This window comes from Castanea sativa, chromosome 5, assembly GCF_040712315.1.
Source record: "Castanea sativa cultivar Marrone di Chiusa Pesio chromosome 5, ASM4071231v1".
Lineage (NCBI taxonomy): Eukaryota > Viridiplantae > Streptophyta > Magnoliopsida > Fagales > Fagaceae > Castanea > Castanea sativa.
The window spans coordinates 22,638,772-22,710,860 of NC_134017.1; the positions used below are offsets into that span (position 1 = coordinate 22,638,772).

Sequence of the window (72,089 nt, forward strand, 5' to 3'; positions counted from 1 at the left end):
TACAAGCTCCTCAGAAAATCCTCCATTAAAAACCACGCAACATTATTCGAGTCGGGTCGGGTTGTCAACCGGATCAAACACAACTAGGCTCCACAAAGCCCAACAAAACAAACCCACCCAGCATTGCATTTTAAGCACTACGACTAAGTTAACCAAATATGGGTATCATTTAAAGATGTGTTGGATAGCAGTAGAGGCAATAGCAAAGCTCTCAAGGGTGGCGTGGTTGGATTTGTTGCAGCAATGGTTGGGAAGTCTGACGGATACGTACAGTAGTGGTTGCTGGCTCGGGGGTTGTGTTTGGAGATTTGGGGTTTGTGGTTTATGCAGGAAAGGTGTTTGAGTTTGGGTTTGAATGGGGATTTTGGGTTTGGTTAGATTGATTTTGGATCACAAGGTTTTTTTAATGAGTTAGTGACTTGATTAAATAATATATGTGGATAATTTTATAAATCACCTTGTATTAGATTGAAAAAGATAGCCAAACTTTATCCAAAATAAGAGCATATTTTACATTAAAAATTGAAATTGAGAAAAATAAAGTACCGTCTTATAACTATTAAAAATATTGACTAATTATTATCTTAAGAGCATTATTGGACTAACAAAAATATTTGGGGGTCAACTCCTATTTTTGTTGGCTAAATTTTCAAAATGTTAAAATAATTGTATAAAATAAAGGATATTTTAAAAATTTGGGGGCCATGTGTATAGCTCTGCCCTTGAATATATGATTGATTTAAAATGGGGTAAACTACATATTTAGTCCCTAGCCTTTACACCATATTTCAATTTGGTTCTTAACCTTTCAATTGTGTCAATTTGGTCCTTAACCTTTTAATGTCGTGTCAATTTAGTCATTGCCATTATATATTAGATGAAAATTGTTTACATAACAAATAGCCAAAATAAAATTTTAGTTTATTATCACATCAATAGAAGCTAATTTTTTATTTTGGCCATTAGACATGTCATTAATTTTCATCCAAAAGATAACTGTAAGGATTAAATTGACACGGTAAAGAAAAGTTAGGGACGAAATTGACACAATTAAAAGGTTAGGGATCAAATTGAAATATGGTGTATAGAATAGGGACCAAATACGTAGTTTACCCTTTATTTAATATTTTATTGATGTAGTACAAATCATATTTACTCATCAATAATTGTTAAGTTTACATGAACAAAATCATTCTCGTACGTGTAAACAACCTGTCTTTTAAAGCTTAGAGAAGCATTATTTAATAGAGTATTATAAAACTTAATTTGAGCCTCACTGCTTTAGTCAAGTTGACATTAACTTATTTTCGAGCCCTTCTCCATATATTTGGGCATCCACTTTGTCCTTCCCATCAAAATCTCAGCCCCATCTTCTAAACGGAGTATGTGATCAAACTCAACTCCTTCATCCTCTGCAAAGTAATCGGTGCCATCTTTGTTTAATGCAGTTAAGGACTGCACTATGCCACTATGCTATCCCTTCCACATTCCTTCCGGTACGTTTGTTTGCTATCCCCAAGAATCTCACTGCAAATTCCCCATGTTAACACTCAAATAAAACCCCAGAAAAACTTTCCCAGCAAAAATCAAGAGCAGAGGAGCAAAAACCAGAAAATCCAGCCAACTCAAGGGTAAATCCAAAATCCCCCTCCATTTTTCTTTTCTTTTTTGGTTCCTGTTTCTTAAATTACATCACAAATCACACGCTTTGGTTAAAGAATTTCGATAGGCATGAGGCTGCTGTTTGGCACTCTGGCTAAGTGGGTTGGATCAGTCCGACCCGTAAAAAATTTGAACCATTACCCAATCGGCCCCCATAGTTCTTAGGCCCAACCCACTAAGCTCTTATCTTAATTCGAAATGTTCCTTTTGATTTTTGGGTGAGTTGTGTACAACAGAATACAACGAATAGATCATACTTTCAACTTTGTACTTTCTAGTTACCAGAAAATAATTTCTTCCTAAAATATTATATATGTTTAATTTTCTTCCTCTATTCGTCTAAAATCTAAACAAAAAAGCTCAATCCTTCCATCCAAGACCAAACAGTTTCTCATCTGTGTGTTTGTTGATCATTCATCTTCCTCTGTGTGTAACCCAGGAAATTAAAGGAAGAAAAGCAATGTTTACAACTAACGAAGTACTGCCTGAAGACTTAATTATACAAATTTTGCTATGGTTGCCTGTGGTGTCTTTATTACGATTCAAGTGTGTTTGTAAATCATGGTATGCTCTCATTAATGGCCAAAACTTCATCAATAAGCACCTTCTCCATAACCAGACCACATCTAACAAGAACAGGAACGCAGGTTTCCTCCTTATCCAATGCTAAAAATCTTCCAATGATCATGTTTTCTCCAAGCTTCAATATGAAAGAAAGGTCAGGAAAGAAAGGTTGTGACTCTCCAAGATTGAATGAGGTGTTCTCTGACAGAAAGCATCTTTAATTTGAGCCTAAATGAACAAAAGAAATGTGGTAGGAGATTCGCAAATGATAGAGCAGTAATGCATTGAACACTCAAACAACGGGTCATATCTAATCATATTAATTATTATTTCCTCTAACCAAAAATTAAATTATTATTTCCAAAATGAGAGGTAGAGTGGAGATTAGGATCATACTGAAGATAATGTGCTTTAATATATACCATAATAAATTACTAATTGTCTTAAAATCTTAAACTCTTAAGAAACAATGAATTTAATCATTTAGCCATAATTCAAACAAATAAGATTATTAAGCATAAATTATGTACCAACTACAAAACAAGATTGTGCAGCAGATCACGTACACTTAAGAGAGCACCCAAAAAAAAGAAAAAAAGAAAAAAAAGAAAAGCAAATAGGATCGGCTAAAGGATCTACCTCAAGAATCCAGCTAATGTACTTTACATGGTTTATATGTTGATTGATATCCAAATCATTCCATAAAGGCTGTAAATGTCATGAACAATTTAATTAGGAGAGTCGTTTGCACGGTTACGAAGAAATTGGTTCAACAAATGCAAAGAAAGGAAGTTTTAGCCTTCAGAAACTTTACCTTAAAACCTGTTCGAATGTAATCTGCTGTATCAAAATCCAAGTGCAGGAGTTTTTTCTTGTCCTGATTAATGAGAGGGTCACAATTCATAACGTAAGGCTTTATCTCTGCACCTACTTCCTTTGCAAAAGATACTTCCCTTGTCTTCTTATTAATAATCAGATACAAGCTGCATATAGCCAACATATATACTTCCAATGAATGGCATAAAATAAGTAAAATCATTTAAGCTTCAAATAAATTAAGATATAACATGTACATCTGACAATCATAAATTTGATTAAGTAAATGGCATGATATGGGAAGAAAATTCGATTAGGTTTCAACTTGTTTGCTCGAATAAGAGTTTCGCCAGTCTTGTAATCGCGGATAGGCCAACCAAATTTTAAATGCTTTGCTGATGCAGAACTAATCCAAATCTCCCCTTGAACAACACCAGCCCTTCAAAGAAAATAAAATGTTAGGACATATGTGATTTGATGTTATGAATATATGTCAATATTCTATGTATTGGCTAATCCTTTGACAAAACGCACTTTACTTGTATTTGGGTAGATCTATGATGTGTTTAATACTTCAAGAAACAAATTTTCAAGTTTAAGTATTAAAACCCTGCAAGTTTGCCAATAATCAAGTAAGAAAGTGCTGGATTTTAAATCTCGACAGCTAATATCTATCGAGGTTTAAAAGCTGTTAAAGTCGGTGGCTTGACAGCTAGCTCGATAAATGGCTATCTATCGAGGTTTATGAAACTCAGTTTTTCAGAACTGTTTTTTATCCAATCCGTGAGTATGCGTTGGGGCTTTTTTTTCTCACAACCCTAAACATATATAAGAATTATTTTAAAAGCTGTATCAAGTTGCACAGTCAAGAGCACAATTACACAAGAGCATAATTCCACAAATGTGACTGGAAAGCTAGTTTGCCCTAGTTCATCTTGAAGAAGCTGTTGTGTTTGTACACCGTAGGGTTTTGTGACCAAGCAACTTCATGATCTTCATCAGTTGATGAACAGAAGAACTTTGCAGCCAACATCCTTCTCAAGTTGGTGATTAAGTTACGTACTGGGATCCGTGCATCTTTTGGTTAGTCATGTATTAGGAGCCGTGCAATACAAGGAGATATTGTCATTACAGAACAAATCCAATTGGGTATTGGGGTAAGGGTTTAACTGTAAATTGGTATAAAGTACTGGGATTCTTTTACTTGTAACAACTTATTTTGATAATAATGGATTCTCGGGAGTGGTGACTTTAAAACCACCCGGTGGGGTTTTTGTCATGTAAGTTCCTCATTCGTAAATAAATCACTGTGTCATTTAATTTCCGCTGTGTATTTAGTAATTTGGTGATTTGTTTGTATTACCACACTCATTGCATGTAATTGAACTTAATTAATTAACTTGACTAATTAATTGGTTAATTCATAATAAGAGGTTAATACGTTTTTGGCCTATCATAAAATATCATCATCCCTTGTGTGAGGACAATCATATGTTTATGTTTACTGATCATGTAAAATGTACACCATTGTACACATTTGCATGATATTGTATACTATTCACGCAAATGTGTACAATGTTGTGTATATATATTTATGTAGTCTATATTGTAAAGTGTATATAAATAGTGAATGTAAAAAGATAATTTTCAGGTCAACAAATGTCGCCAATCAAATAAAGTTAGCTAGTAACTTTTAATAGTTTACTATAATATAATTTTTTTCATTTATTTTTTTTAATCTAAGTAGGAATTTTAAAAATTATGGTAGTATTTCTTATGATTTTTTTGGGTATATATAACTATTAATTCTACCATTTAAAGAAAATATGATATAAGAACATTACAATGACCAATTCAAATTTAGAATAAAACTAGCCAGTAATTCAGTACCAAGCATTTCAGGTGTATATACAGTTTCGTGTATATATCTATAATCTTAAAAAAAAAAAAAAAAAAAAAAAAGCTCATAAAACAAATAAACTTCACCAAACTCACAAATCTATGACAACCCAAAAAAAAAAAAAACCCCATAAACTCATCTTATTTTCTCTTTCTAATCTTTTTCTTTCTTTTCCTCGTTTCTTTTTTATTTATTAACTGTGAACCCAAGCCCAACTATTATTGTTTCTTATTTATTTATTTAATCTTCTTTTCTAATTCTTATCACCAGCCGATTCCCAAAATTTTCAAATCCTAACCGACGGAACGCCTTTTCTTTGCTCTATGATCCTAAACTCTTGCCAACGGGGGGTTGGTTGAGTTGGTCAGGCTCTCGCTTCCCTGCTTGAAAGGCTTGGGTTCGAGTCCTGCCAACGGCCTTTCGTTGGTGGACATCCTTAGTGAGGGGTGTTCTCAGCAATGAGGTGACCCTCACACGCGGAACAAATAATAAAAAAACCGCGGTGCCCTGTCCGGGGGTTTAATACAACCATAAGCGCCCCCATTTTTGTTTACCAAAAAAAAAAAAAAAATGATCCTAAACTCTTCTTTATGATTGATATTTGATGTTTGCTCAGCATAAAAAATACGGCCCTCTGCAAAGATTGCCGATGACACTACAGATGAAGATGAAGGTTCAGCTCTCTGTGATTGGGCATGCAAATGAAGTTTGCTAAAGACACTGCCATTGTTGTTAATTTCCTTCTCCCTTCTTTATTTATTTATTATTATTATTTTTTTTTGCGATTATTTTGTTTTGAATTTGAATCTTAAGATCCTATAAAAAAAAAAAAAAAAGGGGATAATTACACTTTGCTCACCTGTGGGTTGCCTCTAATTCGATATGCCTATCCGTGGTTTAAAGTTTGACACTTTGCCCACCTGTGGTTTCCACCGTTACTCTGTCGTAACCCACCTCTCCCTCAGCCGTTACTCTAACACGTTTTCTTTCAAAATCAAAACACAAAACAGATCAAAAAGTTAAGGTTTTTTATTGCTTAAGAACTTCTATGAGAACATATGCCCAAAAAAATTACAATGAACCCAATTCAGAATTGCAACTTTCATAACATTAAAGCATACAATTTTGAACTTTATCAGCTTAACTACTCTAAAACCAATTGAAGCAGTAAATAAATCAAATTAGCCTCAGATTCAAATCTAGACAACTAAAAAAAAATAAAAGCATTAAAAAACGAAAAAAAAAACCGTTCCTCTTTTTTTTTTAACCCAAATTCCACGTACATAAATTATAATCCGTTTGCTTTCCGAGAAAACGTCTAACAATCAAGAAAATATTTTCTCGGAAGCCAAACAGGAGGATAGAAACAACAAACCGTAGGGGAAAAGGCTGATCTAAGGAAGGATATGAGTCATTATTATTATTATTAAGATTTGATAGATTCTCTTTTTATGAACATATGATGGAGATTGGGGAGATCAAGAAAAAAAACCCATTGATCCTGAAACTTCACAACAATCCAAAAAAAAAAAAAATCATCAACAATCTATAACTAAAAAAAATCTAAACTTTGAAAAGAAGAGGGAGGGAGGGAGGGAGAGAGAGAGTTACCTTATTGGAGAGAGATCAGAGCGAGAAAGGCTGCGAGAAAGCCGATCTGACCTAGTTTGGCAGTGGGGAGAAGGAAGAGCGGTAGTGGGGAGGCGGATGAGGCGTTGCTGCTTGGTGAACGCCGATCACCGCCGGCTTTGTCCTTCCAACAACACTTGATCTCCACCGGCCTTCTCCCCCTCTCTCTCTCTCTGCTGCGTTCTTTCCCCCTCTCTCTCTTTTATTATAAACTAGCTTTTATCATATAATCTTTGGTCTCCGAGGAATGAATGGTTATGATATAAGAAAGGAAAATAATATTTATAATGGTTGACTTGAGTTTGATTTTTCTAGGCATATGTTCTCATAGAACTTCTTAAGCAATCAAAAATCTTAACTTTTTGATCTGTTTTGTATTTTGATTTTGAAAGAAAACGTGTTAGAGTAACGGCTGAGGGAGAGGTGGGTTACGGCAGAGTAACGGTGGGAACCACAAGTGGGCAAAGTGTCAAACTTTAAACCACGGGTAGGCACATCGAATTAGAGGCAAATCACAAGTGGGCAAAGTGTAATTATCCCAAAAAAAAAAGAAGAAGATTTGTGTGAAACTGTGAATGGTCTGTATCGACCAGAATTCTGATACTAGTCGGTCTTTGCCAAATTTGGTTGGAATAACCAAAACAAACCGTAATGGTCTTGAATTTGTCCTAAGGTAAAATAGGGGGGCCATTCATTCGCTTTGCTTACCGGTATGAACTTTTCCGGCCGTTCTGGCCAAAACGGAATGAAATTAACAACTTCGACTTTGATTTTTCAACTTATGTTAATTTTAACCTTACCTAAAAATATTCAGCTCAATTGACAATTGTAAATGTGATTAACCAATTAAGACTTGAATAAATGCACAATTATAATAGCAAATTCCTATCAAAAGTATAAGCACCCAAATACCATGAAGTATTTACTGAGAAAAACTCAAAACTAGGCAAAATAAACTCCCTACGGCCTATAGCACCAAACCAATTCTACAAACAGGAATAGTTGCAATACACCTCATTTACAAACCCTCCAAGTTCGTAAATGACAATATATTCAAGCTCCCTGATCCTGCTTGTAACTAGTTTTTTCATGGACTTTTCGCTCTGCTAATCATCAATTCCGCGAATTGAGCCACCCGCCCACCAATCACAAGGCCAAGTCTCCTTGGCCACTTCAATGCCTCTTGAAGATTTTGAGATTTCTCCATTGTTTCTCAGCACCAAACAATAGCGAGGAACACTTAGGGTCTGTTTGGTACTCCATCCCAAATTCACATTTTTACCTTTTAAACAACATTACACACACTTTTTCACCCAAACGTATTTCAAAAAACTACAAACAACATTTCTCAAACTATTTTACGAAACACCCCCTTAAGATCTGTTTGGATACTGCTTATTTTGCTAAAACTGAAAATTTATCGCTAAAAATACTGTAGATAAAAGTAAAAGTTTGCTAAAATAGTATAGTGAGATCTATGAATAGTACAAAAAATGTAGTAGGGCCCATGAGTAGTAGCAAAAATAAGTTTAATAGTGAAATATTTTTCATTTTTCATTTTTCATTGGTATCCAAATGAGGCTTAATGGTTGCCAACGCCAAAAAATATATAACAAAGAACACTCAAGGTTTCTGCAAGTGTATTGCTTTTAATCTCCTCTCATATTAAAAAATTAGAGAGGGAGAAGGTATAGAGAACAAATTGGTTTTTGCTTTAGGATAAAGGGTCGCTCTCTGGCTCTTCAACATGAAAATTGAGTGTTTAAATATGATGGGTTAGAGGGGTGTATAAAAGGGCTTAATGGATGGGTATAGTGAAGGATGCAAGTACAAATTCCTCTTAGGATTGTGAATCTCGCTCAACAGAAGAGTGACGAGTGTCAGAAATGCTGGTCCACCCCTTTTTCAAAGTTGTTCAAGTGAGAATCTCACTCAACTTAGATGCTCATCACTTCAGCAACTTTTTTGCACTCGGTAATCGGTTAGAATAATTTCGCTTGAAAATGTAATAAATTTTGTAATATAATAGCTATTACATAGAAATAACTATTCAGCTATTTGGTTGTGTACTGCAACTATATTCCTCCCCGTTACTAGGTACTCTCTCTCTCTGTCTCTTTTGAGAATGAATATTTATTTTTTTCCGTTGATTTTCTATTGGAGTTGTTTCATTATTTCCCTATTGTATTTTTCCTTTGCTTTGATATAATAGATAATCTCAAGGTTTCCGTTTGATTTTTGTAGTTATGCCGACTGAAGTTAATGGATGAGTTTGTATTTCTTTTAATTCTCCTTTTAAAACCAAATAATAATAATAATAATAATAATAATAATAATAATAATAATAATAATAATACAAGAAGAAATGCTAAGTACTATTCCCAACAACGCACCCTCTATCTTTGGTGCGACATGGGCATGGATGCCATGTTCTTTTTTTTTTTTAGTTTAATATTTTTAAAATGAAAAACTATTACTACATTATAAGAATAATATATAAACAGTTCTCACAAAAAGTGTAAATATATAATTTTTTTAAATAGGTGTTATAGAAAATTTGACTTAAATATGATGTCATTCCACACCTTATCATAAGGTACCGCCAAACAAATGAATATGAATAATTATAACATTCTTGCTTCATGCATTTTTCTTTATTAAAAAAAAATATTCTTGTGTTTTTTGTAATGCTTATTCCTATTACCCTCTAATAATCATTACTATGTATCAAACTTGTCCTTAGTTCCTTTACTTAGTGTTGGAGCATTTTAATATTAAATAATTAAAATGAATAAATGTTATAACATAAATGTAAAGATATGGGAGTGAATATGGAAGATAAGGAGTTAGTGAAAATGTTTAATCCCACATTGTAAATGAGATAGACTATTTTGTTCTTTTTAATTGTGGTGATTAATGGACTAACATGAATTGTCTCAAATATTGGGCCAGATATGTGCGCAAGGGGAGGTGAAGGGTGATGGACTATCTGTTTGGGCCTTTTCATTCTTTAGAAACTTCTTATCTCACAATTAATTGTGTAACTCCAGCCCACCAGAATAATATCCAACTATTAATCTTGTAACACCCACTACATCAGAATAATGGACCTAATTAATCAGATTAATTTGGGTAGTAATTTCGTGAGGCCCATTGAGCTTATAAATAGACCCATTCAGACACAATCCAAGTTACTGCAATATACACCAAAAAAAATAGAGAGATTCTTGGCAAGGAAGGGTGTTCTTTCTGGTGGAGCTTTGGACTTGAACACTTTGTGCAGAGGTTGTTTTAGCCCTACGACACTTGTTGGGCTGTTGTATTCTGGGGGAGACAAGTTAGAGACGGTCTGCACCGGTTACAAAGTTTAGCCAACCAAGGGCTTGAATCTCCTTAAAGAGAGCGAGTGCCGCGCCTCAGTCCAAATAGTGTTGTGTAATTTCTTTCTTTAAATTAATAAAATTCAGAAGTACTATTCAGTTTCTCTTTGTATTATTTCCATTATCATTGTGTTTTCACCAACACTTAGTAACTACTAGCTTGTAATCACATGCATATGTATAGATACATTTAAAGATATATAATAACATGCATAATATAATTCCTATATATATAATTTAAATACTATTGATAGTCATTCTTATATTTTATTAATTCTTTAAAAAGTCTTGTAAGAATATTATCTATATATATAACCAAAGCCTTTAACTTTTGATTGACTTCTCCACAATTTTGCACATCAACATTGTTTATTTATATTTTTAATTTGATTTAATTTGATTTGATTCTTTCGATTTTATAGCAAAAAATTGTAAAAAATTGTAAAAAATTTCATTTTAAAAGAAATTTATATTTAGCTGTTTGGTTCCATACAATCACTATACTTAAAGGAGACCTAAATGATAGACATCTCTCGTTAGAAGTGGGAACAGTGGAAAGTGAGAGCACGTGTATGTATACAAATTCCCATTTCAAGTTCTCTAATGAAGAAAGCTGTGAAGTACCTATATGTGTGTTATGAATATTGTGTTGTGCTGAGTCGTGTTTACTCTTTTTGTTGTGAAGTAATAATAATATTATATATAACTAACATACTCATACCAACATATTCATCCTTTGAAAGAAAAATTATATAATCAAATTTGATTAGGAATCCATAACCCTAAGCAAATTTGATTAGGAATCCATAACTCCATATTATATTACAAATAGTTTTTTTGGGATTATTTGTTACAATTTCAACTCAGCTTTTCATTCCTTATTACAGTCTCTTGCATTGATTTTAGTTCTTGGTGCCCTTTCAAAAAAGAAGGTATGTAAAGTTTTCCTCAATTAGAAAAAGTTTGATGAAACATAAAAGGTAGAAGAACAAAAGAATGCACAATTTAAAAAAATAAATAGTGATTGTATTAGGCAAAGGTTTTTGGAGATTGTTGTTTTTATTTTTGAAATTTTTTATGTTCATGTGTATGCACGTATTGGGTTTAATTGAATTGAAATTTTCTTTGAAATTTTGGTTTTGATTGAATGATGAGAATATGTTCCAATATTTGGAGTCTTCTATATATGTGTTGTTGTAGTTTAAACTTGGTACATATTTGAATTGTTAAATTGTTAATTCACAATTTCGTTGTTTATCTATTATACATGAATAATAATATTGTTATTTGCAACCATCATGATATGGTATCAATGATGTGATCATTAATATTCCAAATGCTTTCCTTTAGAGTTTAAATAAAGTCTATTTTATGATTAAAAAATTTTACAATTAAAAGGCTTTTGAAATTACATTTAAAAAATATATATATTGGATACATTGGATCATAAATGACTTCAATTAAACTTCATCCTTTATGAAATCATTGAAAAGAAAACTCATATAGATAGGTATTAGGATATTATTTGGAACTCTTATAAAGGATTAACGTATTACACATGGTACAGATCTAACTGTAACATCCTATGCTATAAAATAAAAATTGGGCATATAGTTATCTTCTCTTTGAAAAAAATGGCTAAATTCTTATTAATTGTGATAGTTTACTTTTAGGTAAAATGGAAACTCTATTAACTAAGTTATCTTCTAAATGATGGAGGATATGAAAATGCAATTTGTAGATTTACTATCAAGATAACATAGATTAGATTGGAGGTAGATAGTAGATTTAATTGCAGTTGAGTATTATGTGAAGTCATCACCATAAAATAGCCCATGTTGGGATGCGTGATGTGGAACCAATGCTATGAAAGAAAAACAATTTTTCTAAACTAAAATATTCAACGAAAAATTACTTATTTTTATTCATTTTCAAGTTATACATTTTTTTAAGTCATAAACCTTTAAGCAAAATAAATATTTTTAATTTTTATTTAACTATCTTGTGCATCGCACAGGTTAGCGACTAGTTAGGTATAAAATGTAAACTATCCATATTTATTTATTTATTTTTATTACTTCTTAATTTTTGTTATTGTGAAGCACTTTTTTTTTTTTTTTACTATGATTCATTTATTCTAGATTTTTTTTTTGTTTTTGTATTCAATAACTCACTTGAATAAATATTTATGATGTGGTCTCACATTTGATTCTAAAATTAGAAAATAAAACTCCCTCTAAAAATAAATAATCTAGGATACATGGTACAAAATTAGACTCTAATTTGAAATTGTAATTGTACTTTCTCTAAGCCTTATATATAGAGTTAAACAATCTAAGTATATAGGGGTCTAAATAAACAAACACAATTCAACGGTTAAAATTTTAAAATATTTAATAATGTTCATTTTATTAAGGTTGTAACCTCAGTTTTGTAACTAAATTTTGTTCATTTTTTAATACTCGATCTACCATAACCAATGGGCTTTGCTTCTGAGCGTAAAAAATTCATAGTGAAAAGTTTTTAACCGAATCTGCCTTTTGTAGTTAGATTTTAGGGTTCAGATTTATAGGCAGAGTCTTTATGCTTCTGTTATAATCTTTCTAATTTCTATGGTTATACTTTTTTCACGTCGCCGTCCATTGATATAAGCAATTCTAGAACCATGCAAATATATATATATATATATATATATATTGGGTGTAATTTATTTTAGGTCTTTACTAGTACTAATTTGAATCTTGAGGGTGCTATTGGCTAAACAATAATTATAATAATGGATATAATCGATAAAATAATGTAAAGAGTACCATGAACTCAGACGCTCCACCTCAATTTGCAACCGATAAGTCACCCATATTAGGTCCCTTCTATGCATCTCTGGTGTTGAACCAAAACCATCGGCAAGCAGCCCCACACTCTTAAAGTGGTTGAGTGCTGATTCCTACAAGAACATGAGTCTGGAAAGTTAAACGTTTCAACTGGTACAATATTGAGTTGCGATGACATATCAAACTAAGATTCAACATTCAGAACCTGCAAGTGATTCACTAAGGTAACTATGGAAACCTTGCCATCAGGGTCTAACTCAAATGATCTAATTAAAAATTGTCGCTGGAAAACAAGTCTTCCATGCAGCAACCTTCCACCAAATGTGTCCATAATAAAATCAAGTTGCCTTGGCTTCGAATGAAGTTGTTTCAGTCTTTCCTCTGCAGCTGTATCAATCATATTAACATTATAAAGAAGGATAAAGCGATTTGCAATAGCGAACGCTAAGATTTTCTCCCTATTCGATTCTAATTGTAGCTGAATTAAAATAAAAAATAAAAAATAAACAAAAACCTTAAAAATATTAATTTGATATTGTTTGTAATTTTTTTTTTTAAATTAATAACTCGTTACATTCTTTTCTTTTTTGGGTTAATTATAGATTACATAACCACCAGTGATTAGACCTGATTTTATGACTAAGAATCTTTTGTCCTATCTTTTCTTGCTCCACCATTGGAGCACCTACACGGGTAGGTGCAAAGTAGAAAAAGTGCACATTTTAACATATTTTTTGCTGAAATTTTGCTCACATCTGTCCTCCTATACTATGTAGATATTCATTATTGCTCTAGTAATTGTATAAATTTACACGGTTACTGTAATCTTGTATTTTAGTATTTTAATGAATTTTTCTCTCTCTCAGTTGTACCCTCTTACTTTCACTCTCACTCTCTTTTCCTCTCTCAAAGTTCCATGGCTGATGTCTCACTGCCACTCGCCACTTGCCGCTTTCACCTTTGTGGTGGTTTTCCTTCATTCCTCACCAAAAGGCCCTCTCCGATCTCATTCTTACTTCTGTTCAATCTCTCTTTCTTCTCTTTGCTCCAGGCTTAGCCATACCTAAACCTCAGCAACCCATGCCGCTCGCCACTACCACCACCATAGAGGTTTTCCTTCTATTTTTTCTTTGTTTGATTTGTGGGTTTAGGGATTTAGATTTGGCTTGGCTAGCTATTAAAGATCCGGTGTTGCTTGCATGTGCTTGGTTTGGATTGGATTTTGATTTCAAATGTATTTGGGTTCATCTCAAGGAAAATCTGAATGGGGTTTCTGGTGGATTTGGTTTGAGATTTCCTTGGATTTGTGTTTTTGGATTTGTTGTTTGTGCTACTGTGGGTGTGAGTTTTGATATGGACTTTGCTTCAACATGAGTTGGATATGGTGTTTTATGTATTTTGGTGGCTGTTGTGGTGGTGGTGGTTATGGCTGAAATTGGATGGAAGCTGTGATGAGAGAGAGAGAGAGAGAGAGAGAGAGAGCATCGAACTGTTGAAGGAACTTAAGGAAGTAATAAAAAATTACAAATAAATGAATACTATATTGAAATAAAGTTGTAAAATAGATAAACCGATGTGAGTGTTTTTAGAAAGTGAGTGTGTAAAATAGAAAAAGTAGGTTGTTATGCTAAGACAAGAATTTATGCACATGTTAATATGAATGCTCTTATAGTATGTCATTTGTATTATTTTTATTTTTTTTTCTTTTTAAATTGTAGGTATTTTATATGGAGAATACATTCAAAAATGTCATGGTGTAAACCCTCATTTACACCCTCCAATAGAAACATGCCATATTGGCATTGCATTAGATAATCTAATTGACCTACCAACCACAATCATTCAATCTTAAAACCTAATTTCATAAAATAAAATTAAAAAACCAATCTTTTGGTTCCCACGCAGGAATCTAGCCACCAAACGCCGCCATTGGAGAAGTTACTGGAACATTGCCAGTGTTAACAAATTGCCAAAAGCTACCATTTAGCGTGGTGTTAGCGAATCCCATTCTCCTCGATCATCTTCCACCAATACAGTCCCTTCTTTGTTTGTCATATTGGTTCATTGTAATAATGAAACTTTATATATTAAATTGCTTTTGTTTGTTGCCAATATGTTTTTAAGACTTGGAATTTCCCAATTTGAATCTTTTTGATCTTTCGATTTGACCACTTACACACAAGGCAAGAAAAAAATGAATTATTGACAATGGCTTGCCATGAACCATTTTTGGCAAGGAAGTCAATATCGTACCAATATTGGTTGTATTGGGGAAATATAACATACCGATCATCAAACCAGTACTAGTACTCCTTTAAAATATGTTGTATAAAATACTAAGTTGTTTCAGCCTATATTGACTGTACCAGACATATTTCATGTGTTTTGACAGGTATTAGTGTTTGGTCGTGCTGGTACAATAAAAATATTAAAAAATTGAAATAATTTGTTAAAAAAATGTTATTTACCACTTACTTGGGCAAATTTTTATGCTTATAAAATATGTGAATTTTAAATTTTATGTTGATAAACATTGAAATTAATAAATTCATACTTATATAAATAAATACAAACACACACACCATAAGAGTAATCCTAAAACGATGCACGTATCAACTAGTACTAAAATAGTTCGTTCTCCTAGCCAAATCAAAACGGCTTCCAAAATGAAATTGTCTCTCTTGATTTTTCACTCCAAGTAAAACAGTTTTTCTATTAGGATAAATTCCAATAAACTACCCTGAGGTTTGGGCTAATACCACCAAGGTCCAGAACTTTTCAAAAATGACCAAATTGGTCCCTAGACACAATTTGATTCCTAGACGGCGTTTAGGCCCGTTATTCATTCTCAGGCTTTCTTCTCCCTCTCCTCACTTAGAATCTTCCTTTTTTCCCAAATGTTTATGTTCATGCTAATATCTCTGAGTTGTGAGTTCTATTCAAAATGATTACACAAACATATACACTTAGCAATATAAAACCTGATAACCCAAAAATCCCTGATCACAAAGCATATATACATATCCATAATCATTCATACGCCAACCAAAACACCATATTAGAACAATTTTGAGACAAAACCCAAATCAAAAAATACCCACAGATCCACAAATAACGATACCCAAACCCCACCTTTCAAACCCAAATAAAAAATAAAAAATCACCAAATCCTTTGTAACCCAAAGAAAACCCAATTCCTAAACTAACCAAGGACCGAACCAACAAAGGAGGAGGAGAAAGATCGATGGCCAGTGGTGGTGTTTCCAGTGTGATTCACCGCCTGTGGTGGTTGCAGAGGTCATGGGTCTCTGCCAAGCGTTCCCTTGACGTTTGGCACAAAAACCTAAACTCAAACCCAAGCCCAAACAGAAACACAAATGCCAACTCTCTCTTCCATGGCTGAGGAACACAAAAGTCTTCAACGAGGAGTGGCAACGGTGGTGGGGAGGAGCTTGAAAATCCTAGCCCATAGTTTTCATGGCACTGATTCGAAGAGTGAGCACAATATGGTAGTTTTGCCGTTGTGGGTGAGAGAGAGAAGAGAAAAGAAAGAGCATCTGAGACGGAAAAAAAAAGAGAGCGTTTGAGAGAGAGAGAAGATAAGGGTTTAGGAGAAAATAGGGGAGAAAAGATAGGTTAAGCTGAGAATGAGTAATGGGCCTAAACGCCGTTAGGGACCAAATTGTGTTCAGGGACCAACTTGGTTACTTTTAAAAAGTTCTAGACCTTGTTGGTATTAGCCCAAACTTCAGGGTAGTTTATTGGAATTTACCCTTTTTATTATTATGGGAGGCCATAACAATTTATTTTGTATCTTTTCATAGTCACAGAGTAGATTTTCAAACATACCCTCCATCCATATTACAAAATGGAAAATTCTTTCCACATGAATAGCCTCAATGATCATTGTTTCAGACCCCTATTTTTCTTTCCCATTAGCGATAAAACTTGATTGTTGTTTAAAGAAAAAGAATGAGGAAAATTGATGTGTTGGGTGCATTGCATCACATGGGTCTGGCCCACTCTTTAGCTTTAGCTAATTAAATGAGCTTGTTGGACAAGTTGATGTGAAGTCAGCAAATATAATGAGCTTGCTGGAGAAACTTGCCAAAAAAGAAGAATTGAAGTCATATTATATAATGAGCTTGTTGGCAGGCTAAATTCAATGACTGGTCACAATCATAAGGTGGATCTCAGTTTAAGGAGATTAGAAAATGTTTCAATTGAGGGAAAAATGGTCACATAAAAAGGAACTGTTGGCACTGGAATAAAGAACAGACTAAAGGTAAAGATGAAAGACTGATAATGTTAAGAATACTGTAGCAGTTATTATTAATTAATGAGGATGTTATGATGCTCTCTCTTGATAAGCAGAAGTGTGAGCATGTTGCTACTAAATATGTTGAGTGGGTTGTTAATTTGGTAGCCTCCCACCATGTTATCCCTACAAAAAGGTTGTTCACCATATACAAAGCAGGCGACTTTGGTGCTGTGAAGATGGCTAATTCCAATTATTTAAAAATTGTGGGAATTGGTGATGTGTGCATCAAGACCAATGCTGGTTGCATAGTGATGTTAAAGAATGTGTAGCATGCACCAGATTTAAGGATGAATGTGTTTTCTACATTGGTTATGGATCGAGCGGGTTATTGTAACCATCTTCGTAATGAAGGATGGAAACTTACTAAAGGATTATTGATTGTTGCAGGAGGGCGTGCATGTTGTGGTATGTACAGGATTCATGTGAAAGCCTATAAGAAAATGTTCAATGTGGTCAAAGTTTTTTAGAAGACTCCATAGTTAAGAGTTGGGATTAATGATGTTGCAGCCAATAGAGTAAACTTCTCTTTACCAGATAGTAGTTCAAATGAGAAAGTGATATTTATTGAAAAATATCATGATGCTAGGTCCACATCGGATAATGATGAGGTGAAAGATCTTGGAGGTCTTGAGCAAGCCAGGAGGAGAAATGAGGTGTATTGGAGAACATCAAATAGTTAGCTTGGAAAATATTTAGGCTTTTGACGAGGGGGAGCCAAGAAATTGGATTAAAGATATCCAATGTAAAATAAATTCTTTGAGAAAGAAATGTGTTGACGTTAATGAGATCCTCAATATTAGTGAAGATAATGAAAAATTTTGAGCATGGTGTTAGCTTGACCGACATAAACACTAACTAAAGAGTTGAGTTGAAAATCTCCTCCCTAACTGGGATGGAGGGTGAAATTGTTGGGTTCATTGAACTACGTGGGTCCAATCCACTCTTTAGCTTAGCTCATTAATGACCTTGTTGGACAAGTTGCTGAGAAGATAGCAAGTATAATGAGTTTGCTGGAGAAGCTTGCCAAGAAAAAAGAAGAAGAATTGAAGTCATATTTTTCTCTAATATCATGTACAAAGCCAAGCCACATTTATGAAGTTGTGACTATTGTCTTGTGATTGTTTACAAGCTAGAGAAGAAAGAAAAAGATGACAAAATATAAAGTGAGGCCATTCAACCAATGAGTTAGTGAAAGTCCCAGAGAGAGTGAGGATTGAGTGCAATCTTGAAGAACTGCGTGATTGAGAGCAAGCAAAAGAGAAGAGAAAAACATAGAGAGTAAGAGAAAGTTGTGAGAGTTACACAATTAGGAAGAGAGTAGTGAGTGAAAAGAAAAAGAAAGTTTTCTCTTTGCTCAAGTTGTATCTCTAAGTATTGTAATCCCTATTGAATATAGTGAAATTATTTGGAGTTTTTCCCTTCAAGGAGAAAGGGTTTTCATGTAAATCATTGTGTTCTTGTGATGTTGTGCTTCTGCTTTACTGATGTTGTGAAAGCCTATAGAAATCATACACAATGCTCTCTTGATGAAACAGAAACTCAACTATTAGCTTCTGTTAGTGAACACCGAAACCACGAGGGGTTTCCCTGAATCCAAAAGGAGATAAATTGGAATCCACCAGAGAAAGAATTTGACAAAATTCTATGTTTATTGATAATAGTCTAATTTGCCTCTTACGGCTACAAAACATATAAATATTGAGGAAAACGTCTAAAACCCTAATTCGCAGTAATTATGCGATTAGGTGACAAAATACCGAAATTTACCAAAAATGAAAAAATTGAGTTAAATGCAAAATCATAAACTACTGACTTTAAGAGTCGTCCCAAAACAAGCGAGGCTTTATTCTAATTTTTGAGCAAAAAGTTATTAAGGAAACAAAAATTACTATAAATGGCAAAATAGCAGTTTTCGGGGCCTAAATGAAAGAATTCGCCATTTTTAGTGGGTATCTCATGGCAAATCGACAACTATTGCTCAGAAGGCTATTTTGCTTCAACTTGCCAAATTTCATGTGATTCTGACTCTAAGGCTTATGATTTCTACTAATGCCTTTTTGCCTTGCGAGATGTTTTAGGCACACATAAAAGTCTAGGAAGGCCACGGCGGTTTGTTCTACATCAGTCTACCCTACTTGAAAAGAACTTGACCCCAAGTTCCTACTATCTGGTGCATTAGAAGGATAGTACTCATACAAGTTAGCAACATTGAAGGTGGAAGAAATATTCATGTCTGGTGGAAGAGCAACCACATAAGCATTGTTGTTGATCTTTTTTGTAATTTTAAAAGGCCCATCTTTCTTGTCCTTTAACTTGTTGTAGGTACCAATGTGAAACCTCTCATTTCTAAGGTAAACCAGCACTAGATTCCCAATACTAAAAATCTTCTCACGTCTCTTCTTATCAGCTGCTTCCTTATACTTGGCATTAGTAGCTTCCAGTTTCTGCCTCACTTTCTCTTGCATTGCCTGAATACGGTCAACCATATTCTCTACAACTTGACTCACTCTTGGAAGCTCAAGTAAGGGTATCAAGTCCAAAGCATGTTTTGGGGGCACTTAGTAGACAATGGCAAATGGAGACTTACTAGTGCTTCTGCTGACTGAGCTATTGTAAGTAAACTCTGCCTGGGACAATACAAGATCCCACTACTTGAGCTTCTATCTTGAGATACACCGGATCAGATTTCCCAAAGTGCGGTTAACCACTTCTGTCTAGTCATTAGTCTAAGGATGACTGGTGCTATAATGCAAGGAAGTGTCAAAATGCTTTCACAAGGTCCACTAGAGGTGAGTGATGAACTTGGTATCCCGGTCAGAGGTGATGGACTTTGGCACTCCTTGCAAATACACAACTTCTTTAAAGAACAGATTGGCCACTTGAGCATCTAAAGTCTTACTGTATACTATGAAATAGGACATCTTCGAGTACCTATCAACTATAACAAAAACAGAATCCATACCTCATTGGGTTCAAGTAAGACCCAATGTAAAATCCAGAGACAGATCCTCCTATGGTCCTTATGGAACTGGTAATGGCATGTATAAACCAGTATTCTGAGATTGACCCTTGGCAGTTTGGCACATTGGACACTTCTAAACATGACTGCCAATGTCCCTCTTGAGTTGTGACCAACAATACCTCTCCTCCATAAGTGCTATCGTTTTGTCTCCACTCTTATGTCCACCCAATCCTCCACCATACAGCTCTCTAATAATTTGCCCTCTCAATGAACTTTTAGGGATGCATAAATGATTACCTTGAAAGAGGAAACCTTCCTGGATGTACATACTATCGATAGCAGTATGAGTTTGTTGACACTTACCCTAAATATCTCCAAAATCCTCATCATTCTCATACAGCTCCTTGAGGCAATTAAACCCTACAACTTAAATACGTAGTGTGGTCAACAAAGATGCTCGTCTGCTGAGCGCATCTGCCATCTTATTAGTGACACCAAACTTGTGCTTCAATGTGAAATGGAAGGTTTGTATATAAGCCACCCATCTAGCATGCATCTGGTTAATACTGGCTTGATTGTTGATGTGCTTCAATGCCTGATGATCTGTATGTAATATAAACTCCCTTTGAATCAAGTAATGCTCCCAATGCTTAAGAGTTCGTACCACATCAAAGAGCTCTAGCTCATAGGCCAACAATTTACTTCGAGCTTCACAAACTTTCTCACTGAAGAATGCTACTGGCCTGTTGTCTTGGGAAAGAATAGCGCCAATCCTAACCACAGATGCATCACACTCTACCTGAAACACCTTCTCAAATTTGGGCAATACTAAAACTAGAGTGGTGCTTAACTTTTCCTTTTTTAAGGTAAAACTCAGTTTTGCTCCTTTCCCCATGAGAACCTCCCCTTCTGCAAACGCTCAGTAATAGGGGCTACAATGCTATTGAAATCTCGAACAAACCTTTGATAGAAGGTTGCCAGACCATGGAAGCTTCGCATGTCACTCACTATCTTTGGGGTTGACTAGTCTTCGACTGAACAGATCTTATCCTCATGAACATGAACTCCATCCACACTAACCACATACCCCAAGAACAACAACTTATCAGTCAAGAAACTGCACTCTTCAAGTTGATATACAACTCATTCACTTGCAACACTGTCAGTACTTCTCGCACATGAAAATAGTGGGTTGTTTCCATCTTACTGTAAATTAGAATATCGTCACAATAAACTACCACAAACTTCCCAATAATTGGTTTTAAAACCAGATTCATAAGCCTCATAAAAGTGCTGGGAGCATTGAACAGTCTGAAAGGTATCGCCATCCACTCATACAACCCCTCCTTTGTCTTGAAAGCTATCTTCCATTCATCTCTAGGTTGTATCCAAATTTGGTGATACCCACTCTTAAGATCTAGCTTTTTGTAACACTTGGACCCACTTAGCATATCAAACATGTTGTCTAGTCGAGGAATAGGAAATCAATACCTGACTATGATCTTGTTGATGGCTCGACTATCCACACATATATGCTAGCTCCCATCCTTCTTCAGTGTTAATAATGCCAATACCACACATGGACTCATACTCTTCCTAATTTTCCCTTTACTCAGAAGCTCATCCATCTGCCCCTATAGAATCTAGTCCTCTTGAGGATTCATCTTGTAGTGTGGCAGATTTGGTACATTAGCTATAAGAGCTAAATCAATGCAATGCTAGATGTCGTGCATTGGTGGTAAACCTGTAGGCAGCTCCTTTAGAAAAAGCTCCTCAAACTCCTTGATCAATGGTTGAATTGCCTCAAGTATCTCAGCAACCTTTTTTGGCTCTCCATCCGTCACCACTACAGCATATAGCTGTTTCAACTCCTTACATTCCTTAAAAAACTCATCCTCATTGTTGACTATTAGAAGTGATGACTTCCCCTCCACTTTAGTAGCTTTGGGTACATTGTATTTCTTAATAGGACCAAGGACAATTTTTTTGCCATTCTTAAAAAACACATACACATTATCCTTACACATATGAGTAGCATCTACATCATACTGCCAAGGTATACCTAGTATTAAATGACATGCATCCATTCAACATCACAAACTACTTCATTTACATAACATTTACCCATAGAAAAAGTAACACAAAATTGTTAAGTAACAAGAGTTTCCGTACCTTTCTTGATCCAACCTATTTATTAAGGAAAAGGATGTTTCTCTATCCTCAGCCCCAGTTTGGAAACCAAACTCTTCAATGTGATATTCTCTACACTGCCACTGTCAATGATCAAATCACAAACCCTTTTACTAATGGTGCAACGTGCTTGGAAGATCTCATTCTGCTAATCATTGTAATCCACCTTGGTGTGAGCAACAACCTCTAAATCACTAAAGACCTCCCTAAATCTCATTAGGACTGTAGGCATATGGATCGACATCATTATACACCTCTTCACCCTCCTGTTCATCTTCTGCCTCGCCCTTTTCTGCCACCACCAGATTCACTGCCGCTCGCTTAGGGCAAGTACTAGATTGATGTCCTGATTCTCCATACCTATAGCACTTACTCCTAGTTGGCCTAGCTTAAGGGTTGGTGTTTGCTATCGACTGAGCTTTGGAACTTGCTATTGCCACTATGGACTGGTTGACACCACTATTCTCCCTAACTAGGGGTTGTGATCGCGGTGTAAACGGGGATTGTTTGCCTTTGTTGGTAGCGGAACTAGATAACTCCAAATTGGGGTTGGAAAACTTTGAACCTGCCTTAAGATGCTGATATTCTATTTTCTTGGATAAGGTTACAACCTCATTTAAAGTATAAAGGGTTTGTAAGGATACCTGATCTCAAATGGCAACTCCCAACCCATGTACAAATCTGGAGATCCATTAATCTTTAGTCTCCTCCAAATCATTGCGATTTGCCAACTTGTCGAATTCCTCCATGTACTCATTAATTGTCCGAGTGCCCTGTCTGCAATCCTGGTACTGTCTAAGCAACTCTTGCTGGTAATCTGGCGGTAAGAACTGACCTGCTATTAATCTCTTCATCCTCCTCCATGATCATATCAGAAACTTTTTCTCACGAGTATGGTTTAATTGAACACGATCCCATCAGGCAGATGCTTCTCCTCTCAATTTGTATGCCAACAAACACACCTATTTGTCATTTGGAGTACCCATATAATCAAAAAACTTCTCCACCCCACTGACCCAATCCAAATACTTTTCAATGACGACATTACCATTCAAGGATGGTAATTCTACTCTCATCTGATAGTCCCTATGCTCTTGATAATCTCGACCATTATCCCTCACAGGACCATGATGATTCCCAAGGACTCCTGCATACTCTTCATCCTTACTATTCTCTTCATTGTAGTCTTGCTGTCTGTTCTGATTTGGACCGTAATAGGGAGGGCGATGCGCTTGATTATCATGTCGCTCTTCATCCTCACGATTAGGATTTTAGTTAAGCAAGATGGCAAGTGCTTCTTGAATCCGGTCCAGATTTTGTTAGGCTGAATAACGAAAATATTGATCTTCATCATGAAAATCAAGTAACTCAGCCCTAGTGAGGACTAGGTTGTTGACGTCATCACCGCCATCATTGTTGTGGTGGTCACTGTCTCGCCGGTTAGCCATCAGACTAAGGTATGTCAAGGCTCTGACAATAATTGATGTCGCAAAAGCCTATAGAAAGTACACACGATGCTGTCTTGATGGAACAAAAACTAAACTACTAACTTCTGGTAGTAAACCCCGAATTCACAAGGGCGTTCCCTGAATCCACAGGGAAATAAACTAGAATCCACAAGGAAATAAACTAGAATTCACAAGATAAAGAGTTTGACAAAAGTCTGTGTTATTGATAATAGTCTAATTTGTCTCTGACGGCTATAAAATATATAAATACTAAGGAAAATGTCTAAAATCCTAATTCGCACTAATTACGTGATTAGGTGACAATATACCAAAATTTACCAAAAATGGAAAGATTGAGTAAAACGCAAAATAATAAACTACTAAACTTAAGGGTTGTCCCAAAACAAGCGGGACTTTATTCTAATTTTTGAGTGAAAAGTTATTAAGGAAAAAAAAGTAAACAACAAAATCACAGTTTTTTAGGCCTAAATGAAGGAATTCACCATTTTCAAGGGGTACCTCGTGGCAAAGAGATGACTATTGCTCAGAAGGTCGTTTCACTTCAGCTTGCCAAATTTCATGCGATTCTGACTCTAAGGCCCATGATTTCTACTGGTGCCTTTTTGCCTTGCACGATGATTTCAAGTGTGTGTGAAAGCTGTTGGGAAATTTAGACCCCGGTTAATAGAATTTACAAGTTTTAAATACAAGTTGTTAATTAGATTTATTATGAATAAAACTTGTTAAAACAAACAAACATCAATATCAGGTTACAAATAATGCAGCGGAAAAGTAAATAAGACAAGATATGATGACCCAAGAAAACCAATTAAACCAACCAGTTTCACAGTAAAAAACATGGGGGGAAACCTTCCCGAAAATCAATTCACTATAGTAAAGAGAAGTTTCAGATCTAGTACAAAACCTTTGTCCCTAGATTCTACAATCCCCGTAGATGAACTCACAGCAGAAACCTTTTACCGCTTTAGAACCTCTGAACTCTTCAATATATGAATGCCACCCATTGATGCACGGATCTCAGTACGTGACTAACTCCTTTGCATGAATCCTAGTACGTGACTCACTCACCAACTTGAGGAAGAAGAATGTTGGCTGCAAAGTTCTTCACTTCATCAATAATAAAGATCAAGAAGCACTTGATTACAAAACCCTAAGGCGCAAAGATGTAGTAGCTTCTTTTAGAGAGAATAAGGCTTTGGTCACCTTTTGCATATGTTCTCCTTGTATTCTCTTATGAGACGGCCTCTAAAATAATCCTTATATATGTAGGGTTGTGAGAAAAGAAACACTACACAAATACATAAGCATGGGCCTAAAATCAGATCTGAAAATTCTGATTTCCATAACCTCGATAGATACCTTGATAGATAGTATATGTCAAGCCTCATTAAACCTCGATAGATAGCTATCTGTCGAGCAGCTGTCGAGCTATCTGTCCGCAGGTGTCGAGTTATTTGTCCAGCTTTAGTGAACAACTTGTTTTCACTTGTTTCTTGGTCCAATCTTCATGGCTTTAATCCTAGACTTGAACAACATGTTCTTTGAAGTATAAAACACATCCTAAATCTACCCAAATACAAGTAAAATGCATTTTGTTAAAGGATTAGCCAATTACATAAAATATGTCCTTAACAATTTCCCCCTTTGGCAATCCGTGACAAAACCACAACAAACAAATGAACATATGAGAGAAGTCATAAATCACTCAACTCATACTCACTTGTTAAATACAATAAAATCTATCCTAACACAAACTCTTGAAAAATTTTGCAAGAAGAGAGTTAATAGCATGGAAGATGTTGACAACCTGTATTTCTGAAACACTTTAAACAAAACTCATCAAGGCATCTTAGTGTGAGACAAAAATAAAAGATTGCATACAAATAAAGAAACTTGTGTATAAAGGGAGAAAAGAAACAACACATGTAGAGATAGGTGAAGAAAACATACATCATTACATATATATCAAAGATAAGCACAATGTATGTAAACAAGGTCACAAGACCGATGTACAAGAAGAAAAAGCTAAAAATAGCTCCTACAACAACAAGGAGGTAATCACTCCCCCTAACAAGATGAAACACATCTCCCCCTTATAAGGGCATGTATTTCTCCCCCTAACTTGTAGAATATTAAAAAGAAACCACAGCTTCTCCAATTTATCCCCATTTTTGTCATGATTTACAAAGGGTTCAAGAAGCTAAAAAGCTTCACCTGAGAAACATAAAGATGATCAAGGATGATCAAGGGGGCACAAAGAATCCATAAAAATGCATGAATGTAATGAAACAAGATGCTATGGATGACAAGATCAAAGAAATATGCAAAATATGTGAAAAACAATGCATGCAAGAGAATCTCGATTGATCGAGAGGTGTTGAGAAGCTATCGAGCCAACCTCGATGGATTGAGAAGGTGTCGAGGACCTATCTAACGAACAGAAAATTTCTTGATTGATCGAGAAGTTGTTGAGAAGCTATCGAGATTGCGATAAGAAAAAGCTGAAGAGCTCAATAGATAGCCTAGCTGTCGAGAGGTGTCGAGGAGGTGTCGAGATTGCTTAAAAACAGTTTTTCAAAAAGGAGAAAAACACAAACATGAATGCAATCAAACATGCAACTCAACCAAAGATCCAAACAACATTTTGAACTCTCAAAATTATCTCTCAATAAGAAAAATGTCATGCATTTTGATCCAAAACACACACACATACTAAACAAGTCTAACAAATTTTATATTTCAAAAACAAGTCATGACAGTTTAGTGAGTATACATTAACGCATGTAAACCTTATGATGACCAAATCACATTGTACATGCACATGTATCAAAAATAGCAAAGAATTTTGCGTGTTGTGTGTGAGAACATCGCAAGATTACATACGTGTCTCTATGTTTTGACGATTTGGGTATGAGTAAAATCAATTTTACTCACACATGATCATAACTGTTTGATGGGGACTATCACCTTCGAGGTACATCCTATAACTCCCACATCTCCTAGAAAACACACTTGCTATCATGTTTTAAAGCATTTTGTTATTTTTTCTTTTATTTTCTTTGCATTTTTTTTATTAAGTAAATCATGCATGGGTATACAAAAGAGAGAAAAGAAATACCCAATTATGTTAAGCTTTTTGACATTGCACTTTTACTATGTCGAAGCATACAGATGTCATTTAATGATTGGCTGGTAACAGTGGTGAGATGGTTATTTATGCCTTTCTCTTAGGATTTTCTAGTCCCTCCAGCAAAAGGAGTGATACGAGTGTTAAGTAGAAGAGATCACTTAACCTTACTCATCACAAACAAAGAGCCACAAAGCTCACTTGCTTAGTTGTGTATAAGGATGCTCATCTAAGTTACAAAAGATACAAAGTTTAGAAAACTCTGTTTCAATGACCATTTTAAGGTTCACAAGAACCAATGTACACAAACACACACTATTTTTGTATTTTTCTAATTTTTTCCTTTTTTATTTTGAAAACAAAACAAAATAAAAACTAGACAACCAAACAAAAACAGACAAATAAACATGAAAGCATGAAAGAAAGATGCAAATGCATGAAGGCGTGATAGAAAAATGCAGATGCATGAAAGCATGACTTCAAAAGCAGAAAAGAAATCAAGCAAAGAGAGTCCTACTTTAGATAGAAAGAATTAAAGTAGAGGACAAACAAAAAAGACAATTAAGTCTTAGGCTCCTTTCTCACCCATACAACAGGAATCTTTGGCCATGAAGATGAAAAGACACATGTCCTAGTATGTTTACTAAAAGACATAGAAGAATTAAGATTCTCCTGAAATTGAGTTAAAGCTCAAATTTTTTAATAACTCACTAAGAGTTTCCATGACAATGAGGGTCAAGGATCACACTCAGGAAATTAATCCAATCAGAGTGTACCCGCTCTAATACCACTTGTTGAAAAATATAGACCCTGGTTGACAGAATTAACAAGTTTTAAACCCAAATTGTTAATTAGATTTATTATGAATAAAACTTGTTAAAATAAACAAACATCAATATCATGTCACAAATAATGCAACGGAAAAGTAAATAAGACAAGATATGATGACCTAGGAAAACCAATGAAACCAACCAGTTTCACAGTAAAAAACATGGGAGGAAACCTTCTCGAAAAGTAATTCACTATAGTAAAGAGAAGTTTCAGATCTAGTACAAAACCTTTGTCCCTAGACTCTACAATCCCCGTAGATGAGCTCACAACTGAAACCTTCTACCGCTTCAGAACCTTTGAACTCTTCAATTATGAATGCCACTCATTGATGCACAGATCCTAGTACGTGACTAACTCATTTGCACGAATCCTAGTACGTGACTCACTCACCAACTTGAGGAAGAAGAATATTAGCTGCAAAATTCTTCACTTCATCAACAATGAAGATCAAGAAGCACTTAGTTACATAACCCTAAGACGCAAAGACATAAAGACGTAGTAGCTTTTTTTAGAGAGAATAAGGCTTCGGTCACCTTTTGCATATGTTCTCCTTCTATTCTCTTATATGACGACCTCTAAAATAAGCCTTATATATATCTAGGGTTATGAGAAAAGAAACCCTACACAAATACATAAGCATGGGCTAAAAATCAGATCTGAAAATTCTGATTTTCATAACCTCGATAGATAGTATCTATCGAGCCTCATTAAGCCTTGATAGATAGCTATCTATCTCGCAGGTGTCGAGCTATCTGTTCGTAAGTGTCAAGCTATCTGTCTAGCTTTAGTGAACAACTTATCTTCACTTGTTTCTTGATCCAATCTTCATGGCTTTAATACTAGACTTGGCAACATGTTCTTTGAAGTATAAAACACATCCTAGATTTACCCAAATACAAGTAAAATGCGTTTTGTTAAAGGATTAACCAATTACATAAAATATGTCCTTAACAAAAGCCCATGAAGGCCATGACAGTTTGTTCTACATCATATACTTGCTGAAATTTATTTACACTTAAATAATTTTTTTTCCCAACACAATAAGTAGAGATACTGAATCAGCATGCAACTTATAAAACAAAGAGTCGTGGCATTCACTAGCTTCAAAGACCCATTTCTCTAGATGTGTTAGCCATGTTACATTTCTCATTTGTTGCTGAATCTATTTCTGTAAATGAAGACACCGAGACAAATGCTCTTCTCAATTGGAAATCCAGTCTTCAAAATGAAACGCAGTCACTTCTAACCTCATAAACTCTCCTTCCTAATAATGTAACCAGTTCTTCAAATAATCAAACGTCAAGCTCAAAACCATGTTGTTGGTTCGATGTTTCTTGCAAGGAAGGAGGAAGTGTTATAGATTAAACTTGACTAACTCAAGATTGAAAGGTATGTTGTCATGGATTAACTCAGGTTTTCAACCATGGAGTTCCTGCAAAGGCAAAAGATGTTAGGTCCCAAATAATATTATCAAAAAAAAAAAAAAATCAATTCAAAATGGAAATCACACAAGAACACAAATATTGATGTGGAAAACCCTTTCTCTTTGAAGGAAAAAACCACGAAACAAACTCCAAATAATTTCACTATTATCAAATCAATTACAATAATTCTAGTGTATGCCTCACGGCTAAAGAAAAAAAAAATCTCTCTTATTTTTCTTTGCTCTCACACATACAAATTATCTTTCTCAAATGCGGCAATCCTTTTTCTCTATTCTTCAATATGCGGCACACCTTGGCTGCTCTCTCAATTTACTTGTATGTTCCACTTTTTAGCACCACACACATGCCTTTTATGTAAAAGCATGCCCTCACACTCTTAAATCAATTAGGAGTAGGAGTCTTGGTACACCATGTACAGTACTTTGCAAGGAATTAGTACTCCTTGCTATTCGAGCCTATCACAAAATCATTAAAGAGTAGTGATTAGATGCGGCTGGAATCCTAGAAACACACAAAGTACATACTAACCATGATCTCTTATTTCAACTTGATATAGGAGTCTTCATCACTTGGGCTTTTATTCTTAATGGGCTAGACTATGGTGCATGTGCACCCAACAATCTCCCCCTCCAGCCCACCAATGGGAGGAGATCTTCATTCCATCTCTTCAATTCAATTTTATGTCAGTCAAGTCAACACAAGGCTTGACCTTATTTGTTATCTTCACCATACTAAGAACATCTCATTAACGTTAATCCCTTTCATTCTCAAATAATTAATCTCATCTTGGATTTCTTTAATCCAATCCCTTGGCTCCCCCACATCAGAAGCCCAATTATTCTTGAAGCTAATAGTTCGGTGTTGTCCAGCAATCTTCTTCTCGTGAAGTTGAACAATCTCTAGTAGAGGATATTGCTCCCCCTGCTCAAGACCTCTAGGATCTTTCACTTCATCATCATCCCATGTAGCCTTAGCATCTTCATATTCTTCATCACCTACCACTTCCTCTTTTGAAGCACTATTAGGCAAAGAGAATTTCACCCTCTTGGTTTCAACACCATTAATCCCAACACTCATCTTTGGAGTCTTCTCAAAATCTTTAATCTCATCAACGTTAATCCCTTTCATTCTCAAATAATTAATCTCATCGCAGATTTCTTTAATCCAATCCCTTGGCTCCCCCACATCAAAAGCCCAATTATTCTTAAAGCTAACAGTTCAGTGTTGTCCAACAATCTTCTTCTTGTGAAGTTGAACAATCTCTGGTAGCGGATATTGCTCCCCCTGCTCAAGACCTCTAGGATCTTTCACTTCATCATCATCCCATGTAGCCTTAGCATCGTCATATTCTTCATCACCTACCGCTTCCTCTTTTGAAGCACTATTAGGTAAAGAGAATTTCACCCTCTTGGTTTCAACACCATTAATCCCAACACTCATCTTTGGAGTTTTCTCAAAATCTTTAATCTCATTGAACTTCTTCTTACAGATCTTCACATGAGTCCTGTATATACCGCAACATGTATGTCCTCTTGTAACAACCAATGGCCCCTTAGTAAGTTTCCATCTTCCATTACCAAGGTAGTTACAATAACCAGCTCGATCCATGGTCAATGTAGAAAACACATTCATTCTTAAATCTAGAACATGTCAGACATCCTTCAACATCACAGTGCTACCAACATTGGTTTTAATGCACACATCACAAATTTTCGCAATTTTTGAGTAACTAAATTTACCCATCTTCACTATACCAAAGTCTCCTGCTTTATACGTGGTAAACAACCCCTTCGTAGGGATAATATGGTGGGGGGCTAAAGAATCAACAACCCACTCAACATCATCATTAGCAACATGCTCACGCTTTTGCTCTTTAATAAAGAGCACCATAACATCCTCAGCAACCACAATAGCTATAGCATTTTTCTCATTATCATTCTTTTCATATTTTCCTTTATTTTGTTCTTTATTCCAATGCCAACAATCTCTTCTTAAGTGGCTTTTTTTCCCACAATGGAAGCAATCTCTAGTTTTCTTGAATTGAGATCTATCTCTTGATTGTGACCTACCATTGAATTCTGATCGTTAGGTCATCTGCTTCTACCTTTACTCTTGTTTTTCGTGACAAAAGTTTGATCTTGTGCAATGTATATATTTGCTTCTCTCCTACAAACCTCTTCACTTAAAATCAAATCTCAAACATCATCATATTTGAGTTTGCTTTTCCTTGCAGAATTACTCATTGCCATTCTCATGGCTTCCCAACTGTTTGGTAAAGAAGCCAAATGGATCAATGCATGAACCTCATCATCAAATTCAATTTCCACTGTGGATAATTGATTAGTGATTGTATTGAACTCATTTGGATGTTGTGCTAAACGAGTGTCTTCTGCCTTCTTTAGATTAAATAACTTCTTCATCAAATACACCTTGTTGTTAGCCAACGGCTTTTCATACATGCTAGACAAAGCCTTCATCAAATCCACTGTGGTCTTTTCTTTCACAACATTATGTGCAACTGATCTTGACAGAGTTAATCGAATAACTCCTAATACCTGTCTATCAAGAAGGTTCCAGTCTTCACCCTTCATAGTTTCAGGCTTTGTCCCCAAAAGAGGCAGATGCAGTTTCTTTCCATAGAGATAATCTCCAATCTGCATTCTCCAATACGCGAAATCTGTTCCATCAAATTTCTCAATTCCTGAACTCTTGCCTTCTTCTCCGGCCATTGCTTTCACTCTAACCTTATCTCTGATACCACTTGTTGGGTCTCAAATAATATTAAAAAAAAAATTATCAATTCAAAATAGCAATCACACACAAGAACACAAATATTTACGTGGAAAATCCTTTCTCTTTGAAGGGAAAAACCATGGGAAAAACTCTGAATAATTTCACTATTATCAAATCAATTACAATAATTTTTGTGTATGCCTCACGGCTAAATAAAAAAATTTTCTCTTATTTTTCTTTTCTCTCACACACAAGTTTTTGAAACCCAGATCGGACCATACAGTCCAACCGGGAAAACCTTGAACCGGCGCTTCAAATTCTCTCTCTCTCTCTCTCTCTCTCTCTCTCTCTCTCTCTCTCTCTCTCTCTCTCTCTCTCTCTCTCTCTCTCTCTCTCTCTCTGATGTGAATACTGGGTATGTGATATATGTGAAGATTGAGTAATAAATTGGATATGAAAAATGTGTGGTGGAGGTTATCCTTATCCCTTAGTTTTTTTATTATTTTTTTTATGTAATTGTGTGGTTCTTTTTTTTTTTTTTTTGGATTCAAATGTGTGGTATTTAACATTAAGAAATGGCAATTAAGAAATGCTACCACAATATTTTCACAATAAATTTTAAGTAATAGATTGTTATTAGCTAATATTGATGAGTAAAAAAATAATTTCAGTGGTGTGTTCAAATTCGAACTAGTAACAACTTTCCACATAAGATTTTGATGTGATTCTTGTGAAAATATTGCGAAAAATGTTGTGGATATAATATAACAATTCTTTCTTCTTTTGTTTCTAGTGCTTTTTTAGGTTTGTGAATGTGAGCTAGATAGCTGGTCACGTGGGCATTGGAGAGTGGAAATTGGAAAGACAATCTGATGCTTTTAATTTTCTTTTTATAACAAAAAGTGGCTATTATTATTATTGGATAGATAGTTCATATTTGGGTTTGAGATGGATATATTAGACATAGTTAAAATATGGATTTATAGTTTTAATGTGACTATTTTAGTTGATTTTTCTATTTTTTTACTAATTTAATATTTATATATATATATTTAAAATAATTATTAAATTAATTACGACGTTATCACGGTTCGACTCTAGTTCGACCTCGGTTCAACCTCAAAAACCTTCAACCTCTCCCTTTTACGGTTCAATGAACAGTCTGGGTCTGAAAACCTTACTCATACACACACAAACTATCTTTCTCAAAGGCGGCAATCATTTTTCTCTATTCTTCAATATGCGGCACCCCTTGGCTGCTCTCTCAATTTACTTGTGTATTCCACTTTTTAGCACCACAAGCATGCCTTTTATATAAAAGCATGCCCTCAGACTCTTAAATCAATTAGGAGTAGGAATCTTGGTACACCATGTACAGTACTTTGCAAGGAATTAGGACTCCTTGCTATTCAAGCCTATCACAAACTCATTAAAGAGTAGTGATTAGATGTGGTTTGACTCCTAGAAACACACAAAGTACATATTGACCATGATCTCTTATTTCAACTTGATATAGGAGTCTTCATCACTTAGGCTTTTATTCTTCATGGGCTGGACTATGGTGCATGTGCACCCAACAAATTAAAGAGAACCATTGTCGTCAATGACCGCAGTGAACGGATCAGCAGCAAATTGCTATCACCAAGATTCAAGAAGCTTATACCACGTGTTTCTTGGATGAGATCAAAGAGAGAGAGGGAGAACGATGTCTTCAAACTCTAATTATTGATCAGTTTTATTTATTTATTTAAGTAACTTTCTGATGAGTTTTATGTTATGTTTTAGCGTTAAAATGTGTTTTCTTTTTTATTAGAGAAGCAAAAGGTGTTGCAGAGGTCTAACGAAGCATATCAAGTGAGTAAAATACCAATTTTTGAACTATACGTAATTAAGGTGAAATGATCAAGCCAACATAAATTTAATATAAATTTTTAAATGACCAACCAAACAACATGATTCTTTAGGACCTTAATTGAGAGAAATAAAAAAAAAAAAAGAAAAGGGGTGCAAATTTTACATTTTTTGAAAATATAAAATAAATATTTTCATGTGAATTTGATTTAATTCAACTGGTAAAGTTTCAATTAGTATTCAATTTCTGCCTAGATCTAAAATTAATTATTTTCTTGACTTGATCATAAAGAGTAATCATCATGGAGCAGTTTGAAATCTATACTATCAAAAAAAAAAAATCATATCACATAAAAAAAATGCCTATTTTAAAATTATCTATTCTTTTTAATTTGATTTTACCATAAGTCTAAGATCGGAAAGAGTCCTATTTTTTCTAGTGATGTAATTCTAATTATATTTAAAAATTCCCTAACATTTATAAATAACATAAAATTTTACAATTTTTCTGATTCTAATCGCACTCAAGCACTACTCTGTGATTCTAAAGTAGTTAAGATCAACAATTACTAAATGTATGACTGTGCAATTAACAAGATTAACTTTTTATGAAAAAAAGGTTACATCATATATATTAGTCACTAACCCATATGATGCACTGGATAGTTAATGATTTTTAAATGTCTTTAATGCTACAATTAGTTAAAAATAAATGAAAATCAATATTTATATTTTGATATAAAGAAATACATAATTTGAAAAATTAACTATATTGTATTTTTTTTTTTTATGGTGAAACAAATGCACACTATTTATGTTTCTACCATATTTAAGCTTTTATAAAACATGGAACAACAAAATACAACTTATTGACAAAAGAAAACTTTCTAAGTTCCACAGAGACTTTTAGGAGAAAAAAAAAAACAAATTAAGTAATACAAAAATAACATTCTATAATCCAAAATATTCATCCAACGAAACTAAGATGTCAAATATGAGAATAAAAAAATCAAGATACTTTGGTGATATCCATTAACTCTAACTTTCTAATAGCAGTTACTCCATCTTTAAAAACTCTAGAATCAACCATGGTGTCTAGAAGTTTGGTTCTTCATAAAATATTACATAAACATACAGGCAATGGAAGTAAAAATAAGAAGAAAGATATACAAACACAAAATATTAAAGAAAATATATCAAAGAAAAAAATAACAACGAAAGAGAAATCCGTGTAAAAGATACCTTGAGGCTTGAGGATGAAAGGTTTGAAGAAATAAAAGAGCAGAAACAATAGAGAGATGGTAAATTGCATAGCAGGTTTTGGTGTGTGTGTGTGTATAGGTTGGTTGGGTTTAAAACTCTCCAATTTACTGAAAATTATCCAGTTTAAAACTTTCATTTTGACATAGTAAATAAATTAATAAAAAATTATGAGTAAAATTGTAGGACTACCAAACCTTAAGTGGAAAAATATTAGAAGGTCAACTAATGGTTAACACTATTTATGTTCCAAATACATTACCCACAATGGAAGTTTGGTTTAAAATTGTTTATATTATTGAGTAGTAGTTGGTTTAAAACTCGTCATGTTGTTGAGTAATAGTCGGTTTAAAACTCTCCTATTGAAAAAATAAATAAATTAATAAAAATATGATGTGTAAAATTGTGGGACTTCCAAAAACTATATGGCAAAATATTAGAAGATCAACAAATGGTTAATGTAAAGTTTTGATTTCCAACTAGCCTTTGTTGGCTTTAATTCTATGCCAAATTTGTTTGTAATTTCTTTAATCATTTCCCTGTATTTATGTGGGTTTATTTGTAAGGGATGAGTGTGAAAGATTAGTGAAGAATCAAGCTTCAAAGATAGATCAGTGCAGTTCGCGACTAGCTCGCAAGAAGAGTAACCTGCGAAAGGTCATGTGTGAAGCATATGACTAGAAGCTGAAGAGTCATGACAAGCTGTCAAATTTGCAAGTACTTCGCAAGAAAAGCCATCTCGCGAAACTCTCTATTTGGCAAAAAGAAAAAGTATTTTGCCAAATTCTTTACCCACACTATATATACCATCATTACCCATGAAATGTAATGAGTGTTTTTCATAGAGAAAACCCTAGCAAATACACTTAAGAGTTAGAGATTGTTATAGCCACAATCATCTACACATTTTCTCTTAGTTTTCCTCTACTCATACATCTCCATCTCTACATCCTTGAGAGGTTCTTAACCCAAACACTTACTACACCAAATATGAGTGTTGAGTCAAGTTCTGGTGCTGTTAGGAAGTCTTGGAAGGAGCCATTAAGTGGCAGATACAATTAGACTAAATTACGGGATCCAGAAAGCTAGTGAAGACAATCCCCGAGAAGTTCGTTGGTAGCAGGAGCTTGGAGAGTTTAAGTACATGGAGTAAACTAGGATTGGAGGGTCTTTTGTTATTTGTGTATTACAACTTTATTCATTAGTGAATCGATTTTGACTTGGAGGGTAGCGGAGAAGTTTTTTGCCAAGTTTTCAATTTCCTCTTCTATGACACGTCTTAATGTTATCTTATGTTTACATCTTTCTTCCCTACTCTTTGAGCTTTCCTTTTATTGTTCATTGTGGTTGGATATGGCTTAGAGTAGTGTTACTAGTTTATTGCGTATATTTACTCTTGTTTCACACTTTGTTAAGTTAGAGTAAAAGCAATTTAGCTGTAATTTTTAATTTAGCTGTAATTTTTAATTTGGAGTCTGTACAAGCTCTAGTGTTTTCACACTAATTTGAGCTTTCAGTTAAATACTTCAATTTTATACTATATATAGATAGATAGATATAAATATTAAATAAATATATAGATATATAGATTATTAAAATAATAACGAAACATTTTAATCATTTTTGGAAACTTTTGGTTGAATTTTAATGTCATAATTTAAATTTCTTAAAACATTGCTAGCAGAGTATTAATAAGAGCAAATTATGTTAATGATTTTTTAACACTTGAGGTGATCACATATGATGAGGCAGAAACTCGGCGTCAGTCCCATCAACATATATAACAAACATGTTGTAGAAGTCTGACACTAAATTATATTATTAAAATAAAACTTAAGTTAGATGTTTAAAATAATTCAAAATAAATAACGAAACTTTTTTTTCCTAAAAAACTTTACGTAATAGAATTTTATTAATAATAGTATTTTTAAACTTCTAAAAACTTTGGCAAAGAGTTTTCCTAAAAAGAAACAATATGTTCATTAAAAATAAAAATAAAAATAAAAATAAAATAAAAACAGAAAAACAGAAAAAGAAAAAAAAAAAAGAGAAACAATATATGTTAATTGTAAGTGCACAATTGTACCCGGACCCAAAAATAAGTGTTGGGCTCAGGCCCAATGAGCCTTATACAATAAAAATTTGTAGAGTATGGATTTGAAGTCTAAGTTCGGGATGTTGGAAGTTTGATTAACAGGCTAGAGTGCCACTATCTGTGCAAATGATAAACGAATATAACAAAGAGACCTCCTCGGACATAAGCCGATGACGATATGTGTGTATATATTTTCTTTCTATGCCAAAGTTTACAATTCTTAGTTCCTGTTTTTTTCTTAGCAGAAAGTGCAGATCTCCTCCTCTTTTCTCTCTCGTTACCTTATATATTTCCTCTTCACTGGTTCATCCACGTGTCATACAAATCTTCCCTTTTGATGCTTGTCTCATCCACCACCTTCTTGAAGTCTTCAAATAATAGCAAGGAGGGTGAATCCTACTGTTCAGAGGTCATTTCCCATTAATGCAGCCAAGGAGGTAGATGCAGGGCCTTTAATGTGGTGGTAGCAGCTTTTTCCTTAGATATTTCTCACATGTCTCTGCTTCTAAAGGGTGCTGGGACCACCCACTTACCCACCAGTTATTCCAAAGTTCTGCCTCTAACCCATTTAGCAAGTCTTAGGGTCATTGCTGGACCTGTCCGAGGAGACACTCCCCCCTTGGACAACTCCTCGAACTACTACAATGCGGATTGACTTGTGGGCCTAAAGGCCCTGATAAAAACAAACTAGTACCATCCAATCAGGCCCAAATCTCAAATGTTTATTCAAGAGTTTTTATACCCTACATTAATGATATTTATAATTAGTCACACCTTTTAAATAAACGGTAATACTTATTAGAATACACATAAAAATAATAATATTAATATTTTAAACCAAGTTTATAATACATTACACAACATGGTTTAGAACACACACTAAAACATGTCTTACGTTCCGTACGACTTACATGGAGCGTATAATGCAAGAACGATATATAAGACCCAAGTTCCAACTTTTAATATTAATATTATATATCATTAATAGCATGCCTGGCAATGCATATATTAATTATATATAATTTAATGAAAATATTTTACTAATATCTTAAATGAGGAGACGGAAGTACATACATTCTAAGAGTAAAAGAGTTTTACCTAGAGTAAAGTATCTTAATAATTATTAAGTCACTTCAAATTTTGGTAATGAAATTTTATATATAGCAAACTATATTAATAAATGAACAAAGTTTCCTTCCAAACTGAAATAGAGAAAACTCATTTAACTTATTATGTGATGGTTTTAAAGACTACTGATGGGCATTAATTTACGTGATTTATTAAATACTTTAAACAAGCCAATATGACTGTAACAAAAAATACAAGTGGGTAGTTTTTAATGATGACAAGTAGTAGGTTGAAGCCACTTTTTCCTTAAGTGGCTTAGAGGAAAGCTTTGTCCTCAGTAAATAATGAGCTACATGATAAACGCATATTATGTGATGTTTAACACATATGATGATGCGTCTCTCAACGGAAACATATTATGTAAAGTAAAACTGTTATTATATAATTATATATATCATAATTACCACTATACCTATGTAACACACAAGATATATATATATATATATATAAAATATAATATGTAAATTAAAAAAATTATAATAATATCACTAACATTAAAAAATAAAATAGAATAAAAATAAAAACTTATTTTAATTTACTTGACCAAAATAATACCCCTAAGATTGAACTTTTATTAAAAGAAAAATTATAAAATTAATGATTAACTTGAAACTAGTAGTAAATTAAATTTCTTGAAACTTTTATATTTGTATATCATAGTATTAAATTATCATAATAATTTAATATACTTATCATAGTGCCATATATTAGGGAAGCATGTCATATGATATATTTACATTTCCAAATCATTTAGCTAAACACAACATGCCAAGAGGATTGTAGTTTAATTAGCACTGGTCCACTCACAAAATGTTAGGGGATCTGGGAATTAAAAGGCCCAAATTGCGGGTTTAACACCATATTGTAACTATCAAAAAAAAGAAAAAAAAGAAGAAGAATAACATGATAATACAACCATGACTTCTACAACAATTTTACTATATAATATATGATAGAAGATAGGATATTATTTTACTTAGACAGATGGTACTTGTAAGGTTGAATTTATTCAATCATGTGATGACTTTATTCTGTGTCAAATTTGCTTGTATTTTAGCAATTAGATACACTGTATTTAGGTGGGAATTATGTAAGGGTAGTGTGTGAGAAAGTGTGAAGAATCCTCAAATGTGTGCACTCAAGAAGAGCCTTGCGACTGGCTCGCGATGACTGGCGAGTCGCCAAAGGTGGCACACGTGTGGAGCATGCAGGGGAGCTAAAGGATCATGACAACTACAGCACTACAGGACAAAACTTCAAGTCTAGCCAGGCAGTTAGCTCGCGACTCATTCCAGTTGCGAGGTCGAGTCGCCAGAATGCCCCGTTTGGATAAACCTGACATTTCACATCCCTCATACACCCTACTATAAATACCCTTATACCCATGAAATGTAGAGAGCTTCCAGGGAGAATTTTTAGATAGAAACCCTAGAGAAAAACAAGATTGACTCGTCCACAATTTTCATCCTTTGATTCTCCAAATTCCTCTACTCTCACCCTCTCCATTGATATATCCTTGAGAGGTACATTTATCCAAATCCTTATCTCACCATACCCATATCAGTGAGGAAGTGTTTTGGTGTTTGGGAAGCAGTTCAGAATGGACCAATTCATTTGGCTGATGCAATGGGCTTATTGCAGGATCCGATAAGCTAGAGAAGACAAGGTTCGGCGTAACCCTGTTGGAGTAAGAAGCTTGGAGGGCTTAGGTGCACTGGGTAGATTAGGCTTGGGGGGTCTTCTACTATTAATGTATCCCAACTTCATTCTCTAGTGGATTATTAACCGTTTGGAGGGCGGCAGAGAGGTTTTTCGCCGAGTACTTCGGTTTCCTCTTCGATAACACATCGGCGTGTTATCTTTGTCGTTGCATCTCTCTTCCCTTACTCTTTACCTTTTAATTACTGCTATGTTTGTAGTTAATTATGGTTTAGAGTGTGTTACCGATTTGGGTTTAGCTTATATTCATCATTCCGCACATATTTTGTTTGTATATAAGCTTGTGTTGGTAATTTTGGAATTGGGAGTCAAACATTCATAGGTTTTTTACACACTATTTGAACTTTCAATTGGTATTAGAGCGGGTGCACTTGTTGTGGTTTAATTACCTAAGTGCGATCCTAGACCCCTTTTGAGATGGATCGGTCTCAATCTTTTAATGCTCCTCCATATTTTGATGGAAGCAACTATGAATTTTGGAAATTTCGTATGAGGCCATTCCTATGCTTTATTGATAAGAGTATTTGGGATGCTGTAGATATTGGATGGACTAGGCTGGAGGCTGCCAAATTCACATGGGATCGGGCAGCTCTTGCGGTAGCTATTGCTAATAGCAAGGCTTCAAATGCTATTTTCTATGGTGTTTCTCCTGATGAATTTCACAGAATCTCTCATGTTACGATTGCCAAGGAGGCGTGGCAAATTTTGGAAATGACATATGAGGGAACCAAAAAGTTGATAAACACCAACCTCCAAATGCTTACCACACGGTTCGAAGAGCTGAAGATGAGTGAAGACAAGTCATTCGACTCATTTTATGGGAAGCTTAATGAGGTGGTAATTGGAAAATCTAACTTAGGGGAAAAGACGGATGACTCCAAGATTGTAAGAAAAATACTACGATCACTACTGGAGAGTTTTTGTGCAAAGGTCACTGCCATTGAAGAGAGCAAGGACCTCGATGAGATCAAAGTTCAAGAACTCATTGGCTCATTTCAAACTTATGAGCTACCCGTACCATCACAACAGAAGAGCAAATCTCTTGCTCTAAAGACCATCAATGAGAGAGTGGAAGCTCAAGACTCATCAGATGAGGATGAGGTCGAAAAAGATGTGGCGTATCTTGTTAAGAACTTTCGAAAGTTCTTGAAGTTCAAAAAGAATGGAAAGTTTGTTGACAAGGGAAAATCCTTAAATACCTATAAGGGGAAGAAGGATTTCAAAAAGAAAGATAGGAAGGATTCTTAATCCTCTCAAGGAATCACTTGCTATGAATGCAACGGTCATGGACATCTCAAGAAGGAGTGTCCAAAATATTTGAGAGGGAAGGGTAAAGTGTATGCCACTACTCTTAGTGACTTAAACTCCTCTAATTCAGACTCAGAAGAAAGCTATGACGGAGAAGGAAACTACTTTGCATCTATGATCATTGCTCACGTGGAATCTTTAGATGAATTGAGTATGTTAGTGGAAGAACTTGGTGAGCACACGGAAGTGGAGTAAATGGGGATAGTGGAGAAATCTGATTATGAGGAAGTTGGAAGGACAATGGGGTTACAAGAAACCTATAATGCTCTTCTTGAGAAGACCGGTGAATATGCAAAAGTGGCTAAAGTAGCCATTAAGAAAATGAAGAAAGCAGAGCAAGATTATAGAAGTCTTCTAGTGCAGTACAAGGAGACAAAATGTGAAGTTGAGACGCTGAACGGAGAGTTAACCGAAGCCTACTCAAAGATCAAGTTTCTTGAGCTTGAAGTGATTCAAGCTAATGCTATAGTAGAGCAAGTCTCCTCCAAAAAGCTTGATGAAGTTTTTGCACATCAAAAGCCCTTTTCTGACAAGTGCAGTTTAGGATACACCGGAGAGAGCAGTTCAAGTGCAAATATTTCCAAGGACATAAAGTTTGTGAAAGCTGAGGAACTGATGGCAGCAACTTCAGCTGTTGAGAAAGTGAAGTTTGAGAAGAAGCGGAATGTGATTAACCAACGGTTTTTGACAAAGCCTCCTAACCAATCAGCGGTTAAATCCAAGGCTAAAGGGAAATCACTCCCAAAGTCACAAACAGGTCCGAGAACTCAACATTTCTGCAAGTATTAAAGAATTAAAGGACATACCAGACCTAATTGCCATAAGCTTCAAGCATTAAAGAATGCAAGTGCCCAAAGGAAAAGAGGACCAAGAAACAGCAAAAGGAATTAGATTGCTAAGCAATCAAAAATTGAAGAAAGTGATCACAGAGTAAGGGACGTGATGAAGATGATTGAAGCATTCACCACCTGTTTGGCAAACATCAACCTCAGGTTTGAGAATTGTAAGACAAGTACCCAATCCTATAAGGATATCACCCCAAATGCATGTGCTGTGTGGGTGAAGAGGGGTACACATGCATAAGCACTACAACATGTCCATGCATTAATACTTCCTATGTAATAGGACTTTGATTGGTTGTGTGTTCTCTATTTTTGAAAATTTTCGTTTGTTTGTTTTTTTCTTTGAATGTCTTTACATTTTTTTTTATCAATCTTTACTTGTTTTTGTGTCAAAAATCCAAAAACACATAAAAAGTAGAAAATTCAAAAGCTTTGCTTTGCATTATTGTGCTATGTCACTCGCATGTTTTGCCTTGTACCTTCATACAAATGGCCTTGTGTATTTACGAGCGTAGCTTGTTCTTTTTGCACTCATATCCTTGTAGGAAAAATCTTGACATCTATGTGACTGTTGTAAATAGATCTTCAAATTTGTCATGAATGATTAGTCAATGGTTTTGATGATCTTGAATCTTGCATAAACTTGTGCCTATATATCTTTCCACCTTTTATTTTTTTGCTTAAAGAGCTCAATAAATGTAAATCTCAAAATGAAAAGAAATAATGAGCTGCAAAAGCCGTCGCACATACTAGTATTTGACTAGGAAAAAGGCAAAGCGACTTTTATGAAATTGTGTGGTGCCTAAAAGCCAAAGGCTTACTCATCAAATTGAAATATTAAAAATTCCAGACATCGATCTCAAAAAGAGATGTAAAGATCAAAATGATCAAATGTTATGAATTGTAAAGAAGCCAAATGAAAAGCTTTTGAGTTTATGTATTCAAGTTGTGTGGGAGGTCATATATGCATATTTCTATAATGGAAATTGGTCACTCTTCCTAGTACTAATTGTGTATGCCTTGGTTGAATTGATCATTGAAGCTTCACATTAGACTAAGGACTCTCATATTTGATATCCACACACTTCACACATGTCTATGTTCAATGAATGCCTTATTCATTTGTGTGATTGTACTTGATTAAATGTGTTGCACATGCACAATCATATGTTGATCAAACACACACACACACAAAAAAAAAAAAAAATTAAGTGTTTTAATTGTTTTTGGAAAGTGTTTTTGTTTTGAAAAATTTCAAAAATGTGCAATTCTGTTTTGGCGATTCTGTCTTGCTGGTGAAGCTAGTCATGAGCCCCCAGTCGCAAGCTTACTCAGAAGCTTTCGCGACTCTCTGGCGGGTCAAGCCCTTAGTCGCGAAAAAGACTTAGAAAAATTTCAAAATTTCAGGGTTTTTGTCATCTTTGCGACTCACTAGGGTGACTGGTTCACGAGTGGAAGCTCCAGTCACAAGGTTTACTCAGAATGATTCTTGACTCTCTCACGACTTTCTCGCTGGTGGATCTTCCCGTCGCGAAAAAAACTTAGACAAATTTTGAAAAATTTGTCACACGAGTTTTTGGCAACTCGACTTGGTGACTTGTTCGCGACTTATTCCAGTCGCGAAAAACACTTGTTTTGCACATTGAGGGTTATTTTCAGGACATTTTTTATAAACTTTTCATTTTCCCTCGCACATTGTGACTGTTCATTGTCTTGTCTATTCCTCTCCCTCACAAACTCACCGTGTTCTATAAAAAATCTTACATTTTCTTCATCATCTCTTCACTAATCTTCAAGAAAAGGTATGAGTTTTCTATTTTTCTCAAAGCATTTCTTGTTTCTAGCCCTTGATTTCTTGGATTTTGAGTTTTCATTGAGTTTTGCAAAATATGATGTTCGAATATGGTTTGGGTATTTTTTGATAAGTTTGGTGTATGGATTTTATTGATGCGATGCTTATCATACATGTTTTCATGTTTGATTCTCATTCTTGAGTAGTATATGATGTTTATGTTGTGTTGTGCATATCATACACATAAAGAAATGTCTCTTGTTCTTTGTGCCCTAGTTTGCTCACTTTTGCATCTGATGCGCGCGCACACACACACACACACACGTTTTGACATGTTTCAATGTTTATTGTCATAATTTCACCATGTCTTGATGATTCTAGTTGTCACATGTCAATTTTCTTTGTTTTCCCCTATGTGTGTGTGTGTGTGTGTGTGTGTATATATTCTCAGGGTGATAATTCAAAATCTCTTCTTAGGGACTAACTTGTTGCTAATCAAGTTTATTGTTCTTTCTCTTGCTTTTCAATATTGCATGTCATAGCTTGCTAATGTCTCTCTTCAAGAAATCAGTTGTAAAAGGAAGTAGCAGCAAAGGTAACGAACCTGTGATCGATCTGGACAACTTCACCCCTAAGTCCAAGAAGACTCGGTCATCCTCAGGCTTTTATGATATTGAGAAGTTTAGATCCTATGTAGCAGCTCAAAGATATGATAGTTACTTCAAAGATGCTCCCATGTTGGTAGAAAGGGTGGTGGATCAGGAATCTCTTCTTGATACGAACATTCCGAAATGGTTCGCCACCAAGGATTGAAACTTTCTTCTGACTAGCTTTGAGGAACCATATGAGAATATGGTCAAGGAGTTTTATGCAAATGCTATTTTCAGAAGGAGATGAGCTGAAATGTTAGGTTCGAGGAAAGAGTTTCACGGTGACACCAACCTATCTTGTAGATATTTTACGCATCAATCAACCAATGTTCCTAAAGCCACCAGTGTATGATGACTTGTATCCGGAAGAGGATTTACTTCGGGAAACTCTAGGAGTAAACTTGGAATTTTCTCCCAATGGGAAATCAATTAGCATTTCATCACTATCTTCTGAATTGAGGGTACTCATAACACTCATGTTCCACAACCTCTACCTTCTCTCTAGCACCGGATACATGAATCTTGGTAGAGCTTTGTTCCTTCATGACCTGGTCAATGAAGAAGAAATTGATATTTGCTCTCATATCTTTCACATTTTGAGCAAAACTGCTGAAAGAACTACCTCAAGGAATTGCGCTCCTTTTTGTTGCCTCATCTCAAAAATATTGAAGCTTAAAGGTGTTCATCCAACAAACAACGAGCATCCCTATCCTCAGCCGAGTCCTATCAACATTCAGACTCTGCATGCCATAATTGGTCATAGCAAGAAAGGGATCAAGCTAGAATGTAATGCTCCTCAAGGTGGTGCACAATCTAGTTCTCATTCAAATGATGAGAAGTTGGCCAACATCCTTGCCTATATGCGAGATCTTAGCACCAAAGTCTCCGGTCTAGCATCTCTCATGTATTTTCACCACACTCGGTTTGATACAAAATTCACATCTCTCCAAAAAAAATTGGACCAAATCCAAAGGAAGCTCATGGAAGATGAAGATTAGCTGTTTCATAACAAAAGGGGGAGATGATACCATGTCTTGATAGGGGGAGATAGAGCTAGATCAAAGGGGGAGCATTGGAGATGATGAAGAACAAGAATAGCAAGGGTAGAAAGAAAAGCAACCGTAGCAAACTTATTTAATATTGTGTTTCTTGTGTATTTTTATTTCATGTTTGATGTTGTGTTTTTATCTATGCATGCTTTCGTTTGTACCTTTGCTTTGTAGCTTAGTACTTTTAGTTAATGTTATGCATTTCCTTTAGTACGTCTCTCTTGTGCCCTTGTTGGATTTTATATCCTTGATGCAACTACCTTGTGTTTTTGTATCGGTTAAGGGTTAGACATGCCAATGATACTTTGCATAGAGCTTATTAGCTTGCATGTCCAAATGTTCATTCCTTGAGTGAATGTTCATTGTGATCACTGTTTATAGTGATTGTTCATATTTGGTCAAGTCATGCTTTATTGCTTTAATCTTTACTACTTGATCGCATTATGCTTGCTCCATATGCATTTCAAGATTACTGCTTACAATGATCATCTTATGTTATTGTTTTCAGGAAAAAATCTTGTTCGTATGGTTCAAGCGCTTCACAGTTTCTAGAGTTAGGTGTGAGTGAGTTTTGACAAATGTTCCTAACTCACATGTTAAGTCTAGAGTCTGTTTTAGGGTTTTGTCACGGAATAGCCAAAATGGGAGATTGTAAGGTTGAATTTATTCAATCATGTGTTGACTCTATTCTGTGCCAAATTTGCTTGTATTTTAGCAATTAAATACCCTGTATTTAGGTGGGAATTATGTAAGGGTAGTGTTTAAGAGAGTGTGAAAAAACCTTAAATGTGTGCACTCAAGAGGAGCCTCACTACTAGCTCATGACTGGTGAGTCGCCAAAGGTGGCACACGTGTGGAGCATGCTAGGGAGCTGAAGGGTTGTGACAGTTGGAGCACTACAAGACAAAGCTTCCAATCTGGCCAGGCAGTTAGCTCGCGACTCATTCCAGTTGCAAGGTTGAGTCACCAGAATGCCTTGTTTGGATAAACCTGGCATTTCACATTCCTCATACACCCTACTATAAATACCCTTATACCCACGAAATGTAGAGGGCCTCCAGAGAGAATTTTGAGAGAGAAACCCTAGAGAAAAATAAGATTGACTCATCCACAATCTTCATCCTTTGATTCTCCAAATTCCTCTATTCTCACCCTTTCCATTGATATATTCTTAAGAGGTACATTTAGCCAAATCCTTATCTCACCATACCCATATCAGTGAGGAAGTGTTTTGGTGTTTGGAAAGCAGTTCAAAAGGGACCAATTCATTTAGTTGATGCAATGGGCTTATTGCGGGATCCGGTAAGCTAAAGAAGATAAGGTTCGGCGTAACCCTGTTGGAGTAAGAAGCTTGAAGGGCTTAGGTGCACTGAGTAGATTAGGCTTGGAGGGTCTTCTGCTATTCATGTATCCCAACTTCATTCTCTAGTGGATTATTGACCACTTGGAGGGCGACGGAGAGGTTTTTCGCCGAGTACTTCGGTTTCCTCTTCGATAACACATCGGCGTGTTATCTTTGTGTTTGCATCTCTCTTCCCTTACTCTTTACCTTTTAATTGCTGTTGTGTTTGTAATTAATTATGGTTTAGAGTGTGTTACCAATTTGGGTTTGGCTTATATTCATCATTCCGCACATATTTTGTTTGTATATAAGCTTGTGTTGGTAATTTTGGAATTGGGGGTCTAAACGTTCATAGGTGTTTTACTTTTACACACTATTTGAACTTTCAGTACCTTTTTTCTGGGGAGGTCCTTTAGTCTGCCCCTTAACCTGAAAAGCATGGAGAGGAGGAGCATCTGGCTTATTTCCAGTGGTATTTAAGCTATATTGCTTCTTCTTGGCCAACACATAGTGGGCTTATACTTTGAAGAAGATTGTGATGGAATGAGCAACCTCAAGACTGTTGGGGAGACCAAACCTGTTACCATGATGAGATGATGAGGAGACAATACTAGGATTAGTGTATAGATCAAATCTGTATATAGGATTAGTGTATAGACAATACTACGATTGATTATGTGCACTTATCCTTTTAGCAAAAAGTAGCCAAAAGTCGTCCTATATATATATATATATATATATATATATATATATATATGAAATTCTAAATGAACCTGATGCCCAAGGGTGTATCTTTTTAAATCTTAATATAACCTTTGTTCCCCCATTAGGGAGGGGACAAGCTAAGTCAGGGATTAATATCATTAATTAGCTTAGTGGAGACTAGGATGAGGAATAGGTTCCCTAGACCTACCATTAATACCATCATAATATATTTATAAAAAGTTTGTTAATATGTGCTATTGAGGTTAAAAGGTACGCAGCATTGTCAATATGTACTATGGATATTAATTTTCTTGCTTGTTATATGAAGTTTTAGTGTTTTTTTTTTTTTTTCCTGAGAAACAAGATTTAGTATTTTCAATATGTACTATTGGTATTAAACTTATTTATAAAAAGTGTCAATAAGGGGGTCAAACCCTAAGAGATTCAACTCCATACTTAAAGAGAGTATCTCATGAGACATCTCTCTAACAATATGTGAGATTCATATTTGTGGGATCTACACATCTTGTATGAGAGATGATATTGTTCCTTAGAACAATAATTAATAAATATAAATTACAATTTGTAATTTATAGAACAACAATAATAAAAAAGTAAAGATATTTTACGAAATTTACATTTACCATAAAATACTAGAAAAATGAAGAGATATTACCTTGATGATACTTCAAGATCATCTCATGAAATGATAAATAGATTACCATCAATTCATGAATTTTTTTGGGTGGCAGAGTTGAAGTGTGGACTAAGTCACTATCTTGAGACAATACTCACCATCTACGAATTTATCTGACATAGTAGAGAAATAATTTATACACATTATCCCCAAGATACAATAGTCCAGTCACCTTGCTAATTATCTTTAAAAGCTTATACCACTAGTAAGATATGAAACTCTCAATAGGACTTTCTTTATCCATAAATAGTTTAAAGGGGATATCTATTTTTTATTCATAAGAAGAGGAAAATATAACGCAAATATTTGTTGCAGCATGTAAATGTGAGAAGATAAAACTAACCCTATTTCGTCTTACTATATCCACACTTTTTCTATACATATATGTTTACCTAACTCTATTTTTATAGTGGCTTCTAGTTAACTCAACTGATAAAGTCTCTAAAGGTTGAATAAGATATTTAGGATTCAATCTCTGATAAGGATGGACTTAGGATTTTAAGCTAGCGGAGGCCGAAGTATAAAGAAAAAAAAAACTTCAAATAGACATCCATATAGTATTAAAAATTTATAAATACACAAAATCGTTGTTTCTAAATACATTAAAATTCAATCATCTACCAACAAAGACAAAAACAAAATGAATTTTTTTTTTTAATACTCGGCTGGCTAAGATTTTTCTTTTTTGAAGTTAGATCATTCACAATGGTGGTGCTGAAAATTTTAGTTTTTAGTACCTCAAAAATCTATGTTATATATTTTACCACATCACTTTACAATACACCCAATATCAAAAATTATTTTTTTTTATCACTTCATTTAGAATAAGATCATTAAAATAATAAGGAAGAGAGAGAATTTGAGTTTTTTTAATTAAAGGAAGATATATAAGCTTAATAAAATATTGTATTTTATTTTTAACAACTTGTTACAATCAACTGGTATTTATACCAGTTTATTATAGTTGTAAAAATTTTAGCTTTAGCTTTTCCAAAAACATATGATTTTTTTGTTCTTTGGCGGTAAACTGTTTTTTTTGCTAAAATACCATTATTGTTGTGAATGTTTTTATTTATTTTTTGGTTGGAAAGTTGCTATTTGGGTTAGGCTAGCAAGATTGATTGGGGAAAAGAATGGCCCAACTACAAAAATGAAATATAGAATGACTAAAATAAAATTTGGGCTAGGGGGGCCTAGGCCCCCTTAGACCCTCACCTGGTTTCGTCCCTAATTACTGCATATACCAAAAACCGATTGATATCTTGGTATGATGACAAAAAACACAATTATCAGAAACAATATAATAGGTTAAAACTCTCTCCCAAAATAAATAAATAAAATAAACACTAGTTTTATATATAGGCTTATGGTCAAAAGAGTCTTTAAATAATTTTGATGACAATTAACTGTTACCATAAAAAGGAAAAGTTACTTTGCCTATTACTGCAAATCAATTATAGAAAGCATTCTATGCTAGTCACATACGAATCCGTATAAAGCCTCATTAAAATGAAACTAACGGCCATAAACCCTTTCATATGCCGGTTATGTTTTCCAACCAAAATCTCTTCCTTTACATAAACATAAAAACAAAATGCTTTAACTTTTCCCATTAAAGGAAATAGCAAACTGTTATGGATATGCAATTATATAGCTGTGTCAATCTATATCATATCATATATTATATAAAAATAGTTGGGTTTAGAAGCCATACGTGTTTGAAATGACTTCATCAAATTGCAGAATTTTTTTTTTTTAATTTTAAAAAATAGATGTATTTTTTTGTTTTTTGGTAGCCTATAATATTTAAATTGATAAAATCTTAATTTGATTACAATTAAAAAAAAAAAAAAAGCAACGTGAAAAACAGCAACGTAGTATATGATTTTGTTCTAAAGATCTATTTTAACTAGAACTGTACTTCTCTTACAAGTACATGTGGATAAAGCAGTATTTAAAAAAGATTAGTTAATGGGTAGTGCGTAACTGAATTCTATTGCTACAAGGAAATCTAGTCAGTTAGATCTAGCTTATAAATTATATTGCGAGAAAGTCGAAGTATCAGTTTAACATTTTCATTCTACATACATGACATATTGCAATCCATCTATCTCTTCAATTTTTTCCCTTATTTATAGTAAATTGAGTTGAACTAAAACTCTATTACAAACTCTACTCTACTATTTAAGAATGTTAAAATCAATCAATAAAGAAACTAAAATTAAGTGAAGAACTACAAAACGAAGGATTTGGCTTTTTTCAGTTAGAAGAATAACCTTTATGTGAGAAGAGCTATCTTTTTTTATTTTTTATTTATTTCATTTCTATTTTTCTATTGACGTAGTTCAATCATTGCATAAATTATATGATTTTTAAAAAATATATTAGATAATGCAATTCATCTTAATTATTGATATATATTTTTGATTTAGTGTTCTTAATTGATCGTGCAGCTTATTTCCTTACAAATGGCAGTATCAAAATGGCTAGACATATTTAAACTTTTTCATTTACATTGCAATACAATATTTGTTTTCTCTTTATGTACCTCTATTTATCTATTTTTGAAATTATTTTGAGTGTATTACTGCTTAAATTCTATGACTTAAAAAAAAAAAAAAAACTTAGATAACACAATTCATCTTAATTATTGATATCATTTTTTGATTTGGTGTTCTTAATTGATTATGCTGATTATATCTTCACTTATGACAACATCTGATTATTTCCTCACTTATGGCAACATTAAAATGGTTATGACTAGTAATTTACAAGTAAACTTTAATATTTACATTGCAGTCTAGATACTTATAGTAAACCTTCTCCCCTCTCCCCTTGTGTGCGTGTGTGTGTTAAAATACTTAGTATTCTAAAAAAAAAAAAATACTTATATTTTTTGTAATTCATAGAATTTGTTTTATTTTTGTAATTTATGGAATTTGTTTTTGGTTATATATGCAAGAAATTTATATATGGTTAGCATTTCTACTACTCCACATGTTAGCAAGTATAATGGAAAGATTTTTAAGTGCCATACATACATATATATATATATATATACAATTACAATTTTCTACTATGAGCTTTTAGAAATTTCAAACTTTCCATAATTTTTTAAAATATTTTTACTATTTTATTTGTAATTAAATTTAATTATATAATCAACATATTTTTAATTTATATTACTTTTTTTAAATCGTGCATCACATAGTCATAATACTAGTATATATTAATAGGTAAAGCTTAAAGAAAATCTAATTAGATTCTATAATTGATGTTCAATTTTGCACCATGTGTCCTAAATTATTTATTTTTAGAGAGAGTTTTATGTCCTAATTTTAGAGTCAAATGTGAGACTGTATCATAAATATCCATTCGAGTGAGTTATTGCATAAAAAATCAAAGAGTCTAGAATTAATGAATATAAAAATTTGGGCAATACCTAATAAATTATAAGAATGACTATCAATTATATTTAAATTATTTTGAGTGTATTAATGCTTAAATTCTATGATTTTTTTTTATAAAAAAAAAACTTAGACAATACAATTCAATTCATCTTAATTATTGATATTATTTTTTGATTTGGTGTTCTTAATTGATTGTGCTGATTATTTCTTCACTGATGACAACATCTGATTATTTCCTCACTTATGGCAACATTAAAATCGTTATGACTAGTGATTTATAAGTAAACTTTTACTTTTACATTTACATTGCAGTCTAGATACTTATATTTTTGTAATTTATTGAATTTTTTTTATTTTTGTAATTTATGGAATTTGTTTTTGGTTATATATGCAAGAAATTTATATATGGTTAGCATCTCCACTACTCCGCATGTTAGCAAGTATAATGGAAAGATTTTTAAGTGCCATATATATATATATATATATATATATAATTACAATTTTCTACTAAGAGCTTTTAGAAATTTCAAACTTTCCATAATTTTTTAAAATATTGTTACTATTTTATTTGTTATTAAATTTAATCATATAATCAACAAATTTTTAATTTATATTACTTTTTTTAAGCCGTGCATCACATGATCATAATACTAGTATATAATATATATATATATATATATATATATATATATATATATATTAATAGGTGAAGCTTAAAGAAAATCTAATTAGATTCTATAATTGAAGTCCAATTTTGCACCATGTGTCTTAAATTCTTTTTTTTTTAGAGAGAGTTTTATGTCCTAATTTTAGAGTCAAATGTAGAACCGTATCATAAATATCCATTCAAGTGGGTTATTGCATAAAAAATCAAAGAGTCTAGAATTAATGAATATAAAAATTTGGGCAATACCTAATAAATTATAAGAATGACTATCAATTATATTTAAATTATTTTGAGTGTATTTTACCTTCAACAAAAAAAAAATTATTTTGAGTGTATTACTGCTTAAATTCTATGATTTCTTTATTAAAAAAACTTAGATAATACAATTCATCTTAATTATTGATATTATTTTTTGAATTGGTATTCTTAATTGATTATGCTGATTATTTCTTCACTTATGACAACATCTGATTATTTACTCACTTATCGCAACATTAAAATGGTTACGACTAGTGATTTATAAGTAAACTTTTATATTTACATTGCAGTCTAGACACTTATATTTTTGTAATTTATAGAATTTGTTTTATTTTTGTAATTTATGGAATTTGTTTTTGGTTATATATGCAAGAAATTTATATATGGTTAGCATTTCTACTACTCCACATGTTAGCAAGTATAATGGAAAGATTTTTAAGTGCTATATATATATACAATTACATTTTTCTACTAAGAGCTTTTAGAAATTTCAAACTTTCAATAATTTTTTAAAATATTTTTACTACTTTATTTGTTATTAAATTTAATTATATAATCAAAATATTAGAAAAATGGACAATTTACATTTTTTACCTAATAATATTATTATAAGACTTTTTAACAAGTTAAAAAAATATAAGAATGATTATCAATAATATTTAAATAATATATGTAAGAATTATTTTATGCATCTTAATATATATCTTTTAAGTATATCCATGTATGTGCATGAGATTAGAAGCTAGTGTGTGTGTGTGTGTGTATATATATAGGTAAAGCTGAGAGATAATTCAATTAGATTTCAAATTAAAATTCAATTAGAGTCTAATTTTGCGCTATGTGTCCCATCTAATCTAAGTTTTTGAATTTTTGTGCTAAGTTAGTTAATTCAGTGTAAAAATTAAAATTCAATTAGAGTTAATTTCATGCCATGTGTCTTGTCAAATGTAATTTTATTTTTTAATTTTTGTGTCAAGTGAATTAATTCAATGTAAAAAATGACGAGTTCAATATAAATAAACCATGAAAAACATAGTCTCACACACACACACACACACCATGACTATGTACAATCCATTACTAACTAGTTATATATAAAACCAATGCTTAGAGAAAATTTAATTAGATTCAAAATTGAATTTTGCTTTTGTAGCTTTCCATATAAATTAAATTGTTTAGATTTTTGTTGTTATTTTTTCTCTGAACTAATGAGTATATTTTTTATACTGTTTATATTAAGATATTTTGTATGTCTGGATCTTGAACCTACAAGTTATAATTGAGCTTAATGATCCCGTGCTCTTATCCCCATTCAATTTAGGAGTTATAATTGGACCAATTTATTATTTTATTTTGTATTGTATTAAGTAGAATTTCACAGACAATAATTGTGAATTAATATTATATATTTAGTATTCAATAGTGATTTTCAAAATTATATACATAATAGTAGTATAGTGAGAAACTTGGCATAACTAATATTATGAAAATTGTAAGAAAATGATATTTTAGTACCTCTAAATGCCTTGATCGATCGAACTAATATCTTATATGTTTTATAACTCAAGCTAACATTAATAGCATCACTACAATTCATCTTACACACGGGTTACATACTAGTATATATGAATAGTTAAAACTCAGAGAAAATCCAATTAGATTTCATTTGGATTTTCAATTTTGCAACACGTGTCCCATTTAATTTTAATTTTGTGTCAAGTGAAATGTTGAGTGTAAAAATCGAAGAGTCTAAATCAAATTAGATTTTCAATTGCATTTCAATTGGATTCCAATTTTCTACCACGTGTGACATGTCCATTTATTTTTTTTAGTGTTTGTGGCAAGTGAATTATTGGCTGAAAAATCCAAAGAGCCTAAATCTAATTAAATTTTAAATCATATATATATATATATATATATATAATGAGAAACCATTATATATTTTCGAAATGTACGGTTTAATATATAAAAAATAAATAAAAGTGTAAGCAAATGCTTTGTATAATTTGAATCACTTTTTTTTTTTTTTTAAAAAGGATAATTGTAATTGTTTTTAATTGTACCCATACATACACACCGAACTAATCACTAGTTAAAATAACTTTCAAAACGTTTAATAAGTAAAATAAAGATATATTAAGTCTAACAAGGGAATAAGGCAAACAAATGCACGAAATGCTGATTCTTACAACTTAAAATAATATTCAAAATAAATATCATATCAAAATATTCAATGTTTCCAAAAGATGTATTATAAAATGGTTTCATAAGATAATTTATTCTCCAGTGGAAAAGAGATGAACGTGCAACTTGAGCCAAAGAGCTTGGTGGTTGGTTCTATGCATTTTTACTTAAAACACAAACGTTGATAATCATAATGATCATATCATATTATTGCATCATACTATTATGTCATAATTATGACAGTCAAATCAAAGATCAAAATTTGTAAAATTCTTGTCACTAAAAGTTTCTACATTTTTTTCCTACCAATCATATAAGGGTGGAATCAGATTTTTTTGTTGATCTTAAGTTCAAATATCACCTATACTAAACAACTGAGAAGAAATGTTCCACCATGTTTTCAAGTAGAACTCATACTTAGATTGGACACTTAGGAATTTGAGCCCCTTCAACTATACATTTTTCGCAAAATTACAGGAGAAATTAAAAGGACTAAATACATTTGAACCTTTAATTTTAGAAAAGTTTGGCTTTCACTAAAGTCCAACGGCTAGAAATAAAGTGCTAAATTGTCACCTTGTAAGAAGGGTGGTCTTGTTTAAATTTTGTACTATATATTTGCCGCCCTAATCTCTCTATGACCATGTGCTTAAATGCTAGGAGGGGGAGTGTATGCCTTTTTTCTTTTCTTTTTTTCAAAGTAATGGATGTAGAGAAAGGTCATTCAATTATCAGAGCATTGTCATTCGGTGTTTTAAATGGGTGTTTCTACTATTATATATGTTACTGCAGATAAAAGGAAAAGAAAAAAAATCATATTCAGAGAATATCCAATTAGATTTCAATTGAATTTTCAATTTAGCGCCTCGTGTTCCATTTAATTTTTAATTTTTTGCCAAGTGAATTATTGAATGTAAAAATCAAAGAATCCAAATTCAATTAGATTCTAAATTGGATTTTAATTGAGTTCCAATTGTTTGCCACGTGTGATGTGTCTATTATTTTTTATTTTTTGTGGGTGAATTATATGTGAAAAACCGAAAATTCTAAATCCAAAAAGTATAAATAATATATATAATGAGAAACCACAACATAAGTTAGGAATCTATGGTTTTAAAAGAAAGTGTAAACTAATACTATATATAATTTAAAACACTTCTTAAAAAAAATATAATTGTGATTGTTTTTAATTGTACTTATATATATGTACGGGGCTACACATTAATTACAATAACTTTTGTTAGGTTCTAAGAAATTAGGAACTAAGGTATTAGAACTTCAATGTGTATATGTTGGCAAACCATGATCAAAACGTTTAGTCTAGATTTAGGCTGCTCAAAGTATGTGTATGTGTAAAGCTAGAATCGAGTAATTGCAGAAAATTACTATTCAATTTCTGCAAGGCTTGATCGATTGAAAATTAAACTCAATCGATCGAAGCTCGTGTAGATTATTTTTTTGCATAATTTTCCAACTTAACCCAAACCTATATGACGTGTACGGTTTTATGTTTTGTCGTAGGTATAAAAGAAGAAACCCTAGCCATGTTTTGTTGTTGTTGTATGCTGTGTGTGTGAATCTCTTGTGAGATCTAGAGGTGTTTGCCTTTATACATACTTAGGGTTATCAAGATCGAAATTGATGTTGAGAGCTTGGTGATCGTTTCAGTTGCTACATAAAGAGCTTAAAGAAAAACAAGTGGTATACTTGTGGATGCTGTGGATTTGAGAAAAAAGTAGTCCGTGGACTCGAAGCTATCACGTGGTCGTGGTAGTAAGTTTTCTACTCGAGGTAGCAATAGGATGTCAGTGGTCTAAGTCACTATTATAAAATTTCAATTCTTTTATAGTGGATCTTGTTTTACTTTGAGGATAGTTAGGTTAAATCCTCCCCAGGTTTTTTACCGGTTTGGTTTTTCTAGGTTATCATATTGTGTGTTATTTATTTTTCCACCTCTTTACATGATATGATTTGTTTGTGTTACCCTAGATCTAAATAATTTATCTAAGTAATCACTTGGCTAAATAACTAGGTTATTCAACAGGTGTTTTAAGGGGTCTAAAAACATACAAGTGGTATCAAAGCAGGTTAGCTCCAGTGTTTAGATCTTTTGATCTAAGAGTTGATCTTTTACCCCTGTTGTCATGGAACACGGTCACTCTCTTGTGATCTCACCTCACATTGATGGAAACAACTATGCCTAATAGAAAGTAAGGATGAAAGCATTCCTGAAATTCATTGATGAGAGGGTTTGAAATTCCATTGAATACAGATGGGAGAAGCCAACTACTCCTGTAAGTGAGTGGCAAACTTCTTAGAAAGAAGCAGCCACTTTTAATAGCAAAGCCATGAATGCTATTTTCAATGTTGTTTCTATGGAGGAATTCAAGAGGATCCCCAATGTTGAGGTTGCTCATACTGCTTGGAATATTCTCCAAACTGTGCATGAAGGCACAAAGGCAGTTAAGATCAATAAGTTGCAGCAGTTAACAACTAGATTTGAAAGCATTAGGATGTCTGATGATAAAAGTTTTGATGAATTCTATGCTAAGCTTAATGACATTGTTAATTCTGCTTATAATTTGGGTGAAATCTATGATCAACCTAAGATTGTTAGAAATATATTTAGATCCTTGACTGAGGACTTTAAACCCAAAATGACTATCAATACTGAAAGCAAGGATGTGGACTCCATCCCTGTTGATAAACTTGTAGGATCTCTCCAGTCCTATGAGTTAGGCCTACCCAAGACAAACAAATCCAAATCAATGGCTCTTAAGTTAGTTGATGATGTTGATGGGAATGAATTTGATGATGAACTCTGTTCTACAGAGATTGCTTATCTTGCTAAAAACTTTGGAAACTTTCTTAAGAATAATAACAGAATGGCAAGAGGAAAAAACAATACTGAACCTAGGAATTTTAAAAAGGATGAACCCACTAAAGTGAACAATACTGATAAATCTAAAGAGAAAGTAGGTCAAACCTTTTATAATTCTTTGGGTCAACAATATTTTGGTTGTCAAGGGTATGGTCATGTGAAATTAGAATGTCCTACATTCTTGAGATTAAAGGGTAAGGCTATGGCTATAACCCTTAGTGATGATGAAGTTTTTAATCATGAGTCTGGTAGTAGTAAGGATGGAAACTTCATTGCTTTTACAGCTACTGCTGTAGTGGATGAAAGTGTTGTTGTTGATGAGAACCCTTCTGATGAGGAACTCTCTAAGAATGCTGATTTGCAAGAAGCCTATAATAAACTTTGTAAAGTTGTTGCTAAGGATGCTTTGAATGTTGAGTTAGGCTTCAAGAAAATTACTTCTCTTGAACTTGATAAGAAAAATTTGTTGTTGAAATTGTTTGATGCTAATGAATTGCTTGATAAGGTGAAGACTGAGAACATGTTGTTGCTTGATAAAGTTAAGAACTTGGAACTTAAATTATCTGTTGCTAGAGAAAAACTAATAGGTCTGCTAGTTCTAAACTTGATCACATGTTGAGTGTTCAGAAGTCTCCTTTAGACAAAATTGGTCTAGGTTTTGTAGAAAGTATCCCTTTGTCTGAAACTCATTCCACAAATTTTGTTCCTTCTTCTAAGCCTACCGTGAGTGAGATTGTCAAATCAGTAGAAGTTACACCTCCTAGGAAGATTAGGGTTGTTCTCAAAGAGTCTAAGCCTAAGACTCCTAACCCTTCTAAGGATAAGTTGCATGATAGACGTGTATGAGTTTGTCATTTTTATGGAAAGTCTGGGCACATTTGTCCAAACTATTTCAAGTTGCAAGCTATTAAGCGTGCAAATAAGCCAAAAGTACCTGTGCCTTAAGTACAAAATCCTATGGTACTTATTGGTGAGTTGGTAAAGGCATTAAACTTTTATTCTAATCCTGGAGTTGCTCATCATTCTAATCAGAATAATAACTTCAATGCTAGAATTGCATCTAAAAGGTTTTGGATGCAAAAGGCTCAATTTAATTGAGTCTTTCTAACATGGTCCTTATGCTTCACATCTTTATTCTTTGTGACCTTTCTCTCTTGTTGTTTTGGTTTCTTTTTGTTTTTAGGATTTGCATTGCATAACATTCATGCATTTCATTTTAGGTTGCTTTTTGTGTTTTTTTTTTCAAATTCAAAAAAAAGGGAAAAGGTGGAAAAATGTGTTTTGCATTATGTTTTTTGGACTTGAAATCAAGGCTCGCCATATTAGTTTTACATAACATGTTTATGTCCTTTGTTTAGCTTGGATGAGCTTATTTTATTGCACTTTACTAGTTTTGGCTATGTGGTGCATGTTGTGTGGGAGTTGTTTATAGTTTTTGATCACATGATCTTGATTTTGAATTCTCATGCTTTTGATTGTAAGGACTAAAAAATTATAAGAGAAAGGCATAAATAATCATCTTACCACTGTTTACTAGCCAATCATGAACACCTTAGTGTTTATCATATGATTTTGTGCTCGAAAAAGTGTAGCATATGCACAAAAAGAATATAAGGTGTAGCCTCGGTTATAATAAATTCAAATATGATAAAATTGGTGTGTACATTATTGGGCAATAATAAATTCAAATTGAAATAAAAATTGGTGTGTACATTATGAGGCAAATTAAGAAACTTACATGATTTCAAGCTTGTTTTCTAGGAGATGTGGGAGTTATATGATGTAACTCTTTAAGTGATAGTCACTTTCAAATTCATGTGATGAATTCTATAGAAAGTGTGATTGGTTTCTATTTACATATCACTTCACATGTAACTGATGCTTTTGCTAGTTGCACACACTACACAAGTTACTCTTTGCTAAACTTAGTACATAATATTGTGTGTGATCCTGTTGTGGCCATCCAAGATTAAAAGTTCTTTGATTTTAGTGCAAAATGTGTTTAAATTTGAGAATTGAGGTTAAATTGATTGAAAATCTTGTTTTTGGAAGATTTGGGTTAAATTCAAGGGTTTTGAAAAACTTTTCATCTCATACTCATGTATTTCATTCATAAAACATTGTGTCTTGAGGAGTTTCTGCATTAAAATGCTCTGTTTTTCAAAAAATTGAATTTTTTTTTTCCGGATTTTCAATCGATCGAACCTATTGCTTGACCGATCAAAATTGTGAATAAAAATTTTGGTTTGAATTTGCCTGGCTTGATCGCTGCTCGATTGATGCTGGATTGATCGAATGTGTTTTTTGATCAATCGAACCTATTTTTTAACTGATCAAAAATCAGTCAGAGAGTTTTTAAAAACATGAGCTTTTCACGTGTTCTTCCCTATTTCAAACTTTTCAAAAGCTTTTCTCTTTCTCTCTTCGATTGATCCAGATTCAAAGTCAAATTTTTTTCATTTTCCCTCAAATTTTTCTCAAGGTTTTTGTCATCTAGCATCGGTAAGACCATTCTACCCTTTTCTTTTTTAGTTTAATCTCATTTTTCATGCATTTTAGGGAAATTTTGTCAATGGGTTTTTGTTATTGGATGATGTAAACATGTTCCTCATGGTTTATTTTGATCAATTTGGTGGATTGGGAAGAATTGGAAATTCTAAGGCTTGAAATTCACGAATTTGGGGATTTTGTTCAATTGAGCTTCATTTGATGAAATTGGCTTGTGTAATTGATTAATTATGTCATTATATACTGTTATCTAACTTGTGTTATGATATATTGATCAATTTGTTGGGATTTTTTAAATTGGGTTTTTCAAAGTTTGGGTTTTTGTTCTAAAACTCTAAGTTCAAGCCAATTCTGTGTTTTTAAAGTATAATTGGACTGTTCTCAATGCATTAGAGCATGCATCATGTGTTTATTCTGTTCATGCATCATTTAGATTGTTCTTTTCTATTTTTTGTGCTCTAACCATGTCTGATGTAGTCTGCCCTTGGGTTTTTTTTTTTTTTGGTTCTCTTTTGTCTATCCTATTCCAACCTTAGCATCATGACTAGGAAGACTAGAGCCAATAGGAAAACCACCTCCACTTCTACTCCAACCTTTGAGTGTGATAGGTTTCGAACTAAGAAAAACCAAGAAACCTATGAGAAGTTGAACATCTTTAGATCAGTTTGGGCTGAGAGGAAGGTAGTGTTAGATGAGCTAGATCCGGAAATTAGGAGGAATTTTGAGCGTCAGGGCTGGTTACCTTTGTTGGATATAGATCATCCTCCTCCGGCTACCTTGATTAGAGAGTTCTACTCGAACCTCTCTGTTCACTCCACTTCATCCAACATTCAGTTTGTGGCAAGTTGGATAAGGGGAGAAGAGTATACCATTACTCCTTTGGTAGTGGACTCTACTCTTGGGGTGCCTGTGGTACAGCAGCCTATGTATCCTTATGATGAGACCCCTCCTCTTGATGATATTATGTCATATCTCACCGGTACTTCCATTCAGTGGGGTACTGATCCTCAGATTACCTCTCATGAGTTGACCGAGATTCACTATTTATTTTTTTGGATATCTTGTCATTCCATCTGATCCATCTCTCACTTGCACACCATTCCTATTGAGTGTTGTGCATTTTTGTATTCCCTTGTGATAGATGCTCCTATGAGTTTTCCTACTCTTTTCATTCGATCCTTGGTTGAGGTCAATAGGAGTAATTCTAGGTAACATTGTATTTTCTTCCCTGTTTTTATACATCGGATTTTGTTACATTTAGGATTAGAGGATTTTCCTGCATTTGAGCTCGTACACATTATAGCTCCCATAGGTGCTACCTTCCTTAAGCAGAGAGCTGCTCAAATGAGAGATAGCTCTAAACGCCCTCGTGTAGAGTCTTCTTCGGGTGTTGCACCTCCTCCTCCTCCTCCTTCTTTACGTGATCCCACAGTTGAGGATTATGTCGATCCCACTGCTGCAACTGGTCCTCCACCTTTTACTTCGGTGATTCTAGCATTCAGAGTTTGTTGGATACTGTCATGACCGTTCAGGCGACTCATGGTTAGCTTCTGGTGGATGTACTCACGGAGTTTCAGGCTTTGCGTGTGGAGTTGGGGAGTTTTCGGCGGTCACCTCCACCACCTCCCTTTGATGATGAGTCTTAACTATCCTTTGGCAATACGTCACAAAAAAGGGGAGTACATATGAATGGGGATAGAGGGAGTTCTTTGTTTCTTTTGGAGCTTTGGAGCTTTAGATTGTATCTAGGTGCTTCATGATGTATTTATTTTTTGGCTCATGATGTATTTATTTTTTATGTGATGTATATGTTAGGGGGAGACATTATTATTATTTTATTTTTTTTTTCTGTTTCTTGTTTCACATTGTGCTACATTGGCTATTAATTTATATTATGAGGTTATTCATGATATATGTCTTTTTTTTTTTTTTTTTGTGAAATCAAGAAGTTATTTTGTTTTATTTTTATTTTCCACACATGCATTTATGTGTTCGTTGAGTGTTTCAGGAATATACAGGTTGATTTAGTCATACTGCTGTCTACACTTGCAACTGATAGATAGTAGTCAGGTTGAATTGTTTTTGGTTCGGCAATTTTGTTGTAATGGGCTGTTTTTGTAACTTTGAGCATTTTGTTCTATTATGTGTTTTGTCACGGATTGCTAAAAGGGAAGATTGTTAGGTTCTAAGAAATTAGGAACTAATATATTAGAACTTCAATGTGTATATGTTGGCAAACCATGATAAAAACATTTGGTCTAGATTTAGGCTGCTCAAAGTATGTGTATGAGTAAAGTTGGAATCGAGTAATTGCAAAAAATTACTATTCAATTTCAAATTCTGCAAGGCTCGATCAATCGAAAATTAGACTCAATTGATCGAAGCTCGTGCAAATTATTTTTCTGCAGAATTTTCCAACTCAGCCCAAGCCCATATGACGTGTAAAGTTTTATGTTTTGTTTTAGGTATAAAATGAAAAACCCTAGCCATGTTTTGTTGTTGTTGTTGTTGTTTATGCTGTGTGTGTGAATCTCTTGTGAGATCTAAAGATGTTTGCCTTCATGCACACTTAGGGTTATCAAGATCGAGATTGATGTCGAGAGCTTGGTGATCGTTTCAGTTGTTGCATAAAGAGCTTGAATAAAAACAAGTGGTATACTTGTGGATGCTGTGGATCTGAGAAAGAAGTAGTTCGTGGACTCAGAGCTGTTACGTGGTCGTGGTAGTAAGTTTTCTACTCGAGGTAGCAATAGGATGTTAGTGGTCTAAGTCGCTATTGTAAAACTTCAATTCTTTCATAGTGGATTTTGTTTTACCTTGAGGATAGCTAGATTAAATCCTCCCTAGGTTTTTTACCGGTTTGGTTTTCCTGGGTTATCATATCGTGTGTTATTTACTTTTCTGCACTATTTACATGATATGATTTGTTTATATTAACCTAAATCTATATACTTTATCTAAGTAATCACTTGGCTAAATAACTAGGTTAATCAACTGGTGTTTTAAGGGGTCTAAAAACATACAACTTTCAAAATTGTTAATAAGTAAAACAAAGATATATTAAGTCTAACAAGGGAATTAGGCAAGCCATCAATAAAATGCTGATTTTTCCAATTTAAATTAATATTCAAAATAATTAACATATCAGAATATTCAATGTTTCCAACAGATGTCTTATAAAATGGTCTCATATGATAATAATTTTTTTTTCCTGTGGAAAACAAATGAACGTGTCACTTGAAGCAAAGAGCTTGGAGGTTGGTTTTATGCATTTTTACTTACAGCAGAAACCTTGATGATCATAATAATCATATTATACTATTGCATCATAATTTTGAAATATATATTTGATTGTCATAATGATAGTCAAATCAAAGATCAAAATTTGTAAAATTCTTGTCAATAAAAGTTCGTAGATTTTTTCCTACTAATCATATAAGGGTGGAATAAGATTTTTTTGTTGGTCTTAAGTTCAAATATCACCCCGTAAAACTACTGAGAAGAAATGTACCACCATGAAGTGGAACTTATGCTTAGATTGGATACTTAGGAATTAGAACCCTTTGAACTACGCATTTTCCCAAAATTACTAGTGAAATTAAGAGGACTAAATACAATTGAATCTTTAATTTTAGAAAAGTTTGGTTTTCACTAAAGTCAAAAGGCTAGAAGTAAAGGGCTAAATTGTCACCTTGTAGGAAGGGCGGCCTTGTTTAAATTTTGTACTATATATTTGCCGCCCTAATCTGACTATGACCATGTGCTTAAATGCTTGGAGGGGAGGGTATGCCTTTTTTTTTTCTTCAAAGTAACGGATGTGGAGAAAAGTCATTCAATTATCAGAGCATTGTCATTCAGCATTTTAAATTGGAGCTTTTAATAATATATATGTTACTGTAGATAAAAGCAAATGACTAAGCCCTGAGCAAAGGAAATCCAAATAGATTTCAATTAAATTTTTAATTTTGCGCCACGTGTTCTATTTAATTTTTAATTTTATGTTAAATGAATTATTGAGTGTAAAAATTGAAGAGTCCAAATCCAATTAGATTCTAAATTGGATTTCAATTGTCCAATATTCTGCCAGATGTGACGTGTCCTTTTTTTTTAAAACCTTATAGCAAGTGAATTATTATGTGATCAAAAAGTGTAAATCTAATTAAATTCTAAGTCATATATATATATGGGTTGGGTTCAAGTTACACCTAATGTAACTTTAAGTAATGTTACACCACCTAATATCTTGTTATAGATTTTGAAAATCCCACCGTTGAATTACATGTTCTATATGTTCTTAACAATCTTGCCAATTTTCATGTCAATTGGATTTTATTTACCATTTGATCCATAAACTCATATTTTATGTGTTATTTTAATCTACAAAAACTTGAATTTAAAAAATTGATTGATGATATAGCTATTAATGTTTGATCATTTTGAAATTTTGCAAGCATGAAGAATATAAGAAGATAATGTAATCTAACGGTAGATTTGTTGAAATTTGCATCCAATTAAAAAATATTGAGTGGTGTAACATTGTCTAGAGTTACACCAGGTGTAATTTGAACTCAATCCTATATATATAATGAGAAACCATTAAATAATTTACAAATGTATGGTTTTAAAAAAGTATAAGCTAATACAATTTATAATTTGAATCACTTCTTAAAAAAAAGTATAATTGTGATCGATTTTAATTTTAGCCGTATATATGCACGGGATAACACCCTAGTTACAATAACTATCAAAACGTTTAATAAGAAAAATAAATACATATTAATTCTAACATGGGATTGAGGCAAGCCATTAACGAAATGCAATTGTTCCAACTTAAAATAATATTCAAAATAATTACATATTAAACTATTCGATGTTTCCAACAGATGTCTTATAAAATGGTTTCATAACATAATTTTTTCTCCATGGAAAAGAGATGAATGTGCCACTTGAGCCAAAGAGCTTGGTAGTTGGCTTTATGCATTTTTACTTACAGCACAAACCTTGATGATCATAATGATCATATGATACTACTGCATCATAATTATGAAATATGTATTTGATTTTCATAATGATAGTGAAATCAAAGATGAAAATTTGTAAAATTCTTCTCAATAAAAGTTTGTAGATTTATTTTTTCCTACAAATCATATAAGGGTGGAACAAGATTTTTTTTTTGTTGATCTTAAGTTCAAATATCACCCAGTAAAACTACTAAGAAGATATGTACCACCATGTTTTGAAGTAAAGCTCATGCTTAGATTGGACACTTAGGAATTAGAACCCTTTGAACTATGCATTTTCCCAAAATTACTAGTGATATTAAGAGGACTAAAAACATTTGAGCCTTTAATTTTAGAAAAGTTTGATTACCACTAAAGTCAAAAGGCTAGAAGTACAGGGCTAAATTGTCACCTTGTAGGAAGGGCGGCCTTGTTTAAATTTTGTACTATATATTTGCCGCCCTAATCTCTCTATGATCATGTGCTTAAATGCTAGGAGGGGGAGGGTATGCCTTTTTTTCAAAGTACTGGATGCGGAGAAAGGTCATCCAATTACCAGAGCATTGTCATTCGGTGTTTTAAATTGGAGCTTTTACTATTATATATGTTACTGTAGATAAAAGGAAAAGAATAAACCCTGCTTAGTGAAAATCTAATTAGATTTCAATTCAATTTTCAATTTTGCATCACGTGTTTCATACAATTTTTAATTTTGTGCCAATTAATCATTGAGTGTAAAAATCGAAGAGTCCAAATTCAATTAAATTCTAAATTAGATTCAAATTTTCTGCGACGTGTGACTTGTCTATTTAATTTTTTTTTTTTTTGTCACAATTGAATTATTGTGTGAAAAAACTAAAAAGTCTAAATCCAATTAGATTCTAAAATCATATATATATATATATATATATATATATATATATAATGAGAAGCAGTTACATAGTTTAGAAATGTATGGATTAAAAGAATTGTATGCTAATACAATGCATAATTTGAATTACTTCTTAAAAAAATGTATAAATATGATTGTTTTTAATTGTAGCCGTACATATAAATGCACACTAGTTACAATAACTTTCAAAACATTTATTAAGTAAAATAAAGATATATTAATACTAACAAGGGAATGAGGCAAGCCATCAATGAAATGCTGACTTTTCCAACTTAAAATAATATTCAAAATAATTACTATATCAAAATATTCAATGTTTTCAACAAATGTTTTATAAAATGGTTTCATAAGATAATTTTTTCTCCCGTAGAAAAGAGCAGAACGTGTCTCTTGAGCCATAGAGCTTGGTGGTTGGTTTTATGCATTTTTACTTACAACACAAACCTTGATGATCGTATTGATCATATCACACTATTGCATCATAATTATGAAATATATATTTGATTTCTATAATGATAGTCAAATCAAATATCAAAATTCGTAAAATTCTTCTCAATAAAAGTTTTTAGATTTTTTTTCTACTAATCATATAAGGGTGGAATAAGTTTTTTTTTTTTTTTTTCTCAATCTTAAGTTCAAATATCACCCAGTAAAACTACTGGGAAGAAATGCACCACCATGTTTTGAAATAGAACTAATGCTTAGATTGGACACTTAGGGTACGTTTGGTACACTGAGTAAGGATTACGAAATGAATTGTACTCTTTATTACTATGAATAAAATATATTGTAATGTAACAACTAAACCTATTCATAAGTTTGGCTATTGGTTGTAACATTAGAATAAAACTTAAGATTTATTTTAGGATATATCTTATTCATAAAATTATATCTCCATAAAAATGGTTATTTTTTAAATTTAAGAGAGATATATGTTATTTTTTATAATTGTTTATTTTTATAATTGTTAGATGTATATGAAAAGTTTGTTTATTTGGAAATATATTAAATTTTGAAATTATTTTACTTACTAAGGAATAACGACTTATACCACCATTTTAAAGAGAAACAGTTATACCTCATTTTGAAGAATAGCTATTCATAAGGAATGACTACTTCTTGTAATAAAAACATAACTAAACTAAAGAATAGTTAAACCATAGGAATAACTATTATATTATAATGTCTATTACAGTCTATCAAACATGCCCTTAGGAATTAGAACCTGTTGAACTACGCATTTTCCCAAAATTACTAGTGAAATTAAGAGGACTCAATACATTTGAGCCTTTAATTTTAGAAATGTTTGGTTATCACTAAAGTCAAAATGCAAGAAGTAGAAGGTTAAATTGTCACCTTGTAGGGAGGGCGGCCTTGTTTAAATTTTGTACTATATATTTGCCGCCCTAATCTCTCTATGACCATGTGCTTAATTGCTAGGAGGGGGAGGGTATGCCTTTTTTTCAAAGTAATGGATGTGGAGAAAGGTCATTAATTACGAGAGCATTGTCATTCGGAGTTTTAAATTGGAGCTTCTACTATTATATATGTTACTGTAGATAAAAGGAAAAGAATAAACTCAGCTCGGAGAAAATTCAATTATTGTGTGAAAAAACTGAAAACTTAAATCCAATTAAATTTTAAAATCATATATATATATATATATATAGGAGAAAATGAGCTTTTGCCCTTATTTTTAAAAATATTCAACAAAATGCCCCATATCTGAAACTATTTAGGAAAATGCTATTGTTTTGAAACTCGAGTTTCTAAAAATTAAGTTTCAATTTAAAACTAGATTTCTGGACAATCAAGTTATAGCGAACTAAAAAAAAAATTTGTGGAACTCGAGTTCCATAATTTTTTGTTTTTTCTAAGTTCAATTTCGCTATAACTCGATTATCCAAAAATGGAGTTTCAAAATAGGGACATATCCCTAAATAGTTTCAAACAGTGAGTATTTTGCTGGAAAGTTTGTGAAAAAGGGGTAAAACCCTATTTTGGCCTATATATATATATGTATATAATGAGAAACACATAATTTAAAAATGTATGGTTTAAAAAAAGTGTAAGCTAATACAATATATAATTTGAATTACTTCTATAAAAAAATGTATAATTATGATTGTTTTTAATTTTAGTCGTACATATACACAGGGCTACACTCTAGTTACAATAACTTTGAAAACGTTTATTAAGTAAAATAAACATATATTAATATATTAATTCTAACAAGGGAATAAGGCAAGCCATCAACGAAATGCTGATTTTTCCAACTTAAAATAATATTCAAAATAATTACTATATCAAAATATTCAATGTTTCCAACAGATGTCTTATAAATTGGTTTCATAAGATAATTTTTTCTCCCGTGGAAAAAAGCTGAACGTGCCACTTGAGCCAAAGAGCTTGGTGATTGGTTTTAGGCATTTTTACTTACAACACAAACCTTGATAATCAAAATGATCACATCATACTATTGCATCATAATTGTGAAATATATATTTGATTTTCATAATGATAGTCAATCAAAGATCAAAATTTGTAAAATTCTTCTAAATAAAAGTTTGTAGATTTTTTTCCCTACTAATAATATAATGGTGGAATAAGAGTTTTTTTTTGTTGATCTTAAGTTCAAATATCTCCCAGTTAAACTTCTGAGAAGAAATGTTCCACCGTGTTTTGAAGTAGAACTCATGCTCAGATTGGACACTTAGGTATTAGAACCCTTTGAACTATGCATTTTGCCCAAAATTACTCGTGAAATTAAGAGGACCAAATACATTTGAGCCTTTAATTTTAGAAAATTTTGGTTTTCACTATAAGTAAAAGGGCTAAATTGTCACCCTTTTTGTACTATATATATGCCGCCCTAATCTCTCTATGACCATGTTCTTAAATGCTAGGAGGGTATGCCTTTTTTTTTCAAAGTAATATATGTATGTAGAGAAAAGTCATTCAATTACCAGTGCATTGTCATTCGGTGTTTTAAATTGGTGCTTTTACTTTATATATCTTCCTGTAGATAAAAGGAAAAGAAAAAACCCTACATACATCTTTCTTTTGCATAATATCATACATTTGCTACAGTGGGATTGTACAATAAAAAGAATTATAGCCTGGGACGGAGTGAGGAAGAGACAATTGCACTTTGCACCCATTGACTCCTCTAAAATTTTCTTAGCTGTTTGTACTTACAATTGCCTAATTATGAAACTGACTAACTTGCCAAAAAATATATATTTATAAATAATAAATTTCAAACTAATTTATTTTCTCTATCTTATAAAAAGTTATTGAACTCCATTATTTGAAAATTTCAAGAATTTGGATTCAACAAAATAGAGTAATGCTATATTTGTAACACTTTTATAGTAATTTTACAACAAATCATAAATGATAAGCTGTTATTGGTTTTAAATTGAGCCCACCACAACCATTACTTTTACAACTATTAATAGCAACTTGTTACTTAGGATTTGTTGCAAAAGTGTTGCTGATGAGTAATTCTTAGGTACTCCCGGAGCACGAAGAATGGTGCTCCCTCCTCTACATTCATGGTGGGGTCGCTCATTAAATTCATGGTGGGTCACCATGAATGTGAGAGAGGGAGCACCATTTCAGTATACTCCGGGAGTACCTAAGAATTTTCCGTTGCTGATATAGCATTTCTCACAAAAATAATTTTGGCTCCCAAACATAATTATTAATCCTTTAAATAAATAAAAAAAACTTAAATAACAACAATAAAAAGTAGCCTAAATAACAAAAAAAATTAAAAAGCCCAACAATAATAAAATTAGGCCAAAAGAAAAAAAAAATGAACAAAATATTCAACAAAAAAATTCAATAAAAAAAAAAACAGTCGAGATATTCTTGCCATAAGTTCACCTCAATGCCATTGGTAGCTCTGCTCTCCTTGGCTTTGTAGTCGCAATAGTTATACTCTTCTTGACAGCTTAACTTACAGTTGTAGAATGTATCATCTCTCTCTCTCTCTCTCTCTCTCTCTCTCTCTCTCTCTCTCTCTCTCTCTCTCTCTCTCTCTCTCTCTCTATTATCATTTTAGACTCTCTCCCACTTTATTATTCTCATCTTAACATTATCAATTAGTACTTTATTTCTCACCAATCACAATTTGCTTTCTCATTTTTTTAGTAGAAGGAAATCATAAAACTTCGTATATTCATGTGTTTTATTTTTTGTGATGACAATATATTCAAGTTCTCTTTTTATTAGATTTTGTATAATTTAAATTTCTTTTTATTTTTTTAAAATAAAAGCTTATAGAGTCGCCACTGCATACTTTATACAAAATTTTAAAGAACTATATTAGTTTACAATTTTTTTTTTCATTAACATCAATTAATATTATTTAGATTAACTTTGTTTTTATATTTTTTCCTTAAACTTAAACTGAAATAATGGCCCCGCCACTCTATTTATAGCCACAAATTGCTATAAATATGACACTCCATGCACATGCAACAAATTGCCGCACAACAAGTGGGAACCCTAAATATGACACTCCAACAAAAATGCTAAACCAGTTTGCAATGGTCAAAACAAGCAGCTAGTTAGTCCAGGGGAGTAACAAGGACACCAATAGAACAAAAAGATTATATTCGAAAGGGCAGAGGTCATCGTTCTCGTTATCAGGAGATAGTTTTTTTTTTTTTAATAATTATTTTATGTAAAAATAAATTTCCTTAGTTTTAGATATTTTTAGGATTTTTAATTCAAATTAGGGAATTAAAATCAAATTATTTTTGACTTGGATAGTTTTAGAAATGTCTTTCTTCGTAGAAATAGGAGTTACAAACTACGAAGCCTTGAAATTGGCCCCCATGGTTTCTCTCATTTGTTACATTAGCTTGTAACCTCATGCATATTTGATAGACCAAGAATGTATTGACCCCTTGCAATAAATTAATTGATTAATTAGCCAAGTTACTTAATTAATCCAATTAACATGCAAAACGCGTGGTAGCACAAACAAATCACCAACTAAGTTAACATGCAGTGGAAAATAAAGTTGATACGGTGATTTGTTTACAAATGGGGGAAAACCTCCAAGGCAAAAACCCCACCAGGTGATTTTAAGGTCGCCACTTCTGTGAATCTACTATTATCACGACAAGCGGTTACAAGTAAATGAATCTTAGTACCTTATACCAACCTACAATTGAACCCTTATCCCAATGCACAATTGGACATGTTCTGTAGTGACAATGTCTCCTTTTCAATGCACGGCTCCCAATACATGACTAATCAATAGATGCACGGATCCCAGTACGCGACTTAATCACTAACTTGAGAAAGATGTTGATTGCAAAGTTCTTCAGTTCATCAACACGATGAAGATCACGAAGCTCCTTGATCACAAAACCCAACGGCGTACAAACGCAATAGCTTCTTCAAGAGAAAGATGAACTAGGGCAAATTCTGTCACCGGTCACAATTTGCAGGAATAAAACTTTGCTTCACACTTGTGCAACTGTGCCACCTTTTACGGCCCTTAAAATAATCTTTATATATATTTAGAGTTGTGAGAAAAGAAAGCCTAAACATGTACACATGGATTGGAGTGAAATCATATCTAAAAAACTGATTTTCATAAACCTCGATAGATAGGGTATCTATCGAGCAGTTGTCAAGCATTGGGTTAAAGTAGCCTTTTAAACTTCGATAGATGCTATCTGTCGAGCTAGCTGTCGAGTTTTAAAATCCAGCACTTCTTCACTTGTTTCTTGAACAAATTTGCATGGCTTTAACACTTGGACTTGAAACCTTGTTCTTTGAAGTATTAAACACATCAGAGATCTACCCAATTACAAGTAGAGTGCGTTTTGTCAAAGGATTAGCCAATTCTAAATGACATATGTTCCTAACATGAATCACATATGTCCTAACAATATATATTAATATACTTAAAATATATACATTAAAATGTATAGTATAATTCTTAAATATATAATTTAAATATTATTG

General features: G+C 33.1%; 1 pseudogene; it reads right to left on the reverse strand.

Annotated features, from left to right (window-relative positions):
* Positions 1–1,296: 1,296 nt before the first annotated feature.
* Positions 1,297–47,483, reverse strand: LOC142634941 (palmitoyl-acyl carrier protein thioesterase, chloroplastic-like; annotated as a pseudogene).
* Positions 47,484–72,089: the final 24,606 nt, after the last annotated feature.